This window comes from Telopea speciosissima, chromosome 6 (genome assembly GCF_018873765.1).
Source record: "Telopea speciosissima isolate NSW1024214 ecotype Mountain lineage chromosome 6, Tspe_v1, whole genome shotgun sequence".
Taxonomy (NCBI): domain Eukaryota; kingdom Viridiplantae; phylum Streptophyta; class Magnoliopsida; order Proteales; family Proteaceae; genus Telopea; species Telopea speciosissima.
The window spans coordinates 20849453-20921541 of NC_057921.1; positions in this window are offsets into that span (position 1 = coordinate 20849453).

Below are 72089 nucleotides of genomic sequence, written 5' to 3' on the forward strand. Positions count from 1 at the left end.
AAACCCTTGGAAGAACTGGATGTCGTCAGAGAATTTCCTGATGTTTTTCCAAAAGATCTGACACAGCTACCGCCTGATCGCAACATAGAGTTTGCAATTGATCTAATTCCTGGTGCAACATCGGTATCCAAGGCACCATATCGTATGGCACCAATCGAACTAACGGAGTTGTAGGTTCAACTTCAAGACCTACTAAAGAAGGGATTTATACGACCCAGCGTATCACCCTGGGGAGCACCCATGTTGTTTGTTAAGAAGAAGGATGGTAGTATGCGGCTGTGTATTGACTACCGCGAGCTGAATAAGCTGACTATCAAGAATCGATATCTGCTGCCGCGCATCGATGACCTATTTGATCAGTTACAAGGAGCAAGAGTTTTCTCCAAAATTGATCTTAGGTCAGGATACCATCAATTGAAAATCAAAAGCGGCGATATTCACCAAACGGCGTTTCGAACTCGATACGGACATTATGAATTCCTAGTTTTATCGTTCAGATTAACCAATGCCCCAGCAGCGTTCATAGACATGATGAATAGAGTATTCCATGACGTATTGGATAAGTTCGTCATTGTGTTTATTGACGACATTCTTGTGTACTCCAAGAACGAGGAAGAACACACTCGACATCTTACTTTTGTGTTGCAGCGATTGCGAGAACACCGACTTTATGCCAAGTTTAGTAAATGTGAATTCTGGCTTCACTAGATTGGATTCTTGGGACACATCGTCACTGAGGACGGCATCAAAGTAGACTCAAGAAAGGTGAAAGCGGTTTTCGAGTGGGAGACTCCGAGGAGTGCCACTGATATTCGAAGTTTCTTAGGTTTGGCCGGGTACTACTGACGGTTTATTGAGAATTTCTCGCACATCTCAGCACCCATGACAAAACTTACAAAGAAGGGAGCCAAATTTGAATGGAATGAAGCATGCGAGAAAAGTTTTTAGGAATTGAGAAACTGATTGGTGACAGCTCTAGTCTTGACCATTCTGGACAGCACCGGAGGAATGGTAGTATATACTGACGCATCCAGGACAAGATTGGGTGGCATCCTGATGCAGAAAGGTAAAGTAGTCGCCTATGCCTCCAGACAATTAAAGGAACACAAAAAGAACTACCCCACTCATGACTTAGAGCTGGCAGTAGTAGTCTTCACGTTAAAGATATGGCGGCATTACCTATACGATGAAAAGAGTGAAATCTTCAACGATCATAAAAGGCTGAAGTATTTCTTCACCCAGAAGGAGCTGAACATGAGATAGAGGCGGTAGTTAGAACTGGTGAAAGATTATGACTGTGAAATCCAGTACCACCCTAGTAAGGCCAATGTTGTTGCTGATGCATTAAGTAGAAAATCTCAGACTGCATCACTCACTTCCTTGGTCGTAAGCGAACAATTGGTAGAAGAAGCTCGAAAGTTTGATTTGGAACTCGTGATCGAAGAAACGGCTATACAATTAGCAGCTATGGATCTATAACCGTCGATACAAGAAGAGGTAATTGCGAAGCAACCATTGGACCCCGAGCTGGCCAAGATCATTTGGGAAGTACAACAAGGAGTCCATAAGGACCCAGATTTTTCTTTGGCCCATGATAGTGCACTAAAGTTTTGAGACAGATTGTGCATGCCTGATGATTATGATGTCCAAGACCGAATCCTTAAAGAGGCACACAACTCACCCTATACAATTCACCCCGAAAGTACGAAGATGTACAAGGATTTGAAGAAGTATTACTGGTGGATGGGAATGAAAGAGACCATAGCTATATACGCGTCCAAGTGCCTCACCTGTCAACAGATAAAAGCATCGAGACACCGATCGTATGGATTATTGCAGCCACTTCCCATACCTGAATGGAAGTAGGAAAGGATCACTATAGATTTCATGACAAATCTGCCCAACACCCGAAAGGGCATGAATGCGATTTGGGTGATCGTAGATGGACTAACAAAGGCAGCTCACTTTATACCAATTAAGATAAGTTATTTTATGGAGAAGCTTTCCCAATTATACATAGAAAATATAGTCCGCTTACACGGCGTGCCTGTCAGTATTGTGTCTGACAGAGATCCTCGATTTACCTCAAGGTTTTGGAGGAGTTTATAAAAGGCATTGGGATCTCAACTGAATCTTAGTACAACTTTCCATCCGCAGACAGACGAACAGTTAGAAAGAACTATTCAGACTCTAGAGGATATGCTTCGAGCCTGTGTTTTAGAAATGAACAATAGTTGGGATGCTCACATACCTCTAGTGTAATTTGCATACAATAATAGTTATCACTCCACCATTGGCATGGCTCCATTTGAAGCTCTTTATGGACGGAAATGTCAAACTCCGCTATATTGGGATGAAGTTGGAGAACGAAAATATCTCAGGCCTGAGATGATACAAGCGACCTGTGATAAGGTGGATGTCATAAGAGAGAAGATCAAGGCAGCCCAGTCAAGATAGAAAAGTTATGTGGATAATCAAAGGAAGGACATTAAATTTGAAGTCGGAGAACCCGTCATCTTTGTCAGGCATCCACGATGTTTTCCATGTGTCAATGCTTAGGAAGTACATTAACAACCCGTCACATGTACTATCAATTGAACCTGAACAGTTGGACATGGACATGACCTATGAAGAACAACCTACGGAGATATTGGATAGAAAGGAGCAGAACCTCCATAACCACACGGTCTCCTTTGTGAAGGTTCAATGGGGAAACAACCCGATAGAAGAAGCTTCATGGGAACGTGAAGAGGAAATGAAGGAAAGGTATCCTCAACTCTTCAAATTGCAAGGTAAATAAATTTCGAAGAAGAAATTTTTGTAAGGTGGGGAGAAATGTCAAACCCTGCTCTTGACTGGCTAGAATTTTGATTGAAGGACAGGAACCCCTGACCAGGCAACCAAGAACACTGTGGAGTATCACTCCAGTGATTGAAATTGATGAAGAAACCCTGTGCATGTCTTCCTACATACCTGTCAGAAGATGGACAGCTGACCCCTGCAATTGCACAGCTCATAGCATTATGTATGGTCTGGACTCCAGATAATCTCTCTCCTCTCCATAACTATGGGACCCACCCCTAGAAAAGTGGGTAAGAACCTCTAATTGGCATGTGGGCACAATGCCCTAACCATGGGTCAAACCCCTATGCAAGCCCCACTGAGATTCAGCCTTGTTGAAATCTCTGGGCAATGCACTGGGCAATGCAGACAAAGCCCAGAGACATCGCCCAGAGTGCAGAACAGCATATTAAATTGATTTTAAATTATGGGGACCACTCATATTGGACATGGGCACCCTCCGTAGGTAGAGGGGAGTCTGAGGGACCACCTCATACCCCTGGACCACTGTAGACCCCACCAGTGTGCCCAAAATGACTAAGAATGCAGTCAAAAATGCATTCTTAAAAGGGGCCTTAGCAGCCAAATAGGCCTTAGTAAGCTTGGGCCTATAAATAGTAGTGCCATGGGTTCATTTAAACCCCTTGGCTACTGTTCAAATAGTGGGGAAGGGAGAAGAAAGAAAAGAGAGGAAAAGAGAGGGAGAAGAAGAAGAAAGAGAAGAAGACGAAGGGAGGAGCAGCTCACACATCTGAGCTCTGATTTCAAGGCACCCAAGCTTAGCTTAGGTATACAAATTTCTGCCCAAACCTGCTGCTCCCTTTGATGCCTATGTTTTGGATGATTTTCTGCTCTCTGGCAGCCAAGAACAGTTGGGAACTGCCTAGAACTGCTCCAGATCTGCCATGCAAGTATGAAGCATGGAAGATCTGGGAATTTTAAGTAATTTTATAGATTTGTTATGTTGGTCTTGGAGCCAAAACCTGGTTGTGCATAGCTGCACTGCCCAGTTTAACTGTTAGTTGGCTGTTTGGAGCCCTGGCTGCATGGGACCTAGCCCTAGGTGGTAGCAGCCTTGGATCATCATTTTACATCTATTTCCATCTTTACATGTAGCTAAAACTGAGTTTCATACCTATAGAAAACCTTGTGACACTATTTACTGGGCTGTCTGGGCAGCCTCTGGCAGCCAAGTGGTGGGCCCAGTGGAAAGTCCACATAGACCAAAATGAAGATCACCCCTGGGGTCACCTAATACCCTAACATGCATAGGGGAAAGATATGATCACAGCCCATAACCAGCAACCTTGGAAACTCAGCCAAATCTCGTTTTGAAATCTCTGGGCGATGCACCCAACGCCCAGAGACATCGCCTAGTGAATGATTTACTGCTGTTTTAATGCTCTGACTTGGGGGACCTCATCCAATGGCCATGGTACTGTGTGGGAAGGTGGAAAATGACCTAAATTCCCCTCCCCACACCTATCCATATGTGGGAATCCTTGGGAAGCCAAGTGGGCCCCGCAGGACTTGGAAACCCTGCCTATGATTGGTCCTGCAGCACTGTCAAGCTAGGGATAGCACTGTAAGCCTATTATGACCTAGGGTCAGGTACTAATACTATAAATGACCATTTTACCCCTAGGCCACCATCTTTGGATGATGCACCGGGATATAGACCAAAGACCTAGTGCAAGGCTCAGAGAATTCCAAGTGAAAACCAACTGAACACCGGGTCAACCCAGTAAGCTTAGATCAACCCTAGGATCTCCAAAGATAGATTGGAATATTAAAATGACAATTTCTGATTTATACCTAGGATTTGATCCTGCGCTCGAGGCCTACAACCAGACTACATATGGAATTGAATTTGCAACCGAGTTCTTAGAACCAAACCCAGGTGAGTGAAGTATTATCGTATATGTATGTGTAACTGTGTTACTAAGCCGGCAGTTAAGAATCTTAAATTATAAATGCTATGTTATCTAATTTTGTTCAATTACTCAAATTACTACACATTAACTGTCTGTTGATCAACACTGTGAATCTTATTTGATGATTATGAATGTTAGACTAGATGTCATAGTCGGCTTGGAAATGAGGCCGGTGGTAGCCCGTAGTATGGGATACGGTTGACACCGTCCGACTCTTACGATGCCATATAGACATGGGGTTAGAGTTTCATCACCTGTGCTACGCACCCTTGCCAACAGGGGTTAAGGTGTTGGATGCCTGTGAGGGTGACCATATGTACATATGAGAAATGAAAAGAAATGAAATCTATTTGCACCGGAATGGTGAATATGGGCTATAAGCCAGAAAAGAAAAGAAAAGAGAAAAGGGATGGATTGCCTACAGGTTAATTACAGAGGGTTGGTCGGGCTGACCTTGGTGAACGAATGCGGGAGCTGACCGGTCCTCTCTGACAATTCAATGGGTGTATCGCAGGAAGGGGTAACCAAGCCCGCACCAGGGATACATGTATTGGGGATTGTAGTAGCACTGACCTGACTTAGTTGTATTGCTAGGTGGCTAATAATCAATATGGACTTGCATATCATGTAGGATCATGTGGATTGCAGTTGCACGTGCATGCATGATGATATGTTTTGCTCACGAGCTCAGTGGGGCTCACACTCTGTTATACATTGTTTTTCTTAGATGATTTTGCAGATCGATGCCGCTATGGCATGGAGGCTCAATTATGAGGAGGAGAGCCCTAGTTGTTATGATGATATTGGTGTGGACCGCGATGGAGGTCGTGCCGATGATGCTTGCATTCTCGATGGTCATTGATGAAGACCGTTGAGGAGTGCACTTGATGCTTTTTATCTTGGGGACTCCTTTTTGTTTCTGTTAGGAGTTTAACCTCGGTTTGCAGGTGGTGCAGTTTTAGTTCTTTTTCTTTTTGGGGTTGAGTTATCTCACCCTGTATATATATAAATATATATGTATTTCAGTCTTTCAGTTTTTGTCAGCTTTATTTCTCTTTGTGGGTTGTATCTGGGTGGGAATGTTTTAGAACACTTTATATATATATACATATCACCTCATTCCCGTAATGCTACACTTTCTCTTTGATTATTATAATTGTAGTTTATCTGTAGCACTCTGATCTTACCTGTAGTAATGTGATAAATGTGGGACTGGGAATGTAATAACTGCTTCTAGATCCATGGGATTTGGCGGATTGCCGTTACGCAATTCGGGTCACCTACCTAATCCTCCCAGGGGGTGGTTTGGGGTGTGACAGACGTCCACATGTTTAGGCAACCAAAAAAAGGTGGACTCTATGAGATCAACCAGAGTGCTGACATAAAGGCATAGGTTGACTTGCTGTAAAAAAAAATGGACTACCAGCTGTCTGGAGGATCTGCCCAACCCCCATCAATCTCAAGGGGATTTTCTCCACCTGAGCAAGCTGAAGCTTGTGCCCTCTATGCTGACCCGAATCACTATGTGACCGATTGTTATTTACCAGCACAATATCCTGAATTTATCCAGGAAAAGGTACAAGTCGCTCAGGGTTTTGCCAACCCGGGTAACGATCCATTTTCCAAAACCTATAACCCGGGATGGTGAAATCACCCCAATTTCTCATGGAAAACCCCTCCTAATCCACCCTTTAGGCCACCGTTCAATGCCCAACCTAATGCCTATAGGGGTGGACAACAACAACCTTACTCTCAACCTCAACATACCCCATCTTTTGAGAGTGAGGTAATGAAGGTGTTGAAAGGTATTGAGCAAAAAGTGGGAATCAATGATCAATTATTGCACTCCCACACTCAATCTATCAGCAAGGTAGAGACCTAGATTGGTCAACTTGCCAAAGCCTTCAATAAGAGAGAGACTGACCAACTACTAAGCCAACCTATAGGAAACCCCAATAGTGCTCAAATAGGGAGGGGTAAGGAATAAGTCCAGTCGGTTAGAGTGTTGAGGAATGGTAAGAGGGTGGAAATACATGACACACCACCTACCTATGAGGACTTCCCCTCCAATACCCCTCAATAAACCACACCAGCAGAGTCAGCCTCAGCCCAGGCAGAAGTTGAATCAGAGGCACTGAGGCCTCTCATTGATGGGAATAGAACCATTACACCTTCTTTGGTCCATTCCCAGGAAAATATTGAGAAGGAGAATGAGCGACCAGTTGGGGAGGGACCTCAACCAGATAAGTATACACCCCGAGTCCCTTTCCCTGATGCTCTCAAAACTCCATCCTCTCCCCCATTTGGGAAGCAAGGAGAGAAGATGAAAGAGATGTTGGATTTGTTTCTACAAGTCCACATCAACCTTCCATTATTAGATGCAATCAAGCAGGTTCCAGCTTACGCTAAGCTTCTGAAAGACCTATGTACTCAGAAGCGTAAGATGAGGAACCAAACTCCCAAAACCATACACCTCACAGAATAGGTAGGTGCAGTTATCACTGACCTACCCCCCAAGCTAAAGGATCCTGGTGCACCACTCATCTCTTGTGTCATTGGAGACCTCGCCATTGACAAATTATTGTTGGATCTGGGGGCTAGTATGAAAATCTTACCTGGTTTGGCTTTTGAGAAGTTTGGATTAGGAGAGTTAAAGTCCACTGAAGTCCTACTTCAGTTAGCTGATCATTTTGTGAAAAGACCTCGAGGACTTCTAGAGGATGTTCTTGTAAAGGTAGATGATTTATACTTCCCAGTGGACTTCCTACTCCTTGATATGGAATCTACCTCAGCCAAGTTTCCCCCTATCATACTAGGGCGTCCATTCTTGGCGACCGCCAATGGTTGCATTAACTACAGGTTAGGTGCCATGGACATATCGTTTAGGAACAAGAAGCTTTGGCTAAACATCTTCAATGCATCCCTAGGACCCTATAGAGAAGACAAGTGCTTTGCTTTGGATGTGATTGATGAAGTTGTATCTCAATACACTTCCCAGATCCTTACTAATGATCCTCTGCAGCTTGTGATGTCCTTTGGAGTAGAAGACTTTGATGATGAGGCCTATACTGAAGAGGTGAATGCCATGTTAGATCTTAAACCCTCTTCTGGGCAGCCTCCCTGGACCTATAGATATGAGCCTCTACCACCCTTAGCTATATCCCCTAAGCCCTCTTCTCTGGAGTCCCCTCCACAACTAGAACTCAAGCCTCTTCCCCATACCTTAAAATATGCATTCTTGGGCAAGGAAGAGACTCTGCCGGTTCTCATATCCTCTGAGTTTACTGAAAGGCAAGAGTCCCTCCTGTTGGAGGTTTTATCAGCTCACAAAGCCAGAATTGGCTGGTCTTTAACTGATCTGAAGGGTATTAACCCTTCTGTTTGTATGCACTGTATCTATTATGAAGACGGAGCTAAATCCGTGTGAGATCCACAGAGGCGCCTTAACCCTAATATGAGGGAAGTAGTAAAGAACGAAGTAGTAAAGTGGCTTGACATGGGTATTATATACCCTATTTTAGATAGTCAGTGGGTCAGTCCAACTCAAGTTGTGCCCAAGTAATCCAGAATCACGGTCGTCCCTAACGACCAAGGTGACCTTGTCCCAACTCGTACCACTACGGGTTGGCATGTTTGTATCGACTATAGAAAGTTGAACAAGGTCACACGTAAAGACCACTTCCCTCTACCCTTTATTGATCATATTCTGGAAAAATTGGTTGGGCAGAGCTACTACTATTTTCTTGACGATTATTCGGGATACAACCAAGTCCCCATCTTTCCCGGTGATAAAGAGAAAACTACTTTCACTTGCCCATCCGGTACATTTTCCTTGAGGAGGATGTTGTTCGGGTTGTGTAACGCTCTGGCCACCTTTTAAAGGTGCATGATGGCCATATGTTCTGACATGGTCGGCCATTCGCTTGAGGTTTTCATGGATGACTTCTCCATCTTTGGGTCATCTTTTGATGAATGTCTCCATCGTCTATCTCTTGTTCTTCAGCAATGTGTGGAGAATAACCTTGTTCTGAGTTGGGAGAAGAGCCACTTTATGGTTTGTAAGGGTAATGTACATGGTCATGTAGTGTCCTCTCAGGGCATTGAGGTAGACAAAGCCAAAGTGGATCTGATTGCCAAACTATCCCCTCCCACAACTGTTAAGCAGGTCCATTCCATTTTGAGCCATGCCGGGTTTTACAGGCATTTCATCAAGGACATTAGTCTCATCTCCAGGCCCTTGTGTAATCTCCTTGCCAAGGATGCCCCATTTATCTTTGATGAAAAGTGCTTGACTGCTTTCCATACCCTTCAGACTGCATTGTTTAAAGCACCTATTATCCAGTCACCAGACTGGTTTCTACCATTTGAGATCATGTGTGACGCCTCTGACTATGCCATGGGTGTTGCACTTGGTCAAAGGGTGGATGGAAGCCATATGTCATTTACTACGCTAGTAGATCCTTATCTAATGCTTAGTTGAACTACAACACTATTGAGAAGGAGCTCCTAGCGGTGGTCTTTGCCCTGGATAAATTTCGCTCCTATCTTTTGGGCTCGAAGGTGATAGTCTTCTCAGATCATGCAGCCCTTAGGTTGATCCGGTGGATTCTTCTCCTTCAGGAGTTCGACTTGGAGATCAGAGATAAGAAGGGGCCAAAAAATGTTGTAGCAAACCATTTATCCCAGATTCTTCTGGATTCTTCTCCCACATCGGAGTTGGTTCGGGAAACTTTCCCTGATGAGCAGTTGTTTTCCATTTTGTCAAAATCGAGTCCATGTACGCAATTATAGTGAACTATCTCACTGTTTGCCAATTACCTCCTGATTGGGATAAAGCAGCTCGAGATAAGTTTCTCTCTACTGTGCGATACTACTACTTTGAGGATCCAGAGTTGTTCCGATACTGTTCGGACTAGGTCATTCGTCGTTGTGTCCCTAAGAGTGAGTTTCAGAGCATATTATCGTTTTACCTTACTCTCACCTATGGGGGACACTACAGTGGCAAGCAAACTGCTGCCAAGGTACTGCAGTCTGGTTTCTATTAGCCCACGTTATTTTGGGATGCACACACCTTCTGCAAAGCATGTGTGAGATGCCAACAAGTTGGCAATCTATCCCGACATGATGAGATGCCCCTAAGCCCTATCATAGTGGTTGAGATTTTTTACGTTTGGGGTATCAATTTTATGGGCCCTTTTCCTGCCTCATTCGGTAATGAGTATATTCTTGTAGCAGTTGACTATGTTTCGAAATGGGTAGAAGCCAAGGCTATGAAGACCAATGACCATAAGGTGGTTATCTCTTTTATTCAGGAGTATATTTTTAGCCATTTTGGATTTTCCAGGGCCATCATTAGTGATGGTGGATCTCATTTTTTACATTGGAGGGTAGGGGCTTTACTGAAGAAGTACTCTATTAACCAAGGGTTTGTACTGGAAATGAGGCTTGTGGCAACCCGTAGAATGGGATGCGGTTGACACCACCCGACTCATACGATTCCATATAGACATGGGGTTAGAGTTTCATCACCCGTGCTACGCACTCTTGCCAACAGGGGTTAAGGTGTTGGATGCCTGTGGGGGCGATCATATGCATGTGAGAAAAAGAGAAAAGAAATGAAAAGAACATCGGAATGGTGAATGAAATGAAAAGAACACCGGAATGGTGATTATGAGCTATAGGCCGGGCTATAAGCCAGAAAAGAAATGGATTGTCCGGCTGGTCGGGCTGACCTTGGTGATTGATGCGGGAGCTTACTGGTCCTCTCCGATAACTCAATGGGTGTATCGCTGGAAGAGGTAACCAAGCCAGCACCAGGGATACATGTATTGGGGATTGTAGTAGCACAGACCTGACTTAGTTGTATTGTTAGGTGGCTAATAATTAACTAGACTTGCATATCATATAGGATCATGTGGATTGTGATTGCACGTGCATGCATGATGATATATTTGCTCACGAGCTCAGTGGGGCTCACACTCCGTTATATATGTTTTTCTTTAGATGATTTTGCAGATCGATGCCGCTGTGGCATGGAGGCTCATCTCGAGGAGGAGAGTCCTGGTTGTTACAATGATGTTTGTGTGGACCCCGACGGAGGTCATACCGATCCTGCATACTTTCTCGGTGGTCATTGAAGAAGACCGTTGAGGAGTGCATCTGATGCTTTTGTCTTGGGGACTCCTTTTTATTTTTGCTAGGAGTTTATCCCCATTTTGACCATGGTTTTGTTGTAGTTTTTATTTCTTTTTCTTTTTGGGGTTGAGTTTGCTCACCCTGTATATGTATATGTATAGGGTAACTTTAGTACTGATCTTGTCAGCTTTGTTTCTATGTATGTGGGTTGGTGGGAAATGTGCAAACTTACTTATGTATATATTATCATCATTTCTCCGTATTGCTATGCTTCCTTTTATTATTGAAATTGTAGTTTATTTGCAGCACTCTGATCTTGCTTATGGTAAAGTGATGAATGTGGTTCCATGAATGTAAGCACTGATTCTAGATCCGTGGGATTTGGCGGATTGCCGTGATGCAGTTCGGGTCACCTACCCAATCCTCCTAGGGGATGGTTTGGGGTGTGACAGAGCTTGTTATCAGAGCGTGAGGCTCTTCTTACATTCACGGAGTGCAGAACGAGGACTAATAAGCTATAAATAATAAAACAAGTATCAACTAAAGGCTATAGGGGAGGTAGTTGCAATTAAATGAAAGATGCATAATTTCCATTAAATAAAAGATAATTGTGGCCAAGCCACTACATAAATCTGATTAAAAATATTATTTCCATAATTACATAAGTTGAAAAGAAAAGAACACTAAATTAGAAACATCCTAAACAAAGAAAAGTACATAAGCATAATAAAAGAAAAATAGTCTAACCACGTAGCAAGGTCTGCTGGAAGCTGATCAGGAACTACTCAGTCGGAGGTAAGTCATTTGGAGGAGGCTGTGTCTGACGGGAGTCAACTCTGTAAAATCTGTCCCAAAAATCTAGTCGCTGCTCGACAGATCCTACTCTGCTCCCCAAGGAAGCGAAGCCCTTGTCCATCCTGGTCGCCATGTCTGAAAGCTGGGTACTGAGGCTCTGAAAGTGTGTCATCATCTGCGTCCACTCAGAAGGTCCTGGAACTTGAGATCTAGTGGCACCTATCACCTCATAGGCAGGTAAGTCAGAATACTGTGTGCCAAACCCCTCGAAGTCACCCTGACTTATGCCCTGCTCCTCTACATGTAAGCCATGGGTGTCTCCCTCAATGTCCCCCAGCTCCACACCCTGAACATCCTCACCATGGTCATCTCCACCATGCATCCCACCCTGCTCCTCACCAGGCATCCCTATCTGCTCCTCGTCCTCTGGTGGATCCTCCCCAGGCACTTTCATCTTCAGAATGGAAGTCTTATCAATAGGCATGGACTTGTCCTTCTCAGCATATTTCCCATCCAATGGAACCCTCAAGTACTGGAAGACCAAAGTGAGGAACTTCCCATAAGGAAGGGTCCCATCAGCTGGGTTCCGTGCATGGTAAAGCATCACCTGAAGTAAGAGGTACGGGGGGTTTATGACTGGACTTCCTTTCCCAGCTCCCAAAAGACAGTATGTGATGTACGCCCTCATCATGGATATGCTGCCTCTGTTCCCACCCTTGGGATAAATGTTGTAGGTTACACACCTACTGATCACCCTAGCACTAGGTTTGTAAGAAGTCTCAGACCTAGGCATGCTCTATGACCCTATCAATGCTTTGAAGACCGTCCTCCTGGTCTCTAAAGAAAACATCTCCGAAATATCCATCTGTGGCTGATAATAACACCTCTCTCCTAAGTCAGGTAAACCCAGAATCTCTGCTAAAAGGGCAGTGGTCAGCCTAATATCCACTCCTTTCACCCTACTCAATAGTGTATACTCTTGTGCCCCAGATGGCATCAAGTTACAATAGATGTACCGAACCAAGTTGGGATAACATGGCTCGGTAGGTGCCAACATAGGAGCCCAACCTAGGGCATTGAACCTAGCATAAAGGCTATACTGGTGAAAGTCCTCTGCCCGGACCACTCGACCATTCACAATCTTTAGAGATTCAAAAATTTTCCACTCTTTAGCATGTTCGTACCTAGAAAAGAGAAACCGGTCAAAGGTGGGTTCCTCCGAAGAAGAATCGTCCGTAGGCGAGGATGGAGGCACTGAAGAAAATGAGGAATCCTTAGATTCAACTCGTAGCCACTTCTGGGCTACCGATTTCCTAGCAGTGAGATGGCTAGTGGACATCTTCCTACAAAAGAGAAGAGAAAAAGGCAGTTAGGGCATAAAATGTTGGTAAAAACCCTAACCTAGGCAAGAGAGAATAAAAAGGAAGCCTAAAAAGACAATGTAACCAAGAAAACTTACCTAGGCACGTGTGGGTTCGCGAATGACTCAAGAAAATGCAAGGATTTGGTGTGGGAATAGTCACACTACCTTCCAAGGAGTCTCTCCAAGTGTTTAGAGAAGTTTAGAAGAGGTTATGGTCAAAATGGGCCCCTCTCGGATTTAAAAACCTGTGCCCTGATTCTCTGGGTGATGGCACTGGGCGATGTGGCAACGCCTAGAGACATCGCTCAGTGGATGTAATCTTACTGTTTTGGGCTATTTGCATATAAAGACTTGAGATTTGACCATAATAACCTTAATGGACATAAAAATATGAATTTTCTTAATTAGTCAAAAAAAAAAAATAATAATAATAACTAATATTTTATTAAACAAACACAACCATCTTAAAATCAAAAGGGTGAAAATTTCTATATGTGGTTTGAGTAAAACACATAGGGACTTGGGAAATTTTGTCGATGTATTTACAATGAGTATTTAATATATCTAAATATAAATATTTGTGTATAAATACTTATGGCATATGGCGTAAGCTATCCAATTACTACATGCTTGAGTATTGTGATGTACAAACTGACTGGAGTGTTGCCATGTAAACCAGATATAGATATGTAGATATGTTGTGCTACATATGTACTACGTGTGGGAAACGTAGATCTTACCCTAACCACAGACTAGGTCAGCCGAGAATAGAATTCTAAGGGGAGGTTTAGTCAATCGAAACATCTAGACGTTAGGGTACCTCGAGCCAACCCAAGGATTAGTTCTATTTATCCTTAGGCATTTAAATTTCAGTAGATATGCACTTAATTCTTCTAATTAAGTATGACCTGATGCTTAGAATTATTTTCCGTGACAGGACCTTTTACCTTGACCAAGGCTGGAGACCCCAGCATCATGATCTATATTAGACATCTACGAGAGAGACTGAGATGGATACGACTAGTGTTACCCCGAGCTGAGAATTGACTGGATTTTTACTTAGCCCTTGCTGCCATTAGTAGACCGGAAGAGCGAGACTATTTTATGTCCTTAGCTGAAGAGGTAAGAGCCGACATAGAATTTCTGCTTGCGATGGAGTTTGTGACAGGAAGGAAGTTGGAGATGCTCGCCTGTTAGATTAGGTAAATAATTAAAATCCTTTTATTTAAAAATTTCAAGCTTCTCATATAGTGTCATGCATAGCATACCAACACATAAAATGCTTAAAAAAAAAAAGAGAAACAAAACACGAAGCAAACGAAACATCTCACTATAAACCAAGACCAAATATCTAATAATACACCTTACTTGTGCGACTCAAGAAAATTCATTGGAACTGTGGATTAGGTTTGTACCTGCTCTAGCTAGGAAATAACTGTTGACCCTTATGAAGGATATTGGAATATTAAACATTCTCCTCTTTTCAGAGAAGCCACAATGGTCAACACTAGAAGTTCTCGTACAAGTCGTAAAGGTAAGCAACCTCGAGTTGTACTGGAGGTTGAGCTACCTAACAGAATTGAGGCTCAAAACTCTGAGGCATCGGCTGCTTCATCAGAAGCACCAGTGGCTGCACAAACCACTACTGCAGCACCTCAGCCAAATGTGGCGGCCAGCGATGTGACTGCATTCATGACCACAATGATGCGGACCATGCAACAACAACAGGAATTGCTTGGTCAAATGTCTACACAGTTTGCAACCATGATGCATGAGCATGCTGTGCCACCACCACCACCCAACCGGCCCGTACTATTTCCACCACCTGTGCCTCAACATTTAGTGGAGAATTCTACTGCCAAGGTTATGGAAAGATTCAAGAAACTCCAACTGCCTGCGTTCTCTAAGATAACTTCTGAGGCAATGCAGCCGGAGTGGTGGATCAATGCCCTAGAAAAGGCATTTGAAGTACTTGAGTGCACGGATGCACAAAATTATATGTGCGGGTTACCAATTGCAAAATGAAGCCGAAGCTTAGTGGAAGGCAACTAGGCCTAATTTGGAAGCTGCTCACCCAAATCTCACGTGGGCGCAATTCAAAGAAGTTTTTTTCAAGAACTACTTCCCAGAGAGTTTCAAGGACAGAAAAGAAGCTGAATTCATCGCACTGGTGCAAGGAACCAAGTCAGTTTTGGACTATCAACAGCGATTTGAAGACTTGTTCCATTTTGCTCTGGAGCACCTGAAAGGGGAAGTTAGTAAGGCCAAGAAATTTGAGAAGGGACTCAAAACCGAGATTGGGTCAGTACTGTCAATCATGGACATTCGGGATTATGCTCAAATGGTCGACAAGGCGAACACAATGGAAGATAGGTTTAAGGAAAAGGAGAAAGAAAAGGCTGTGATGTCACCTGGTTTGAACAAAAGGCCAAATAATTTTCAAACTTTTGGATGGCCAAATAAAGTTTACCGAGGAACGAGTTCAAGCCCGAATCCGACTCTGTATCGTAGGCCGAACGTGGGTTAGAATTCTTTCCGCTCCATATTTAATCGACTTGCTCAACCTGCTACAAGTCAAGCATCAACAGCAGCTTCGCCAGCCCGACTAGCAACAAGTCAAGTAAGCCAAGCCTCAACACCTGCTGCTCCACCCTTTAAGTGTTACTGTGCAATAAGGAAGGACACATGGCTAGAGATTGTAGATCACAAAGGTCCGCCAACAACTCATCGAATCAACCCTACGCTAGGCCCTTCCAACCACAAGACAATCGGACACGAGGAAAGGTGTATGCTTTGACAAATGAAGAAGCTAAGGAGAACCCCAACGTACTGACAGGTAAGTTTGCTGATAACTACTGAACTATAGGGAACGATTGGCTTACTTTATGTAACCTAAACTACCTACAAACCCTAGGTACCCTGAATGTCTCAACCATACCCACGCGAGTATTATTTGACTCGGGCGTAACCCACTCTTTTATCTCCACAACCTTTGCGAGTAAGATGAAAGATCGACCAAGAGACATCAAGCATGAACTAGTAGTCAGCACACCAACGGGCAGTGTCGTGAGTTTGAAAGAAGTATACGACCCCTGCCAGATTGATATTTGTGGGAAGAATCTAACCGCATGATTGATAAAGTTGGATATAAAGGATTTTGACGTAATCCTAGGCATGGACTGGTTGTCGGCCTATGGTGCAAACGTCTTGTGTGCGAAAAAGAAGATAATGTTCAAGTTAGAGGATGGGTCAATTTTAAACTATCAAAGTGAATCCAGGAAGAAATCAAGGAGAATAACCGTATTAGCCCTCCAGGCGTGCAAGTTGCTTGATGATGGATGTCAAGGCTTTTTGGCCACAGTGTTAGACATGGAGGCAAAGATAAAACCTTTAGAAGAATTAGAAGTCGTCAGAGAATTTTTTGATGTCTTTCCAGAAGATTTGACGCGGCTACCACCCGACCGCGATATAGAGTTCGCAATTGATCTAATTCCTGGACCAGCACCGGTATCTAAGGCACCATATCAAATGGCACCAATTGAATTGAAGGAATTGTAGGTCCAACTTCAAGACCTATTGAAAAAGGGATTCATTCGACCCAGTGTATCACCCTGGGGAGCACCAGTGTTGTTTGTTAAAAAGAAAGATGGTAGTATGCGGCTGTGTATCGACTACCATGAGTTGAATAAGCTGATAATTAAGAATCGATATCCGTTGCCGCGTATTGACGACCTATTTGATCAGCTACAAGGAGCGAGAGTTTTCTCCAAGATCGACCTTAGGTCGGGATACCATCAATTGAAGATCAAGAGCGGTGATATCCATAAGGCGGCGTTCCAAACTCGATACGGCCACTATGAATTTTTAGTTCTATCATTCGGGTTAACCAGCGCTCCCGCAGCATTCATGGACATGATGAATAGAGTATTCCATGATGTGTTGGATAAGTTCATCATAGTATTTATTGTCCACATCCTGGTGTACTCTAAGAGTGAGGAAGAACACACGCCACACCTCACTTTCATGTTATAGCGGTTGCGAGAACACCAGCTTTTTGCCAAATTCAGTAAATGTGAATTCTTGCTTTACCAAATCGGTTTCCTGGGACACATTGTCACCAAAGACGACATCAAAGTAGACCCAGGCAAGGTGAAAGCGGTTCTCGAGTGGGAGACTCCGAAGAGTGCCACTGAGATACAAAGTTTCTTAGGATTGGCTGGATATTACCGACAGTTTATCAAGAATTTCTCATGCATCTCGGCACCGATGACAAAACTCACTAGGAAAGCGCCAAGTTTGAATGGAATGAAGCATGCGAGAAAAGCTTTCAGGAATTGAAGAACCGATTGGTAACAGCTCCAGTTCTGACCATTCCAGACTGCACTGGAGGAATGGTAGTATATACTGACACATCCAGGATGGGACTGGGTGGCGTCTTGATGCAGAAAGGAAAGGTTGTCACCTATGCCTCCAGGCAGTCAAAGGAACACGAGAAGAACTACCCCACTCATGACTTAGAGTTGGCAGCTGTAGTCTTCGCATTGAAAATATGGCGACATTACCTATATGGTGAAATGAGTGAAATCTTCAGCGATCACAAAAGTCTGAAGCATTTCTTCACCCAAAAGGAGCTGCACATAAGACAGAGACGGTGGTTGGAATTGGTGAAAGACTATGATTGTGAGATCCAATACCACCCGGGTAAGGCCAACGTAGTTGCGAATGCATTAAGCAAAAAATCTCAGACTGCATCCCTCGCATCCTTAATTATAAGCGAGCAATTGATAGAAGAAGCTCGGAAGTTTGATCTGGAACTCGTGATCGAAGGAACGGCTATGCAATTAGCAGCCATGGATCTGCAGCTGTCGATACGAGAGGAAGTAATTACGAAACAACCATTGGACCCTGAGATAGCCAAGATTATTTGGGAAGTACAATAAGGAGTCCATAAGGACCCAGATTTTTCTTTGGCCCAAGATGGCGCACTGAAATTTTGAGACAGATTGTGCGTGCCTGATGATTATGATGTTCAAGACTGAATTCTGAAGGAGGCACACAACTCACCCTATACAATCCATCCCGGAAGTACAAAGATGTACAAGGATTTGAAGAAGTATTACTGATGGACGGGAATGAAAGCAACCATAAAGGTTAGATGAGACTTAAATAATTCAAAATAATACTGGGTTAGGTTAAGACCTGACTAAATGGTCTTTAACCCCATCTCCCCTATAGTTTTGAATGTTTGTTCTTTGTTCACTCCCTTTGTAAGGGCATCTGCCATATTATCCTTCGATCTCACATCAATCAAAGTGATAATCCCTTGTTCTGTTCTATAATTCAGCATGGCCTGTTTCAGCCTGATGTGTCTCCTCTTACCATTAAAGAGTGAGTTATTCATTAGCGTCTTTGTTGCTTGATTATCACAGAATATAGATATGGAGTTTAACTTAAAACTCCTTAATGGAATATCCATGATCAGATCCTTTATCCACTTTGCTTCATCTCTCACAGAAGCTAGAGCATAAAGTTTCGATTCCATAGATGACAGAGCAATACCAGTCTGTCTCTTGGATTTTCATGCTACAGTTGCTCCTCCTAGTATAAATACATAACCTCTAGTGGATATGCTATCTCCTAAATCTGAGCATCAAGATGCATCAGAATATCCTTCCAAAGTTGGAGGATGTTCAGTATAACATAAAGCATAACCTAGAGTACCCTTAAGGTATCTCATCAGCCTCGGCAGGGCGTCCCAATGCTTTTTTTCAGGATTACTACTAAAACGACTCAGCATGCCTACCGTAAAGGTTATGCTTGGCCTAGTGCAACTCATTGCATACATGAGACTACCAATCAGTTTAGAATATTCTAATTGATTCACGGTGTCACCTGTGTTAGGTTTCAACCATTTTTTATAGTCATAAGGTGTCTCAATCGGTTTACAATCACTGTATCCCCAACTAGAAAGTAGCCTCTCAATGTAATGAGACTGACTAAGGGTGATCCCTTGCTCATCGAAGCTTACTCTCATTTCAATAATGGTGTCTACCATACTAAGATCTTTCATGTCGAATTCTTTAGACAAGGTTTCTTTAATGTCACTCACTACAGAGAGATCAGAACCTAGAATCAACATGTTGTCTGCATACAAGCAAATAATCGCGACCTTGTTCGACTCAAACCAAAAGTAAAGGCACTTATCCGAGTTACTGGTCTGAAAACCAAGGCTCTTTACTGTCTTGTCAAACTTCTCATGCTACAATTTAGGTGCTTGTTTAAGACCATAGAGAGATTTATTTAATTTACAAACTCTTTTTTCAGAACCATCCATGACAAACCCTTCAGGTTGGTTCATGTAGATTTTTTTTGTTAGGTCTCCATTAAGGAAAGCCATTTTTACATCCATTTGATGCACAACATAATGCTCAATAGATGTTATGGCAAGAAGAATCCTTATCGTGGCCAAATGGCGGACCGAGGAGTAGATGTCAAAATAATCTATCCCTCTCACCTGGGTATAGCTCTTAGCTACTAACCGTGCTTTATACCTACCTATAGACCCATCTGGATTAAGTTTCTTCTTCAGTACCCACTTACACCCTATTGTCTCGGCCCCTCTAGGCAGATTAACAAGGTGTCAGGTCTCATTCTGCATTAAAGAGCTCATTTCCTCATCAATGGTTTCTTTCCATAGCAGTGAGTCCCTAGATCTCATCGCTTCCTTATAGGTGGATGGATCAGTCTTTAAATGGTAGATCACAAAATCCTCACCAAAATTCTTGGGTACTCTATCTCTAGTAGATACTCTTCTAGATTCTGATTCAGTAACTATTGTGGATTGAGTGTCAGAAACAATTGGTTCAGTATCCATGAGTGATGCTATAACCATTTCTGTCAGACTAGGCAAGGTCAGGCCTTTATCTCTGAGGAATTTATCTTCAAAGAATATAGCATCCCTAGATTCTATCACCACATTGGTGGATAGATCCAAAAACCGGTTTGCAGCACTATCTTCTGCACAACCTAGATACACGTAAGTGTTTGTTCTAGTCCCCACCTTAGGTCTCCTAGGGTCTTGTATCCTAACATAAGTTATACAGCCCCAAACCTTAAGAGTGTCATATCTACATGGATGGTTATGCCATACTTCATAAGGTGTAGAAGTCAGTTTTGAATGTGATAATCTATTTAGAATGTGATTTGCAGTCAACACTGCTTCTCCCCAATAGCAAGAGGGCATGCTAGCTGTCAATAACATGGAGTTTAACATCTCTGTTAACGTCATGTTCTTTCTTTCAGCTATGCTATTTAATTGAGGTGAGTAGGAGCAGTAGTTTCAAGGATTATGCCTGCAGAGGCACAGAATTCCTTGAACTCTGTCAATTTGTATTCTCCTCCCCTATCACTTCTAAATCTTTTAATTTTCAAGTTCAGCTGATTTTCTACCCTACTCTTGAAAATTTTAAATTTTTCAAAAGCTTCATCTTTAGATTTTAACAGGTATAAATGACAATATCTAGAAAAATCGTCTATAAATGTTATCAAATACTTTCAACCTCCTCTAGTTGTATAGCTTTTAAAGTCACAAATGTCAGAATGTATAAGTTCAAGAAATGCTCCTAGAAATCGATCTGAAAGATTTTCTAGTTATTTTGGTTTGAGCACACACTTCACATCTGTTAAATCTAATTGAAGTGTTTAATGGTAAATTATGAGTTTTAGCTAATTTGAGCATTTTCCTATAGTTCACATGTCCTAACCTATAGTGTAGTATTTTGGGATCAAGTGAAGTATGGTTAACCTGGTTTATTGTCTCATTAGCTAAACTCAACCTAAACATACCATTCAAATTATAAGCACATCCAAAATAAAAAGAGTTAACAGACAGTGTTACTCTACCACTACTAAAAGTAATAGACATGCCAGCATCAAGCAAAATTTCAATTGAAATTAAATTCTTTTCAAAATCAGGAAAAATTTTAACATTTTTCAAAGTAAGTACTTTACCTTATGAAAGAACTAGGTTCGCTGTCCCTTATTGAAGCACTTCCACAACGTCTCCATTTGCAACAGTGACAGTCTCTGCTATTTGAACGACATCAGTGAGCAGGTTCTTGCTATTGCAAACATGATAAGTCACTCCAGAGTCAAACCACCAATCTGAAAATGTACTAGCCAACCCCTTACCCTTGCCAACCATGGCAACAAAGTTAGTAGGCCTAGTCTTGTCCACCAACATGTGAACTTTCTTCTGTGGTGTGTCAGTATTCCCTTTCTTAGGACCCCTACACTCAGATGCATAGTGACCCCACTTTCCATAGTTGCGGTACTTGCCCTTCTTTGTAAAGTTAGTCTTTTTGGCCTCCAACTGTGGGGATTTTTTTTTAGGTGGCTTGGACTACCTAGGATTTTTCTTGGATTGTGAAACTAAATTGGCAGATGCCTGTTGTTGTTTCACCATCTCCAAGTTGTTCCTGGCTCTATTCTCATCTTCAATTCTAATGAACCATTTGAGATCATCCAGCCCCACTTGTGTTTTCTTCCTATGCATCTCAGTTTTAAAGGAATGCCAGGTAGAGGGTAACTTAAAAATAATTGCACCCACTAAGAATGCATCAACAACAGGGATATTTTCTTGGTTCAGTTTTGTTCTCAAGTTCTCAAAGTCTGTTACTTGAGGAAGTATTTCCTTGTCTTCTTGAAACTTGAAATCCATAAATTTGTCAACCAAGTGAGTCTTTAATAGGACCTCCTCCTTTTTTAATTGGGCTTCTAAGTTTTCTCAAATCTCTTTTGCAGTCTCATATTTACTATAGGTCTCAGCCAGCCTATCTGACAGGCAGTTGAATAGATAGTCTTTGTAAAAGTCCTCACAACTGATCCATTAGGCTTCAGTTAGGTCCGTGCAATCAGAAAATTTATTTACTACAGTGTAGAAAATATTGAGGTACTTCAGTCCAAACTGAGTCCTCCTTTTCCAAGAACTAAACTCAGAGCCACTAAAGCTTTCCAATTTGATCATCTCAATTGGAATAGCATATTTCTCCATTATTATGTGATTTGTTTATATACCCAAGCAAAATTTTAAATAAAAATAAATGCCTCAAAGAACAATCACACCTGAGATGAAGAACCCTGAATTTAGATGGTGGAGGAAAGAATAGCAAGTTGCAGTGGTATCGGTGCTGATGCGGTGTTGGCTGCTCGCGGGTAGTGGCCGAACCTAAGAAAAGAAAACTTTCTACCAAAAGCTGCTTTTTTTTTTTTTTCAAGCAACCAAAAGGTTGGTACAGACAAAAGCTGCCAAAAGTAATCTTCCAAAAAGCAACCAAAACTGCTTTGATTTTTTATTTATTTAAAAAACAATCAATAGCAATTAATGCTTTGTGAAAAGCATTCTGTCAAAGCATTCATCCTGAACTCCTTTTTGTCTCTTTCTCCATTTTTTTTTTTTTTTTTTTTTTTTTCAAAATTCAAAGCACTCAAAGCTTACGGTCAAAAGAGTAAATTTCTGCAAACTTGTGTCCTTTTGTTTCTTTATGCAATCAATGCTGTAATTGTTTTAAATCTAATAATCAACCTGATTAAAGCTTGCGGATAAAATAAATAGGAGCGGCAGAAACAATACCCATTGTCGAGCACACGAACAACTCTACCCTTTTGTCGTTCACACGATCACCTCTACCCTTCTATCGATCACACGAACAAATATTGACCCGATCTCTTAAAATACAGAATCATGAAGAGTGATGAACGCCAAAGCCGATCACCAAGAAAATCAGAGTCATGAATCCAAAAAAGTTACGTCCGATCAATAAGAGAAAATACCTAATGCTTTAAGATTGTTAGGGTTTAGGGTTTAAGTACAAGGTTGCTTAAAGCATTACACCCTGAGTATCTAGTTTGGAATACCTAGACTGCTGCCTCCAGCTAGTATTTATAGGAAAACTAGGGTTTAGGTCAGATGGGCTAATTACTAGATTGCCCCTCACAGCCTGAGTATTAATACAAGTAAGATTATATTAGAACATATGAAGGGATATTACATAAATACCCATATAAATGTCACATCTGGTTAATATTTACATTTGACGAATTTCATTCATGCACATGAATGCGATCTGGTTGCAACAGATTTTTTTTAATTAACTTGCTTTTCTTTCTTCTTCCTCTTTGTCTGCAAGGATTGTGGGAAGCAAGTTTATTTGGGTGACGAATGGGTGAGGAATTAATCTCCGTGTTGCTTATTTACTAATTTCTTCTTATTGTATTAAAACTTTTTGTTTCTGGTTGTTTTTTGGTGATTTTTCATTGTGTCGGTGTTGGTTTGTCTGGGTGAGAAGAACTCAGGATCTGCCAGCCAGAATGCTGGGGCCTCTGTTGATTTGGGTTCTCAACCAGCTGTAGCTGTGTCTTCATTGGAGCTACTCACGCTACTACTAGGTAAGTGTAGCTTCCAACTCTTAGAAAATCGAGTTATTATCAAACCCTGCCCCTGGCTGACTGGAATTTTGATTAAAGGACAGGAACCCCTAACCAGGCAACCAGGATCACTATGGAGTATCACTCCAGTGGTTTGGATTGATGAAGAAACCTTGTGTGGATCATCCTACATGCCTGTCAATAGGTGGACAACAAACCCCTGCAAATGTACAGCTCATTGCCTGATATATGGTTTGGATCCCAGGTAATCTCTCTCCTCCTTATAATGGTGGGACCCACCCCTATAAAAATGTGCAAAAAACCCCTAGAAGACCTGTGGGGACAATACCCTGACCAAGGGTCAAACCCCTGTGCAAGCCCATTGAATTTCAGCTTGCTGGAATTCTCTAGACGATGGCACTGGGCGATGTAGCAAGGCCCAGTGACATCGCCCAGTGAGTGAAACAGTACATTTTTAATAATTTTTATTTATGGGGACCACCCAATATGAACATGGGCACCCTCCACTGATAGAGGGAAGTCTGAGGGACCACCTCATGCCCTTGGTTCACTATGGACCCCACCAGTGTGCCCAGAATTAGTCAGAATTAGTTTAAAAACTGATTTTCAAAAGGGGCCTTCACAGCCAAACAAGCCTCAATGTGGGCTGGGCCTATAAATAGAAGGGTCTTGAGCTCATTTAGAGCTCTTATTTCTGCTGGAATTGTGGGGAGAGAAAGGAGAGAAAACGGAGAGAAAGCAAAGGAAGGAGAAGAAGAAAGAAGAAGGAAGAAGGCAGGGGAGCTGCTACAGCCCTGCACCAGGCCTGGGATCGAGTTTCCTCAGACCTCTCAGCCCTGCTCAGGTATACATCTGCATACTTACACCTGCTGCCCCCTTCTTCTCTTGTGTTTTGCTTGTGTAACTATTCTCTGCCAGCCCAGAATAGTTGGGAAAAGCTAGGTATGGCTCCAGATCTGCCATACAAGCCTTAAGCATGGAAGATCTGTGATGTTTGAACAAAAATATAATTCTGATTTGTCGTTCTTGTGAGCCTAATTCGGCCGGTGCACACCGCACGCCCGATTCACTTCCCTGATCGATTGAAGCCCTGGATGCAAGCCATGGCTGCAGAGACCAAACCCTATGTGGTTGTAGCCTTGAACCACTATTTTGCAACCATTTCTAGCCTTGCATGTGGCTAGAATCGAATTCCAAGTTAGAGAAAACCCTGTGATACTATTCACTGGGCTGTCTGGGCAGCCTCTGGCAGCCAAATGGGGGATCTGATGGAAGATCCATTTGGACCAAAAGATAGGTCATCCCTAGGGCTACATAGCACCCTAACATGCATGGGGTGATGTTGAGCACATTGCCCACGAAGCCCCAACTTGGAATCTCAGCCCATTGTCGATTTGCAGCCTCTGGGCGATGCAGTAGCCATCGCCCAGTGAATGGGAAATTGCTGGAATGCTGATCTGGCTATGGGAATCTCACCCATTGGCTGTGGGACACTGTGGGAGGTTGGGAAATGACCAAAAAGCCCTTCCCCACATCTATCCTTGATAGAGGAATACTTTGGAACCCTAGTGGGCCCCGCAGGTGAAGGAAACCTTGCTGTGCTTGGTCCTACAGCACAGGCAAGTTGTGGACAGCACTGTGGACCTGATCTGACCTAGGGTCAGGTATAACTATAGAAATGACCAATTTACCCTTGTGCCACTGACACTGGCCAATGCACCGGGACATGGACCTAAGACCCAATGCAAGGCCCAGTGATCCCAAATGAGTACCAATCAAGCACCGGGTCAACCCAGTAAGCTTAGGTTAACCCTAGTAGTACCAGTGATAGACTGAAAACTTAATATGACAACTTTTGATTTATATCTAGGAATTGATCCCGTGCTCGAGGTCAACAACCAGAATGCTATTGGAACTGAGTTTGCAACCGAGTCTCTAGAACCAAACTCAGGTGAGTGAATAATATTATCATTCGTGTATGTGTAATTATGATGTTATGCCAGCTAATATGAATTGAAATTATAAATGTTGTGTTACTTACGTCTATTCCAAGTTACTCAAATCACTGCATAATGACTGTCTATTGATCAACACTGTGAATTCTTATTTGATGACTGTGATTGTTAGACTAGATACCGTAGTCGGCTTGGAAATGAGGCCTGTGGTAGCCCATAGAATGGGATGCGGTTGACACCACCCGACTCATATGATGTCGTATAGACATGGGGCTAGAGTTTCATCACCAGTGCTACGCACCCTTGCCAACAGGGGTTTAGGTATTGGATGCCTGTGAGGGTGACCATATGTTTATGAGAAAAGAAATGAAAAGAAATGAAAGAACACCGGAATGGTGAATATGGGCTGTAAGCCAAAGAAAAGAAAAGAGAAAAGAAATGGATTGCCCTACAGGTTAATCACAGAGGGCTGGTCGGGCTGACCTTGGTGACTGATGCAAGAGCTAACTGGTCCTCTCCGACAACTCAATGGGTGTATCGCGGGAAGGGGTTAGAAGCCCGCACCAGGGATACATGTATTGGGGATTATAGCAGCACAGACCTGACTTAGTTGTATTTCTAGGTGGCTAATAAATAAATTGGACTTGCATATCATGTAGGATCATATGAACTGTGAATTGTGGTTGCATGTGCATGCATGATGATATGATTTGCTCACGAGCTTGGTGGGGCTCACACTCTATTATACAATGTTTTCCTTAGATGATTTTGCAGATCGCTGCCATTGTGGCATGGAGGCTCATCTCGTGGTGGAGAGTCCTGGTTGTTACGATGATGTTGGTGTGGACCCCGACGGAGGTCATACTAATCTTGGGTACGTTCTCGGTGGTCATTGAAGAAGACCATTGAGGATCGCGACTGATGCTTTTTATCTTGGGGACTCCTTTTTGTCTTAACTAGGAGTTTAACCCCGTTCTGACTGTAGTTCTGTTGTAGTTTTTACTTCTTTTCTTTTTGGGGTTGAGTATGCTCACCCTGTATATATTTATGTATATAGTTCTGTTCTTGTCAGCTTTGTTTCTATGTTTGTGGGTGGGTGGGAAGTGTATAAACTTTCTTATGTATGTATTATCATCATTTCCCCGTATCACTATGGTTCCTTTTATTATTGCAATTGTAGTTTATCTACAACACTCTGATCTTGCCTTTGGTAAAGTGAATGAATGTGGTTCCATGAATGTAAGCACTGCTTCTAGGTCCGTGGGATTTGGCGGATTGCCGATATGCAATTCGGGTCACCTACCCAATCCTCCTAGGGGGTGGTTTGGGGTGTGACAGAGCTTGGTATCAGAGCGTGAGGCTCTTCTTACATTCATGGAGTGCAGAACTAGGACTAATAAGTTATAAATAACAAAACAAGTAACAACTAAAAACGACAGGGGAGGTAGTTGCAATTAAATAGTAGATGTAGAATTTCCATTAAGTAAAAGATAATTATGGCCAAGCCACTACATAAGTTTGATTGAAAGCATTACCTCCATTGTTACATAAGTTGAAAAGAAAAGAACACTAAATTAGAAACATCCTAAACAAAGAAAAGTACATAAGCATAATAAAAGGGAAATAGTCTGAATCACGTAGCATGGACTGATAGGAGTTGATCAAGAACTACTCAGTGGGAGGTAGGTCATCTGGAGGAGATTGTGTCTGGCGAGAGTCAACTCTGTAAAATCTGTCCCAGAAATCTAGTCGCTGCTCAGCAGATCCCACTCTGCTCCCCAAGGAAGCGAAGCCCTGGTCCATCCGAGTCGCCATATCAAAGAGCTGGGTACCGAGGTTTTGAAAGTGTGTCATCATCTGTGTCCACTCTGATGGTCCTAGAACCTGAGAGCTAGTGGCACCTATCGCCTCATAGGTAGGTAAATCAGAATACTGCGTGCCAAAACCCTCGAAGTCACCCTGACCCATGCCCTGCTCCTCGGCACGCATGCTCTGGGTGTCTCCCTTAATGTCTCTCTGCTCCAACCCCTACACCTCCTCATCGTGCACATCAACACCATGCTCCACTCCCTGCTCTTCCACATCCTGCTGCATCCCAATCTTCCCCTCGTCCTCTGGTGGATCCTCCCCAGGCATCTTCATCTTTAGAATAGAAGTTTTATCAATAGGCCTGGACCTGTCCTTCTCAGCATACTCACCCTCCAATGGAACCCCAAAGTGACGGAAGACTAAAGTAAGGAACTTCCCATAAGGAAGGTTCCCGTCAGCTGGGTTCCGTGCATGGTAAAGCATCACCTGAAGTAAAAGATATGGGAGGTTTATGACTTGACCTCCCCTACTAGCTTCCAAAAGATAATATGTGATGTAGGCCCTCATCATAGATATACTACCCTTGTTACCGCCCTTAGGGTAGATGTTGTAGGTCACACACCTACTAATAACACGAGCACTAGGCTTGTAAGAAGTCTCAGACCTAGGCGTGCTCTGTGACCCTGTCAATGCTTTGAAGACCATCCTCCTGGTCTCCATAGAAAACATCTCGGATATATCCATCCGTGGCTGATAATAACACCACTCCCCTGAGTCAGGTAAACTCAGGATCTCTGCTAGTGAAGTAGTGGTTAGACGCATATCCACTCCCTTCACCCTACTCTCCACTCCGAACTCCTGGGTACTAGAAGGCACTAGGTTGCAGTAAAAGTACCAAACCAAGTAAGGATAACATAGCTCAATGGGTGCCAACATGGGGGTCCAACCCAAAGTGTTGAACCTAGTATAGAGATTGTATTGGTGAAAGTCTTCTACCCGGACTACCCGACCATTCACAATCTTTAGAGATTCAAAAATTTTCCACTCCTTAGCATGTTCGTACCTAGAGAAGAGGAAATGATCAAAGTTGGGTTCCTCCGAAGAAGAATCATCACTAGGAGATGAAGGAGGTACTGAGGATGCTGAAGAATCCTCTGACTCAACCCCTAGCCGCTTCTGGGCTACTGATTTCCGGGTCGTACAGTGACTTGTAGACATTTTCTACAAAAAAGAGAAGAAAAGAATTTAGTTAGGGCAAGAGATTTGGTAAAAACCCTTGCTAAAATACTAGGAAAGCAAAAAGGAAGAGTCAAAATAGGGAAAATAAGTAAAAAGTCTTACCTAGGCAGGTGTTGATTCGCGAAGAACACAAGGAAGTGCGAGGATTTGGTGTGGAATGAGTCCCACTACCCTCCAAAGACTTTTCCTAGGTGATTGGGAGAGTTTAGAAGAAGTTAGAATGTAAATGGGCCCCTCTCGGATTTAAAATCCTGCGCCCCGATTCTCTGGGCGATGGCACTGGGCGATGTGGCGACGCCCAAAGACATCGCCCAGTGAGGGAATCTTGCTGGTTTTTGGGTTTTAACTTATGGAAACTTGGAGAATACCTGAAGTGACCTTAGACAACATTAAAATACAGATTTTTATATTAATGTTTAAAGAAAAATATATATATATATATAAATAATAAATAATTTTGTAATAAACAAACACAACCTTCTTAAACCCGAAGGGGTGAAAATTCCTATTTGAGGGTTGAGTAAAGCATAGGAGCTTGGGAAATTTTGTTGATATATTTATAATAAGTATTTAATATATGTAAAAATAAATAGATGTGTATAATGACATATGGTGTGTACTATATTACATGCTCGAATATTGTGATGTACAAACTGACTAGGGTGTTGCTGCGTAAACCAGACATAGGTACATAGGTATGTTGTAATACATATGTATAACGTATGGGAAGCGTAGACCTTACCCAAATCGCAAACTAGGTTAGCTGATAATAGGATTCTAAGGGAAGTTTTAGCCAATCGAAACATCTAGACGTTAGGGTACCTTGAGCCAACCCAAGAATTAGTTTCACTGATCCTTATTTAAATTCCAATAGATATGCACTTAATTCTTTTAATTAAGTATAGCCTGATGCTTAGAACCATTCTTTATTACAGGACCTATTACCTTGGCCAAGGCTGAAGACCCCAGCATCATGATTTATATTAGACATCTACGAGAGAGACTGAGACGGATACGACTAGTGTTGCCCCGAGCCGAGAATCAATTGGATTCTTATTTAGCCATTGCTGCCATTAGTGGACCAGAAGAGCGAGAGTATTTTATGACTTTAGCTGAAGAGGTAAGAGCCGACATAGAATCTCTGCTTGCTATGGAGTTTGTGACCGGGAAGAAGCTGGAGATGCTTGCCTGTTAGATCAGGTAAATAATTAACAGTCTGTAACTTAAAAATTTGAAGTCTTTCATATAGTGCCATGCATTGCATATTGATACATAAAATGCATAAGAAAGTGAAACATAATGCACTCAATAAGACACATCACGTAATAAACCAAGATAATGAATCTAACAATCCACCTTACTGGTGTGACTCATGAAACTCATTGGAACTGTGGACTAGATTTGTACCTGCTCTAGTTAGGAAATAATTGTTGATCCATACAGATGATATTGGAATATTGAACACGCTCCTCTTTTCAGAGAAGCAACAATGTTTAACACCAGAAGAGGTTCTCGTGGTGGTCGTAAAGGAAAACAACCTCGAGTTGTATTGGAGGTTGAGCTGCCTAATAGGACTGAGGCTCAAAATTCTGAAGCATTGGCTGCTTCGTCTGAAGCACCAGTGGCTGCTCAAGCCACTACTGCTGCACCTCAGCTAAATATGGCAGCTGGTGACATGACTGCATTCATGACCACTATGATGCGGACCATGCAACAACAACAGGAATTGCTTGGTCAGATGTCCACACAGTTTGCAACCATGATGCACGAAGGCACTGCACCACCACCACCACCCAACCGGCCTGTACTATTTCCACCACCTGTGCCTCAACATTTAGTGGAGAACTCTACCGCCAAGGTTATGGAAAGATTTAAGAAACTCCAACTGCCTGCATTTTCCAAAATAACTTCTGAAGCAATGCAGTCGGAACGGTGGATTAGTGCACTAGAGAAGGCATTTGAAGTACTGGAGTACACGAACGCACAAAAGTTGATATATGCGGGTTATCAGTTGTAGAATGAAGCCGAAGCCTGGTGGAAAGCTACTAAACCTAATTTGGAAGCCACTCATCCGAACCCCACGTGGGAGCAATTTAAAGAAGTTTTCTTCAAGAACTACTTCCCAGAGAGTTTCAAGGACAGAAAAGAAGCAGAATTCATCGCACTGGTACAAGGAACCAAATTAGTGTTGGATTATCAACAGCGATTCGAGGACTTGTTCCATTTTTCTCCAGAGCACCTGAAAGGGGAAGTTAGTAAGGCGAAGAAATTTGAGAAAGGACTCAAGACTGAGATCAGATCAGTGTTGTCAATCATGGACATTAGGGATTATGCTCAGATGGTCAACAAGGCGAAAACCATGGAAGATAGATTTAAGGAAAAAGAGAAAGAGAAAGCTGTGACGTCGTCCGTGGGCAAAAGGTCAAACAATTTCCAGACCTATGCCTGGCCAAACAAAGTTTACCGCGGAACCAACTCAAGTTTCGTCTCGACTCCGTATCGTAGGCCGAACGTGGGACAGAACTCTTTCCACCCCACATTCAATCGACCTGCTCAACCGGCGACGAGTCAAGCGACAATAGCAGCTTCGCCAGCCCGACCAGCAATAAGTCAAGTGAGCCAAGCCTCAACACCTGCTGCTCCACCCTTTAAGTGTTACCAGTGCAACAAGGAAGGGCATATGGCTAGAGAATGTAGAGTGCGTGGGTACAACAACAACTCGTTGAATCAGCCCTACGCTAGATCTTTCCAGCCACGAGATAATCGGACGCGAGGAAAGGTGTTTGCGATGATGAATGAAGAAATTGAGGCGAATCCCGATGTATTAACAGGTAAGTTGCTGAACACTACTAACTTATAGGGACTAATTGGCTTACTACATGTGACCTAAATTACCTACAAACCCTAGGTACCCTGAATGTCTCGACCATACTTGCACGAGTATTATTCAACTCGGGCGCGACCCACTCTTTTGTCTCCTCGATCTTTGCAAGCAAGATGAAAGATCAACCGAGAGACATCAGGCATGAGCTAGTAGTCAGCATGCCGACAGGAAGTGTCGTGAACTTGAAGTAGGTCTACGACCCATGTCAGATTGAAATTTGTGGGAAGAAGTTAACTGCATGATTGATAAAGATGGATATAAAGGATTTTGACGTAATACTAGACATGGACTGGTTGTCGGCCTATGGTGAAAATGTCTTGTGTGTGGAAAAGAAGATAATGTTCAACTTGAAAGATGGGTCAACTTTCACCTATCAAAGTGAACCCAAGAAGAAACCCAGGAGAATAACTTTGTCAGCTCTCCAGGCGCGCAAGTTGCTTGACGATGGGTGCCAAGGCTTTTTGGCCACAGTAATAGACACGGAGGCAAAGATGAAACCTTTGGAAGAACTAGAAGTCGTCAGAGAATTTCCTGATGTCTTTCCAGAAGATCTGACGCAGCTACCACCTGATCGCGATATAGAATTCATGATTGATCAGATTCCTGGTGCAGCACCGGTATCCAAGGCCCATATCGGATGGCGCCAATCGAACTGAAAGAGTTGCAGGTTTAACTTCAAGACCTGCTGCAGAAAGGATTTATATGACCCAGTGTATCACCCTAGGGAGCACCAGTGTTGTTTGTTAAGAAGAAAGATGGAAGTATGTGGTTGTGTATCGACTACCACGAGTTGAATAAGCTGACCATCAAGAATCGATATCCGCTATCGCGTATCGATGACCTATTCGATCAGTTACAAGGAGCGCGAGTTTTCTCCAAAATTGATCTTAGGTCGGGATACCATCAATTGAAGATGAAGAGCGGTGATATCCATAAGACGGCATTTCGAACACGATACGGGCACTACGAGTTCCTGGTTTTGTCGTTCAGGTTAACCAATGCCCCAGCAGCATTCATGGACATGATGAATAGAGTATTCCATGACATGCTGGATAAGTTCGTCATAGTATTCATTAACGACATCCTGGTGTACTCTAAGGATGAGGAAGAACACGCGCGACACCTTACCTTCGTGTTGCAGCGACTACTAGAACACCAGGTTTTTTGCCAAATTCAGCAAATGTGAATTTTGGCTTCACCAAATTGGGTTCCTGGGACACATCGTCACCAAGGATGGCATCAAAGTAGACCCAGGCAAGGTGAAAGCAGTCCTTGAATGGAAACTCCGAAGAGTGCCACTGAGATATGAAGCTTCTTAGGATTGGCCGGATATTACCGACGATTTATTGAAAATTTCTCACGGATTTTGGCACCAATGACGAAACTTACAAAGAAGGGGGCCAAATTTTAGTGGGATGAAGCATGTGAGAAAAATTTTCAAGAATTGAAGAACCGTTTGGTAACAGCTCCAGTTCTGACCATTCTGGACGACATTGGAGGAATGGTGGTATACACCGACGCATCCAGAACAGGATTGGGTGGCGTCCTGATGCAGAAAGGTAAAGTGGTCACCTATACCTCCAGAAAATTAAAGGAACACGAGTAGAACTACCCCAGACATGACTTAGAATTGACAGCGGTAGTTTTCGCGCTAAAAATTTGGCAACACTACCTATACGGTGAAAAGAGTGAAATCTTCAACGACCATAAGAGTTTAAAATATTTCATCACCCATAAGGAGTTGAACATGAGGCAGAGACGGTGGTTGGAATTGGTGAAAGACTATGATTGTGAAATCTAGTACCACCCCGGCAAGGCCAACGTTGTTGCAGATGCATTAATCAGAAAATCCCAGACTGCAACCCTCGTATCCTTAACTGTAAGTGAGCAGTTAATAGAAGAAGCTCAGAAATTTGATCTGGAACTCGTGATTGAAGGGACGGCTATCCAATTAGCAGCTGTGAACCTACAACCGTCGATACGAGAGGAAATAATTACGAAGCAACCATTGGACCCCGAGCTGGCCAAGATAATTTTGGAAGTTCAACAAGGTGTCCATAAGGACCCAGATTTTTCCTTAGCCCATGACGGTGCATTGAAATTTTGAGACAGACTGTGCATGCCTGATGATTTTGACATCCAAGATCGAATCCTTAAGGAGGCGCACAACTCACCCTACACAATCCACCCCAGGAGTACAAAGATGTACAAAGATTTGAAGAAGTATTACTGGTAGATGGGAATGAAGGAGACCATAGCAATATACGTGTCCAAGTGCCTCACCTGTCAACAGATAAAAGCAGAGAGACACCGACCATATGGATTGCTGCAGCCACTTCCCATACTTGAGTGGAAGTGGGAAAGAATCACTATGGATTTCGTGACAAATCTGCCCAACACCAGGAAAAGCATGAATGCAATTTGGGTGATTGTTGACAGATTAACAAAGGCGGCACACTTCATATTGATCAAGATAAGTTACCCAATGGAGAAGCTTGCCCGCATATATATTGAAAACATAGTCCGGTTACATGACGTGCCTGTCAGTATTGTGTCTAACAGAGATCCTCGGTTCACCTCAAGGTTTTGGAGAAGTTTGCAGAAGGCATTGGGATCTCAACTAAATCTTAGCATAGCTTTCCATCCGCAGACAGACAGACAATCAAAAAGAACTATTCAGACTCTGGAGGACATGCTCCGAGCCTGTGTTTTGGAAATGAATGACAATTGGGATGCTCACATACCTTTGGTGGAATTTGCATACAATAATAGCTATCACTCCACCATTGGCATGGCACCATTTGAAGCATTGTATGGACGGAAATGTAGAACTCCGTTGTATTGGGATGAAGTTGGCGAGTGGAAGTATCTTGGATCTGAGATGATACAAGCGACCTACGACAAGGTGGATATTATAAGAGAAAAGATCAAGACAGCCCAGTCAAGATAGAAAAGTTATGCGGATAATAGAAGGAAGGACATCGAGTTTTAAGTCGGAGAAAAAGTATTCCTTCGAGTATCTCCAACTAAGGGACTGCTATGATTTAACAAGAAAGGCAAATTGAGCCCAAGATTCATTGGTCCTTATGCAATACTCAATAAAGTGTGACCCATAGCATACCGACTGGCATTACCACCATCTTTGTCAGTCGTCCACGATGTTTTTCATGTGTCAATGCTATGAAAGTACATTAACAACCCGACACATGTATTGTTAACTGAACCTGAACAGTTAGATGTGGATATGACCTACGAAGAGCAACCCACGGAGATATTAGATAGAAAGGAGCATAACCTCCGTAACCGCACCATCGCTTTTGTTAAGGTTCGATGGGGAAACAACCCGATAGAGGAAGCTTCATGGGAACGTGAGGATGAAATGAAAGAGAAATATCCTCAACTCTTCGAAATGCAAGGTAAGCCAAATTTCGAGGACAAAATTTTTGTAGGGGAGAAATGTCAAACCCTACCCCTGGCTGATTGAAATTTTGATTGAAGGACAGGAACCCCTGACCAGGCAACCAGGATCACTGTGGAGTATCACTCTAGTGGTTTGGATTGATGAAGAAACCTTGTGTGGATCATCCGACATGCCTGTCAGTAGGTGGACAGCAGACCTCTACAAATGTACAGCTCATTGCCTGATATAGGGTTTGGATCCCAGGTAATCTCTCTTCTCCTTATAATGGTGGGACCCACCCCTATAAAAATGTGCAAGAAACCCCTAGAAGACCTGTGGGGACAATACCCTGACCAAGGGTTGAACCCCTGTGCAAGCCCATTGAATTTCAGCTTGTTGGAATTCTCTGGACGATGGCACTGGGTGATGCAGTAAGGCCCAATGACATCGCCCAGTGAGTGAAACAGTACATTTTTAATAATTTTCAATTATGGGGACCACCCAATATGAACATGGGCACCCTCCACTGATAGAGGGAAGTCTGAGGGACCACCTCATGCCCTTGGTTCACTATGGACCCCACCAGTGTGCCCAGAATCAGTCAGAATCAGTTTAAAAACTGATTTTCAAAAGGGGCCTTCACAGCCAAACAAGCCTCAGTGTGAGCTGGGCCTATCAATAGAAGGATCTTGAGCTCATTTAGAGCTCTTATTTCTATTGGAACCGTGGGGAGAGAAAGGAGAGAAAAAGGAGAGAAAGAAGGGGAAGGAGAAGAAGAAAGAAGAAGGAAGAAGGAAGGGGAGCTGCTGTAGCCCTGCACCAGGCTTGGGATCGAGTTTCCTCAGACCTCTCAGCCCTGCTCAGGTATACATCTGCATACCTACACCTGCTGCCCCCTTCTTCTCTTGTGTTTTGCTTGTGTAACTATTCTCTGCCAGCCCAGAATAGCTGGGAAAAGCTAGGTATGGCTCTAGATCTGCCATGCAAGCCTTAAGCATGGAAGATCTGTGATGTTTGAACAAAAATATAATTCTGATTTGCTGTTCTTGTGAGCCAATTCTGGTTGTGCATAGCTGCACTGCCCAGATTCACTTCTGGCTGACTAATTGAAGCCCTTGATGCAAGCCATGGTTGCAGAGACCAAACCCTACGTGGTTGCAACCTTGAACCACTGTTTTGCAACCATTTACAGCCTTGCATGTGGCTGGAATCAAATTCTAAGTTTAGAGATAACCCTATGACAGTATTCACTGGGTTGTCTGGGCAGCCTTTGGGCGATGCAGACATCGCCCAGAGCCATCGCTCAGTGAATGGAAAATTGCTGGAGTGCTGATCTGGCTATGGGAACCTCACCCATTGGCTGTGGGACATTGTGGGAGGTTGGGAAATGACCAAAAAGCCCTTCCCCACATCTATCCTTGATAGAGGAATACTTTGGAACCCTAGTGGGCCCCGCAAGTGAAGGAAACCCTGTTGTGCTTGGTCCTATAGCACAGGTAAGCTGTGGACAGCACTGTGTACTTGATCTGACCTAGGGTCAGGTACAACTATAGAAATGACCAATTTACCCTTGTGCCACTGACACTGGCCAATGCACCGGGACATGGACCTAAGACCCAGTGCAAGGCCCAGTGATCCCAAATGAGTACCAATCAAGCACTGGGTCAACCCAGTAAGCTTAGGTTAACCCTAGGAGTACTAGTGATAGACTGAAAACTTAATATGACAACTTTTGATTTATATCTAGGAATGGATCCCGCGCTCGAGGTCAACAACTAGACTACTGTTGGAACTGAGTTTGCAACTGAGTATCTAGAACCAAACTCAGGTGAGTGAATAATATTATCATTCGTGTATGTGTAATTATGATGTTATGCCGGCTAATATGAATTGAAATTATAAATGCTGTGTTACTTACTTCTATCCAAGTTACTCAAATCACTGCATAATGACTATTTGTTGATCAACACTGTGAATTCTTATTTGATGATTGTGATTGTTAGACTAGATGTCATAGTCGGCTTGGAAATGAGGCTTATGGTAGCCCATAGAATGAGATGCGATTGACACCACCTGACTCATACGAAGCCATATAGACATGGGGCTAGAGTTTCATCACCCGTGCTATGCACCCTTGCCAATAAGGGTTTAGGTGTTGGATGTCTGTGAGGGTGACCATATGTTTATGAGAAAAGAAATGAAAGAACACCGGAATGGTGAATATGGGCTGTAAGCCAAAGAAAAGAAAAGAGAAAAGAAATGGACTGCCCTACAGGTTAATCACAGAGGGCTGGTCGGGCTGACCTTGGTGACTGATGTGGGAGCTGACTAGTCCTCTTCGATAACTCAATGGGTGTATCGTGGGAAGGGGTTAGAAGCCCGCACCAGGGATACTTGTATTGGGAATTGTAGTAGCACCGACCTGACTTAGTTGTATTGCTAGGTGGCCAATAAATAAATTGGACTTGCATATCATGTAGGATCATATGAACTGTGAATTGTTGTTGCATGTGCATGCATGATGATATGATTTGCTCACGAGCTTGGTGGGGCTCACACTCTGTTATACAATGTTTTTCTTAGATGATTTTGCAGATCGATGCAGCTATGGCATGGAGGCTCATCTCGAGGAGGAGAGTCCTGGTTGTTACGATGATGTTGGTGTGGACCCCGATGGAGGTCATACCGATCCTGCGTACTTTCTCGATGGTCATTGAAGAAGACCGTTGAGGAGCGTGACTGATGCTTTTTGTCTTGGGGACTCCTTTTTGTCTTAACTAGGAGTTTAACCCCGTTCTGACTGTAGTTCTGTTGTAGTTTTTACTTCTTTTCTTTTTGGGGTTGAGTATGCTCACCCTGTATATATTTATATATGTAGTTCTGTTCTTGTAAGCTTTGTTTCTATGTTTGTGGGTTGGTGGGAAATGTAGAAACTTTCTTATGTATATATTATCATCATTTCTCCGTATCGTTATGCTTCCTTTTATTATTGCAATTGTAGTTTATCTGCAGCACTCTGATCTTGCCTTTGGTAAAGTGAATGAATGTGGTTCCATGAATATAAGCATTGCTTCTAGGTCCGTGGGATTTGGCGGATTGCCGATATGCAATTCGGGTCACCTACCCAATCCTCCTAGGGGGTGGTTTGGGGTGTGACAGTTATGCAGTTTCAGTAAGTTATGGGTTTCTACTAATTGGATTGTTCTTTGAGATTGATATACCTTAATGCTTTGTTCTTTTTCTGGTTGATATAAATCTCTGTGTTTTCTGTTTCCAGGGCATATGATCGAGCTGCTATTAAGTTCCGAGGTGTTGATGCAGACATCAATTTTAATCTCAGTGATTATGATGAAGATCTGAAACAGGTGGAGTGGGGAATGGGGGTAGACAATTGCTTAGAGAGGGCTGTGCAGATATGAATTGTCATTGTGAACTTATATTCATTTGTTCTATTGCTTGCTTTTCAAATGAGGAACCTGACCAAGGAAGAATTTGTGCGTATACTTCACTGCCAGAGCACCGAATTCTCTAGGGGGGAGCTCAAAAGACAGAGGTGTGACACTACATAAATGTGGTCGATGGGAAGCTCGAATGGGGCAGTTCTTAGGTAAGAAGTGAGAATCCCTTAACTTGAAACTGATTTTTTGTTTCTGTTGCTTTATCTATCATCTGTTTCTATTTAAAGTTAAAATACCTGATCACATGATCTCGAAAATAAGTTTTTAAGGACATCTCATACTGTAAAACATTTCTATTGTCTGAGATACCTACTTTCAACCAAAAAAAAAAGTGGGACAAAAGGTGTAAAACCCGTGCCCAAAAATACGGGCTAAATTGAAATTTTGTTGAAGGTCCAAAATCCGAGGTCAATGGCACCAGTACCTTGTGGAGCGTTGAACGAATGGTCAAGAAAAATAACGTAATGTAATGCCCGCAGCTTTGTTTTTAAATTTTCCCCATTAACTTTGGTTGCCAACTAGTGCATCACCGGTCTAACCTGGCGATCGGTAAACAATAAAATAACTTATATTTGTAATATAGGGGCATTAAGGTAATTATACCAACTCATGAAAAAAATTAAGTTTTGACAACGTATAATTCTTAGGATCAATAAATTATTGAGAAGAACCTTAAAACGAAACCTATACAACTGCCGAAAGTCAATTCTGGGTTTCCTAGACAAAATTTTGATTAAAATAGTAGGAACAAAAGGATAAAGTAATTTATTCTTCAAAAGATAGCAAATTAAGGCCTTAGCCCAACTTGTTGTTACTTTGGTTATTTAAGTGGGAGGTTGCAGGTTCAAATCCCCACCCATGTATACTTTTACATGTACATAAAAGTTTAAATAAGTTAAATAAAAGACATGTGGTGAGGTGGAAATTTAATTTTAAAAACAAATATGCATGTGGGGCCCACCTAAAGTGATAGCAACGTGGCACACTCAAGCAGTGACATATGTTGCATGTTGAACATGCATACAATAGTTGGAGGCCACATGGCATTCCATGTGGAAGGATCCTATTGGTGAGAATTAAGAAATCAAATTAATAAATAGGTGGCAAGGAAGTCTCTTTCTTACGCAGGTTTCTGTGATTGGTTTATGGTCACTGAAACAGCCGTTCTGCAAATGGTTCCAGCCCCATTACTGCAAATGGTGCTGGGCAAGGTGTTGGTCCCAAGCGTTCATGGGTGAGTTTATTTCCTGGTGGTAAAGTAAAGGATAATGCTTGTGAAATCCCATTTGTCGAGCCAACAGTTGTCGCTGGGAAGAAGGTGGCAGTGTGTTGCAAAGAGGTGGGAAGAAGGTGGCAGTGTGTTGCAAAGAGGATTTGGCAGAAGAGTCTGATCGATGGGAAGCAGCATTAGTTGGATATGTGTTTGGTCCCATACCAACTTTCTCTTCCATGAAAAGGTTTGTTCAAGAGAAATGGAGCCATGTTGGAGCGGTGGAAGTGTTTGGTCTTGAGAGTGGGGTTTTTGTCTTTGATTTCTAGGGATCTGATTTGAGTCATCAGATCCTTGATGAGGGACCCTGGACTTTTGGCACCAGGCCTCTAATCTTAAGGCCATGGTCCCCTGAGGTTTCGCTCTCTAAGAGAGAGGAGACTGAGTTGCCGTTATGGTTTCATCTTTATGGTCTCAATCTTTAGTATTGGGGTAGCCGTTCACTGAGATGAATTGCCAGTGTTTTGGGTCATCCTATTTGCGCTGATGGGAGGACCATGCAATGGGAGAGACTCTCTTTTGCAAGGTTTTGTGTGTCTATTAATGTTGTTGATGGTTTGCCTACAACAATTCATGTTGCAATGGAGGATGGGTCTTTTGTTGAGCAATCTGTTCACTATAACTGGGTTCCGCCAATTTGCAGTGCTTGTAGAATCTTTGGTCATATGGAAAAGAATTGCCTAGTTGCTTCGGTGCATCGAACCCAACCTACTGAGGTGTTGTAGGTTGAAGGAATGGTTATTGAAGAGCCTTGACGGCCTGCTAGTAGACGGCGGACTCGTGGTAAGCGTCCTGCACCGTCGAAGACTCCTGTGACTCCGGCAGTAACTGCTCCGGCGAAGGTGTCTACCACGGTCAACACTAGTGGGAGTGTAACTACAAGTATGGATATTGAGGCGCCATCTGGCACTTCTAATGAGAAGATTCGGACTAAATATATAGGTCTGAGGGCAGGCCCTTTAGTGATTCATGATATGTCAAGAGGTGCTTCAATGGAAAAGGTGGTTGCTCCATCGTCCAAGGAGACTGTAGGTGATCGTGGCAAAGATAAGGTGGTTGTTAGCAACCACCTTGATGTAAAGGAGACTAATCGTGGCATGGGTCAACAAGTTTCTAAACTCTCTGGTTCGATGCAGGCTAAACCACATAACAACAGTGTGTTTGTGGTTTCAAATACTGGTTCGATGGACTGAACTGGCTCGGGTATGAGGACCATGCCTTCTGGAAATATTGTTGATCAATCAGTTGTTGGGAATAGGTTTGCGCCTTTGCAGGATGTTGAGCCTGCTGTGAATGGTGAAGATGGAGTTGAGGTTTCTACTGTACCTCGTGTTCGTGAATGCAGTCCGGGTCGGAGCAGCCCCTTGCATTGCTCCACTTGTCCTACCTTGCTTTGATGAATGTTAGAGCGTGGAATACTCGGGGTTTAAATGACCATGGTAAGCGTAGTGGGTGTTGGAATTGGTGCTATTGGACGTGGTCCTTGCAGATATAGCAGGTGTAGATACGCTCAGATTCTGTGGTGGCGGTGCAAATGATTGTGGGATCCTTTCAACCCCAATGGTGGCTGCTTGAGGAAATTCGTGGCTTGTGCGACAGCTTTCGCAGTTGTAGTTTTATACATCATGTCAGGGAGATTAATGGTTGTGCTGACTATTTGGCTAGTTTTGTGCATTTAACTCATGAAGTTGATTTTAGTCTTCATTGTCTTCCAGAAGCTCTTTCCGCTATAATAAGGAATAACGCCAATGGAATGACATATTACAGGTTGTAAGCTCTAATTATTTCCTACTAATATAAGCTCCTTTTAACCAAAATAAATAGGTGGCAAGTTGGGATACGCTAGATATAATTGAAATAAAACATAAGACTAATGGATAATCAAGTCTTTTCACTTTATAAGGGTACCTCAATCAAAGAAGAAGACTAATCACTATTGGTGGAAAATGGAGGCAAGGAAGGGTAGGACTGGAATTTTATAGGTTTAGGACTTAGAGACTTTTCATTTAAAGTATGGGGACATTCATGTCCTTACACATTTAGATGGGTACCCAAGATACTAAATAAAGAAAATAATATATTGGTTATACAAGGATAAAGAAGGGGTAAAATTATATTCTCATAACTCAAAAATAAAAAATAAAAAAAAAATAAAGTATAAAAGGGAACCCATATTCGTTGGGTTTAGTTCGGCAAAACTGAAAAGAAAAGAAGAAGAAGAGAAAGAGAAGGAGAAGAAAGAAAAGAAGAGAAAGAGAAAGAGAAGAAGAAGAAGAAGGAGCCTTGCTTACCTCTTGCTCTCAAGATCCAAGGTAAGCACCACTAGAATCCGACCTTCTCATGTCATAAACCTTTCTTATAAAATTCTGTTTTGGGAAAACAGTTGCAGAATTGAACCCAAACTCCTACCTTGCATGCTACCATGTATGAAATGCTTAAATTAGTAGCTAGGATGCATGATCCTCTTGCATAACCTCTCCCTCCTACCTCCTACTTTCTTCTCAAACTTGGAATGTACTTGAACTTAAGTTTCAGCCATGATTTGGCTAACCATCGTGCTAAACTATGAATGTAAGTCATGATTTGCAGGATAGAACCATGGATCCTTGCATGCATGCCATGGATTCTATGTTATTGCTTTTCATCCACATTCTTACAAACCAAGAATTTGCTTAGTCCTCAGTTCCACCTATGAATATAGCTTAGTTTTATACCAAACCATGTGCATAAAGCATGAATAGTAGGATAGAGCCACGGATCCATACATGCATGTTAGATCCCAACATAAATATCAAATTCTGCTACTCTGCAGATTGACATTCTCTTAGTTAAAATGATATAACTCCACTATCCGAACTCCATTTGTCTTGATTACAACTTTTTTAGAAACTAACCTCATAGGGATACATTTTTTTAGAAGACACCATTACCTAGTTATGTCTCTAAGTTAGTTAAAACTTCATTTCAAGTTTCTGTCAAAATCGGATCATGTTGTCTTGACAGATTGACCTTTGCATAATAAAAATAGCATATCTTCATAATCTAACCTTTATTTTCTTTGATTCTAGTTTTTATAGAAACTAGATTCATAGAGATTCATTTTCTTAGAAGGAACCATGATCCAATTATGTCTCTAAACGAACTGAAATTTCATTTCAATCCAAACAAATTCTGCATATGAATTCTCTGGGCGATAGCACTGGGCGATGCACACATCACCCAGAGACATCACCCAGAGAATTAAAATGGACTGTTTTGCAAATCTGAGTTTGGGGACCTCTACATATGGATTATAAACAGTGTAAGGAGGTGGTAAATGACCAAAATAACCCTCCTCACATCTGTCCACATTTATTTGTACCTTGGGTACTCAAGTGGCCCGCATGGCTTGGAAACCCTGTCTATGTTGGCCCTGCAGCACTGCTGACCTAGGGACTGTGTTGTAAGACTGTTGGGACCTAGGACCATGTACTATAGTGGTAAAATAACCTATTGGCCCTAAACCACATTCTCCGGATGATGCACCGGGACATAGGCCTAAAGCCCAGTGCAAGGCCCAGTGAATTTCAAGTGATCTCGGACTGAGCACCGAGTTAGACCAGTGAGCCTAGACCAACACTAGGTTATCCAAAACAGTTTGAATAATTAAAATAACATATTTCTAATTTATTACTTTAGGATTTGATTCCGTGCTCGAGGTGCACACCCAGATACCGGTCGGAACTGAACAAACAACTGAACCGGTAGGATCAAACCAAGGTGAATGGAATTACACCATGAGTGTAGGTGTAGCATGACTGATGGGTCATGACAACAACAACAGTAATATTTACTATCTTTAATTACTTTAAATTAGTTTATATTCTTATTTTAAATTTTGAATCTTATCTGATGGATATTGGAAATGAATGAAAATGCTTATATGTGGAATTCCTAGATTAGATGCCGTAGCCGGCTTGGAAATGAGGCCTGTGGTAGTCCATGGAATGGGAAACGGTTGACCCTTACCAACAGGGGTGTAGGTGTTGGATACCACAAAAGTGTGAGGCCAATGTCTCAAGGAGGCATTGCTTGGTCAGTTGACCCATCATGATCATTAGGACGTGGTGGTAGCACAGAAATGTGTGAGGCCAATGTCTTAAGAAGACATTGTTCGGTCAGTAGGCCCACCAGTCAATAGGGCTAGTGGTAGCACAGTGGTAACCTAGAGGGCCGGTCGGGCTTACCTTGGGAAGGGATACTGGAGCCTACTGGTTCTCTCCGACAACTCAATGGGTGTGTCACGGGAAGGGGTAATCAAGCCCGCACCAGGGATACATGTATTGGGGATTGTAGTAGCACTTTTACCTGCCTTAGTTTTGCATGCTGGATGGCTTAATAATAATAAAGAACCTCATTTCATATAGGATTCATTTGGTTGTGCTGGCATGTGCATGCATGGTTTATATTTCATTCACGGGCTTGTTGGAGCTCACACTCTTGTATATTCTCTTTTAGTTGATTTTACAGGTTGGGGTTTGCCAATGAGCGAGGAAGCTGTCAGTGGAATTGTAGATCTTCGTCATCTCGTTGCTTAGCGACGATTTTGTCATTATTTAAGTTTCTTTCTTTCAAGAAGTGTAATTACCAAGATAATGTACTTATTGAACATAAATGGATGTGTATATGGTATAACATAGGTATTTGGGATTTTATTATTGGTAATATAAATCGTCTGTGGGTAGTTCGATCTTCCATTGCACTCTGATATTCTTTTAGTATCTTATAACCTCAATTTGTGGTTTGTGACGTGTAAGTACTGCTTCTTGATCTTTGGGGATTCGTGGATGTCGTGGGATATCTGGGTCACTTGCCTAAATCCTCCCAGGGGGTGGTTTGGGGTGTGACAGAGTGGTATCAGAGCGAGAAGCTCTATTTACATTCACAAACAACGGAAGTAGGAAGATGGGTGGCCTAGAGATAAGGAAATAAAAGTTTTAAGAAAACACCAAAATAAAGACGTAGAAGAACACAGTAGGAGACTAGGAATTGGGAAACTAGAAGTTAAAGTATTTATAGGAAGAGCCGTGTAGGAAAGATGGTGTAGACTTATGCCACATAACCCAAAGCCGTAGAAGTATAGATTATTAGGTAAAATACACGTAAGTAGTTGGACAATTTGATTTCCTTTGAGGTATATGTTGGGAGTTGATTTTCCTTAGGCCATTAAAATCAAGCCGAACATTAGATCAATCAAACTCAGGAGCAATTTAGATAACTTATTGGGAGTTGGATATGTTTGAGGAGAAAATCTTTATCGCTCAATAGAAACAATGAGCGATGCCGATACAAGACGGAAGGACCTGAAGTACGTCATCAGCAATCAAGTATTTCCTTGGGAATCACTAACCAAAAGGGTGGTGTGGTTTGATAAGAAAGAGAAGTTGATCCGAGAATTATGACCAGTAGCGTACTGATTGGAAGAGGTCCATGATGTATTCCATGCATAGGTGTTGAGAAAGTACCTCCCAGACTCGACTCATGTCTTGACTTAGGAATCACTTAGGCTCGCTGCTACCATGACCTGTCAAGAGAAACCTGAAGAGAATGTGGGATGTGAGAAGCACAATCTCCACAACCAGATTATCTTGTTGTAAAGGTACTGAGGAATAGTCGACTCGATCAAGGAGTGTCCGGTTGATGAGAAGATGAAAAGCGGTCGAAGTATCCTCATCTACTTGAATCCCCAGACAAGTTCAATTTCGAGCACGAGATTTTTATAAAGCTGGGGGAATGTAAAACCCGTGCCCAAAAATACGAGCTAATTTGAAATTTTGTTGAAGGTCTAAAACCTGAGGTCAATGGCACCAGTACCTTATGGAGCGTTGAACGAATGGTCGAGAAAAATAACCTAATGTAATGTCCGCATCTTTGTTTTAAAATTTTCCCCATTAACTTTGGTTGCCAACTAGTGAATCACCGGTCTAACCTGGCGATTGATAAACAATAAAATAACTTATATTTGTAATATAGGGGCATTAGGTAATTATACCAACTCATGAAAAAATTAAGTTTTGACAACGTGAAATAATTCTTAGGATCAATAAATTATTGAGAAGAACCTTAAAACGAAACCTATACATCTGACAAAAGTCAATTCCGGGTTTCCTAGATAAAATTTTGATCAAAATAGTAGGAACAAAAGGATAAAGTAATTTATTCTTCAAAAGATAGCAAATTAAGGTCTTAGTCCAACTGGTTTTTACTTTGGTTATTTAAGTGGGAGGTTGCAGGTTTAAATCCCCACCCATGTATACTTTTACATATATATAAAAGTTTAAATAAGTTAAATAAAAGACATGTGGTGAGGTAGAAATTTAATTTTAAAAACAAATATGCATGTGGGGTCCACCTAAAGTGATAGCCACGAGGCACCCTCAAGCAGTGACATATGTTGCATGTTGAACATGCATACAATAGTTGGAGGCCACATGGCATTCCATGTGGAAGGATCCTATTGGTGAGAATTAAGAAATCAAATTAATAAATAGGTGGCAAGTTGGGATAGGCTAGATATATTGAAATAAAATGTAAGACTAATGGGTAATCAAGTCTTTTCACTTTATAGGGGTACCTCAATCAAAGAAGAAGACTAATCACTATTGGTGGAAAATGGAGGCAAGGAAGGGTAGGACAGAAATTTCATAGGTTAGGACTTAGAGACTTTTCATTTAAAGTATGGGGACATTTATGTCCTTACACATTTAGATGGGTACCCAAGATACTAAATAAAGAAAATAATATATTGGTTATACAAGGATAAAGAAGGGGTAAAATCGTATTCTCATAAATCAAAAAATAAAATAAAGTATAAAAGGGAACCCATATTCGTTGGGTTTAGTTCAGCAAAACTGAAAAGAAAAGAAGAAGAGAAAGAGAAGGAGAAGAAAGAAAAGACGAGAAGGAGAAAGAGAAGAAGAAGAAGAAGGAGCCTTGCTCACCTCTTGCTCTCAAGACCCAAGGTAAGCACCACTAGAATCCGACCTTCTCATCTCATCAACCTTTCTTATAATTCTGATTTGGGAAAACAATTACAGAATTGAACCCCAACTCCTACCTTGCATGCTACCATGTATGAAATGCTTAAATTAGTAGCTAGGATGCATGATCCTCTTGCATAACTTCTCCCTCCTACCTCCTAATTTCTTCTCAAACTTGGAATGTACTTGAACTTAAGTTCCAGCCATGATTTGGCTAACCATCATGCTAAACTATGAATGTAAGCCATGATTTGCAGGATAGAACCATGGATCCTTGCATGCATGCCATGGATTCTATGTTATTGCTCTTCATCCACATTCTTACAAACCTAGAATTTGCTTAGACCTCAGTTCCACCTATGAATATAGCTTAGTTTTATAGCAAACCATGTGCATAAAGCATGAATAGTAGGATAGAGCCACGGATCCATACATGCATGTTAGATCCCAACATAAATATCAAATTCTGATACTCTGCAGATTGACCTTCTCTTAGTTAAAATGATATAACTCCACCATCCGAACTCCATCTTGGTTCTAATTTTTTTAGAAACTAGACTCATAGGGATGCATTTTGTTAGAAGATACCATTACCTAGTTATGTCTTTAAGTTAGTTAAAACTTCATTTCAAGTTGCTGTCAAAATTGGATCCTGCTGTCTTGACAGATTAACCTTTGCATGATAAAAATAGCATATCTTCATAATCCAACCTTCATTTTCTTTGATTCTAGTTTTACTAGAAACTAGATTCATAGAGATTCATTTTCTTAGAAGGAACCATGATCCAATTATGTCTCTAAATGCACTGAAATTTCATTTCAATCCAAACAAATTGTGCATATGAATTCTCTGGGTGATAGCACCGGGCGATGCACACATCACCCAAAGAATTAAAGTGGACTGTTTTGCAAATCTGAGTTTGGGGACCTCCACATATGGACTATATACAGTGTAAGGAGGTGGTAAATGACCAAAATACCCCTCCTCACATCTGTCCACATTTATTTGTACCTTGGGTACCCAAGTGGGCCCGCATGGCTTGGAAACCCTGTCTATGTTGGTCTTGCAGCACTGCTGACCTAGGGAGTGTGTTGTAAGACTGTTGGGACCTAGGACCATGTACTACAGTGGTAAAATAACCTATTGACCTTAAACCACATTCTCCGGATGATGCACCGGGACATAGGCCTAAAGCCTAGTGCAAGGCCCAGAGAATTCCAAGTGATCTCGGACTGAGCACCGAGTTAGACCAGTGAGCCTAGACCAACACTAGGTTATCCAAAATAGTTTGAATAATTAAAATAAAATATTTTTAATTTATTATTTTAGGATTTGATTCCGTGCTTGAGGTGCACAGCCAGATACCGGTCGGAACTGAATAAACAACTGAACTGGTAGGATTAAACCAAGGTGAGTGGAATTACACCATGAGTGTAGGTGCAGCATGATTGATGGGTCATGACAACAACAACAATATTTACTGTCTTTAATTACTTTAAATTGGTTTATATTCTTATTTTAAATTTTGAATCTTATCTGATGGATATTGGATATGAATGAAAATACTTATATGTGGAATTGCTAGATTAGATGTCATAGCTGGCTTGGAAATGAGGCCTGTGGTAGCCTGTGGAATGGGATACGGTTGACACCACCCGACTCATACTATGTCATATAGAATACATCTGGTTAGGGTATCATCACCCGTGCTACGAACCCTTGTCAACAGGGGTTTAGATGTTGGATACCACAAAAGTATGAGGCCAATGTCTCAAGGAGGCATTGCTCGGTCAGTTGACCCATCATGATCATTAGGACGTGGTGGTAGCACAGAAATGTGTGAGGCCAATGTCTCAAGAAGACATTGTTCGGTCAGTAGGCCCATCAGTCAATAGGGCTAGTGGTAACATAGTGGTAACCTAGAGGGCCGGTCGGGCTGACCTTGGGAAGGGATGCTAGAGCAAGCTGGTTCTCTCCGACAACTCAATGGGTGTATCGCGGGAAGGGGTAATCTAGCCCGCACCAGGGATACATGTATTGGGGATTGTAGTAGTACTTTTACTTGCCTTAGTTTTGCATGCTGGGTGGCTTAATAATAATAAAGAACCTCATTTCATATAGGATTCATTTGGTTGTGCTTGCATGTGCATGCATGGTTTATATTTGATTCACGGGCTCAGTGAAGCTCACACTCTTGTATATTCTCTTTTAGTTGATTTTTCAGGTACGGGTTTGCCAATGGGCAAGGAAGCTGTCAGTGGAATTGTAGATCTTCCTCATCTCGTTACTTAGCGACGATTTTGTCATTATTTAAGTTTCTTTCTTTCAAAAAGTGTAATTACCAAGGTAATGTACTTATTGAACATAAATGGATATGTATATGGTATAACATAGGTATTTAGGATTTTATTATTGGTAATATAAATCGTCTGTGGGTAGTTCGATCTTCCGTTGCACTCTGATATTTTTTATTATCTTTTAACCTCAATGTGTGGTTTGTGACGTGTAAGTACTGCTTCTTGATCCTTGGGGATGATTGGCGGATGTCGTGGGATATCCGGGTTACTTGCCTAAATCCTCCCAGGGGGTGGTTTGGGGTGTGACAAAAGGAGCCTTTTAAACCCTGTTTTCATCAATGAGAAACGATGCTTGCTTGCAGATATATATATATCTCGGGTTATTCGATAGCAAAATTGAAGCAGCGAAGTCCTACTGATCATGAATTTCACTCAACATGATTCTGAAATTCTTATTCTCTGTGGTGGATAATGGAGGTAGCATCAACACTCTTGTGTTTAGTCTCAGGACACTGTGATCATTGTCTATCATGGAATTCCAATATGTCCTTTTTTGTGACTTGATGCATGATCAACTTCTAATGCTTATGATGCTGCAGGCAGCAGCCACAATCTTGATCTGAACTTGGGGATTTCTCCCCCTTCTTTTGCTGATGGCACAAACGAGAATGAGAGTATGAGCAGTTTTCGGTTCGATTGTGGCCTTGTTGTTTGACAAGGATCAAAATATGAATCTTCTACCCTATTGTTTACATTGTTTTATTCGATTTGATTTTGTGTGATTCTATTTATTCGATGTGTAGCAGGGCTGTTCTCCATTGAAGGATGTTGAATTTTGTGATGGTGGCGATCTCTGTGCGGGTTGCAACATGGATGATATCAGGTTAAATTTTGAGAACAACAATGAGATTTTGGAGTTTGTGATGGTTGCCTATGGATTGCTTATTTATGGACAAGAACTTCTCAGTTGCTGAATCTAATGGTCCCAATGAGAATACAATAGAGGATCTTTTTTGAATTTCAATGAATTGATAGTTTATAGTTTATTATTTTTGTTTATCCACTTAAATAATTCAAGTACTCTACTGATTGAATTTTGTTTTCATGTATTCTGGTTTGAAATAAATGGAATTACAAAAGCCATTGGATTAGGCTTATTCTGACTCCTTCCATGACTTTATGCAGTTACTGTAATTAAACATATAATGTTGTGTACATTGTCCAAAAGGAAGAGAGATAGTATCTTCTTTATCATCACACTATCTACTACAATGACTTCCAAATTATTCCTGCAGTATTCCCTATGAAGGTTGTCTCATTTCAACCTTTTCACAGCGACCATGATGCATAGAAAGAAATTTTTGCATAGTGTTTTCTTATGTTTAATATCTATTGCTGCGTATTTCCTTTAATCTACTCAACAGGACTATCCCACAGGTGTTGTGTTGCCCTGACTGTATTTTATGATATTCCAAGCTTCTTACCTATAATGGCATTTGAAAATCAGATGTGTAATGCTCTCCGGATTGCTTCACATTTTAGTCATTTGGGATTATTAGAATTAATCCTATTGCTCTTTTGTAAAGAGGTGATGTAGGGCTGTCCCATACTCTATTTAAGTTCGTAGTTAAACATGGGATGGACAAGAGAAGCAATAACATTTATTGATCAGGGGTAGCCTTGGAACAACATAAAATGAACACTAGCATCAATTTAGACCCTTCTCGTGGTTGATTTCTCACCCAACCGTCTCTCTTTTTCTTTGCATTGGAGTGAATTTTGTATATACTAATTTTTGTTGCTCATTTTTCCCCTATAGATATTTTGATAATAGGCATAGGGCATAAATTATTGCCTTGGTAATAGGGTAAAATTTTCACCAGCATCTATTAGGATATTTTATTCGAAGATAGCTCTCTCTGCAATCGCAAAAACAGATTCGTGAGTTATCCTCTCTCTCTCTCACTTTCTCTTTCTCTCCTTTTTGAATCCAGGCTGTTGTTTCTTGTTTTTTCCTATTCGAGGAAGGATATGAGGTTTTGTTTTTCTTCAATCTGAGGTTTTGTTTTCTCCTCTCTCTCTCTCTCTCACTTTCTCTTTCTCTCCTTTTTGAATCCAGGCTGTTGTTTCTTGTTTTTTTCCTATTCGAGGATGGATATGAGGTTTTGTTTTTCTTCAATCTGAGGTTTTGTTTTCTGTTTTCTCTGTCCCACCAATTTTCACCCCAACCCTCTCTCTCTCCTTTGTATTGAAGTGCATTTTTTATACTATATATTTTGTTGTCATTTTCCCCTACAGATATTTTGTTTGGAGATTGCCAAAAAGACCAAATTAATTAAATTATATTTTTGGAGTCAATAGCTAATTTTAAACTTTCTTATTGTCCAATATTTTTCAGGCTATGCAAGTGAGGATACTCTTAAGGTACTTCTTGGTTTTGAAAGGTTGATCTTACACTTTTGTACTCAGAAATAACCACTTTTTAATCTAAAATAAGTATTCCATTAATGTTTTCAAGGGTGGAAAGTACTCGGAGGAAAATGCCTCCAAGGCGTGGTTCACCGTGACCTCAAGCCAGAGGTAACTGCCCATAGCTTGAATTTTTAGTCTATCTGAATAATTGTTCATAATATGTCTATACTTGAGTTTCTTTTTCATGGTGGCTTTTAATTGTGGATACAATTCAACTAAATGTGACCTAGACTGGTTATGTCATAGAAGAAATCATTGCAGCTTTTTATGCTTCTTTCTTTAGCTCCTGCCTCCTGCTATTTTTCCTCCTACTTCATCATTGTTACACCACTTTAGATCTATTCTCTCAATGTATCTTGTACAACATAGTTTCGCTACCATTGTTCTTGAACAAATAAAAGCTTACGAAAATCAATTTTTTTTTTGATTTGTATGGAGACAATCTAATTAATGTAGGAGAGAGAAGCTTCAACTTAAATGATAGTGATACCTGTATGATGGAATAATAGTATCACTGAACATCAATCTTGTAAACTTCTTTAGCCTAATCATTTCAACCTAGGGATTGAGAATTTCCTTATAGATGATAGCTTCTAAAAGTGTTAAAAGTGCTTCTTGTTGTAGGATAGTCTCCCGGCCCTTTTTCTCTTCTAGATTTCCAAGCTGTTGTGTTACTTAAGTCACATTCAACTTCCATTTCAATTTTTATCCCTTGAAGAAGGTCCTTGAATCAGGATCCAAACTATAAAGAATTACTTTTGTTTACATTGAATCTTGTACATTAAGTGACATATGGGAATTTTTCAAATTTATCTCTATTACAATTCAAACCATTATAGGGATTGAAATCTACACCAACATAGGTGGGTGTTTCGACTCCCATTTCATGGACTGTACTACTAGACACTGAATTTTATCCTCTTATAATTGTAGTAGTTGAAAGTCATGATCCAAACTATCAATTACTTTCTGTTGGTGGAGTCACACCCCAAACCACCCCCTAGGAGGATTAGGTAGGTAACCCGAATTGCGTAACGGCAATCCGCTAAATCCCACGGATCTATAAGCAGTTATTACATTCACGGAACCACATTCATCACTTTACCATAAGCAAGATCAGAGTGCAGCAGTTAAACTACAATTAATATAATAAAAGAAAGCGTACCGATACGGGAAATGATGATAATATATACATACATATGATTGTTCTGATAGATTCCCCAAACTACCCACAAACTGAAAAGTAAAGCTGACAAGAACAAAAGCCAAAGAAAATACATACATATATATACATACAAGGTGAGCTGACTCAACCCCAAAAAGAAAGTAAGAAAGACTACAGCTAAACCACAGGCAAGATGTGGATAAACTCCTAACAAATGCAAAAAGGAGTCCCCAAGACAAAAAACATCAAGTGCACTCCTCAACGGTCTTCGTCAATGACCACTGAAAATGCATGCATCATCGGCACGACCTCCGTCGGGGTCCACTCCAATATCATCATAATAACCAGGGCTCTCCTCCTCGTAATGAGCCTCCATGCCACAGCGGCATCGATCTACAAAATCGACTAAAGAGAAACAATGTATAACAGAGTGTGAGTCCCACTAAGCTCATGAGCAAAACATATCATCATGCATGCCCGCACATGCAACCACAATCCACATGATTCTACATGATTTGCAAGTCCAAATTAATTATTAGCCACCTAGCAATACAACTAAGTCAGGTCAGTGCTACTACAATCCCCAATACATGTATCCCTGGTGCGGGCTTGGTTACCCCTTCCCGCGATACACCCATTGAGTTGTTAGAGAGGACCAGTCAGCTCTCGCATTCGTTCACCAAGATCAGCCCGACCAGCCCTCTGTGATTAACCTATAGGGCAATCCATCACTTTTCTCTTTTAACCTATAGGGCAATCCATCACTTTTCTCTTTTCTTTTCTTTCCTGGCTTATAGCCCATAATCACCATTTCAGTGCAAACATTTTTTATAATTTCATTTCTTTTCTCATATACACATATGGTCACCCTCATAGGCATCCAACACCTTAACCCCTGTTGGCAAGGGTGCGTAGCACGGGTGGTGAAACTCTAACCCCATGTCTATATGGCATCGTATGAGTCAGGTGGTGTCAACCGCATCCCATACTACGGGCTACCACAGGCCTCATTTCCAAGCCGACTACGGCATCTAGTCTAACATTCACAATCATCAGATAAGATTCACAGTGTTGATCAACAGACAATCAATATGTAGTAACTTGAGTAATTGAACAGAATTAAATAACACAGCATTTAAAATTTAAGAATTTATTTGCCGGCATACAGTTACACATGCATATATGATAATACTTCACTCACCTGGGTTTGATTCTAGGAACTCGGTTGCAATTTCAGTTCCAACAGCAGTCTGGTTGTAGGCCTCGAGCGCGGGATCAAATCCTAGATATAAATCAGATATTGTTACTTTAATATTTCAATCTATCTCTGGTGATCCTAGGGTTAACCTAAGCTCACTGGGTTGACCGGTGTTCAGTTGGTTTTTACTTGGAATTCTCTGGGCCTTGCACTGGGCCTTAGGCCTATGTCCCAATGCATCATCCAAAGATGGTGGTCTAGGGGTAAAATGGTCATTTATAGTATCAGTACCTGACCCTAGGTCAAAATAGGCTTACAGTGCTGTCCTTAACTTGGCAATGCTGCAGGACTAAGGACAGGCACCGCTGCAGGACTAAGCACAGGCAGTGTTTCCATCACCTACGGGGCCCACTTGGTTTCCCAAGCATTCCCTTCCTATGAACAGATGTGGAGAGGGGCTTTTAGGTCATTTTTCACCTTCCCACATAGTACCATGGCTAATGGGTGAGGTCCCCCAAGTCAGAATGCCAAAACAGCAGTGTTTCACTCATTGGGCATGGCTCTGGGCGTTGGGTGCATCACCCAGAGTCTTCAAACTGAGATTTGGCTAAGATCCCTAGGTTGCTGAATGACCAAAACATCTCCCCATGCATGTTAGGGTGTTAGGTACCCCCAGGGGTGATCTCCATTTTGGTCCATGTGGATTGTCCACTGGGCCCACCACTAGGCTGCCAGAGGCTGCCCAGACAGCCCAGTGAATAGTGTCACAGGGTTTTCTCCAGTTGCAAATCTAGATTTTGGTCACATGCAAGGATGTAATTACATAACAAATGATAATCTAGGGCTGCTACCACCTAGGGCTAGGTCCCATGCAGCCAGGGTTTGCATCCAAGGCTCCAATCAGTCAAATAACTGAGCATCTGGCAGTGTAGCTGTGCACAGCCAGATTTCGGCTCCAAGAATATCATATCAGACTTGTATTTTTACTCAAAAATCTCATATCTTCCATGCCTTACACTTGCATGGCAGATCTGGAGCAGTTCTAGGCAGTTCCTAGCTGTTCTAGGCTGCCAGAGAGCTGATACACTATCAAATATATGAATTTAAAGGTAGCAGCAGGTAGGAGCAGTATTGTTTATACCTGCCCAGGTCTGAGAAGGCTCAATCCAAGCTTGGATGCAAGGCTGCCACCCAAATCCTTCCTTCTTCTCTTCCTTCTTCCCTTCCTCTCTTTTCCTCTCTTTTCTTTCTTCTTTCTCTCCCACGATTTGAACAGTAGTAAGAACTCTAAACGAGCCCATGGTTCACCTATTTATAGGCCCAACCCATACTAGGGTCTGTTTGGCTGCTAAGGCCCTTTTTCAAAATGAGTTTTTGAACTGTTTCTCAGTGATTTTGGGCACACTGGTGGGGTCCACAGTGAACCAGAGGTATGAGGTGGTCCCTCAAACTCCCCTCTATCTATGGAGGGTGCCCATGTCCATTATGGGTGGTCCCCATAATTTAAAATCAATTTAATATGCTGTTTTGCACACTGGGCGATGTCTCTAGGCCTTGTCTGCATCGCCCAGTGCCATCGCCCAGAGATTTCAGCAAGGTTGAATCTCAGTGGGGCTTGCACAGGAGTTTGACCCATGGTTAGGGCATTGTCCCCACATGCCATTTAGAGTTCTTTAAACCTATTTCTAGGGGTGGGTCCCACAGTTATGGGGAGGAGAGAGATTACCTAGAGTCTAGGCCATACATAATGCTGTGAGCTGTACAGCTGTAAGGGTCAGTGATCCATCTACTGACAGGCATGCAGGATAATCCACACAGGGTTTCTTTATCAATCCAATTCATTGGAGTAATACTCCACAGTGTTTTTGGTTGCCTAGTCAAGGGTTCCTGTTCTTCAATCAAAATTCCAGTCAGTCAGGGGCAGGGTTTGACAGGTGGTCCTAAATTGACATATATGATCTATCTTCCAATAAAATAATTAAAAAAATATTTTTCTTGTAGTTGGCTCTCTATCATGATATTTCTACTTATCTTTAACTGGATACTTTATTTGTTGGCTTCAGACTTTTATTTTTAGTATGAAAGATGATGAGTCTCCACTGAAAGCCATTGATTTTGGATTGTCAAATTTTGTAAAGCCAGGTCAGTTTTACTATATGGGATTTCTTCTTTTCTAATTTTTGAATTTGAGTTACTGTCTGACTTCTTTGGCCTTGTGCAGATGAACAGTTGAATGATATTGTAGGAAGCGTGTATTATATAGCTCAAGAAGTTTTGGATAGATCATGTGGCACTAAAAGAGACATGTAGAACATTGGTTGATTGCTTATATTCTTTTATGTGACCACCGCTTTTGGGCCAGAATAGAATCTGGCATCTTCCAAGCTATCCTGAAAGAAGATCCCAGCCTTGGAGAAACCCTGGCCTTGTCATCTGAAGCAAAATATTTTTTTCAAGAGATCGCTGAATCCTGCAGAAAATTATCTCCAGTTTCCTACCCGGCCCAGTTCCCCAGTTCCTCTTACAGGGGGGGGGGGCTGGAATGACCACCCTACCCCTGCCCAAACACTCTGCCCAAGTGGAGAGATTCGAATAATGCACAAGGATTATTGTAAGAGATTTACTGCTGCTTAGGCTCTGAGTAAGTTAATGAACTACTCTAAGTACTCGTTGAAAATTATTCTTGAGATTTTAGAAATTCTGGAGCTTGAAGCCTAATTCTGCGCTTAGGTCATCCTTGGCTGTCCAATCATCAAGCTTATACATGCTCATCATCTCTTCGAAAAGCAGCTTTGAGGGTACGTCACTTAGTTTATGAGAACTAATTGTGTTATGTGGTTATAGAAAGCAAATAAATGAAAGTTACAAATACCTGGGAAAGTGAGAGTCATTTCTATGTTTAATATGTTCAGTGACTTCCAAACTTGTTTGCTTTGGTTCAACAGATACATTTCATGAGGTCAGAAGAAAACATGACAAGAGAAAGGAGGTGAGTTTTTCTTTGAGTTGATAAAACCCATTTCATTTTTCTTGTTGCAGTTTCATTCATTGAATAAAGCACAACCTATAATCAACTTCAAGAGTCATGCCATATAGAATGACGTTGGTTTTGGTTAGTCTTTCGGAATCTAGATTCTTTGCTTTCATGGTCTCACTGTTTACATTTATTTTAGGCTTCATTTGGAAGGCAAGAAAAGAAAAGAACAGAAAAACATAATAAGACAAAAGTACTGATGAAATTAATGATGAGTTTATTTGTCCTTCTCTGTCCTCTTTTTCAAAAGTTTTCAATTTTTTTCTTTTCTTGCCTTCTAAACATAGGCTTAGAGATTTTTCAGTAATAATTCTGCTGGATGTATCAAAAAGGTGAAGATCTGAGTATGTTTGTTTGTTGTTGTGTTTAATGAAGATGGCTATAAACACTGCTTGATGCAGGATATGCAGTTTCTATGGGATGCATGATTGTATTGATTCTTTAGTTGCTTTCTCGGTCCAGGGACATTTTTCGTGCTGTTGTATTTTGTCCAATTTTTACAATCAAGGAATTAATTTTTTATTTTCCTTGCCATCTGATCTTTTACCATGTCACACTGTGTTCCTGTTCTCAGCCAAATTTCTCTTGGCATGAGGGGATATGGTAAATATCAATTGTTTTACTTCAAAAACATTAGAAGCCGGACATAAGTTGAAAGAATCATGTGGGGAAGTGTTAATTATTCCGTCTGTTCCGTCATGTCTATGCTTTATTTGTTGCTGACAGAATAGGTAGGTGACTCAACTCCAACATACTAATGCTTCCAGAAGAATTGATGTCAACAAACAAATGTAGTGGTGATAAACTTTTTATAATTGAATTTGTAAAGATGAGATGGATGTAAAAAAATTTGGGAAAATAAGTGAGATTTTTGGATGGTTTTGACCTTGACAAATTGAAAGGAATTTGAGTTGATAATCTTAATTATATGATACAAATATTGCCTTTTACATTTCATAGCTTACTCTTATCTCCGGCATGTGGAATTTGTCATAAATTTTCCTTTCAAGCATTATTTGCTATGCTGTGCTGTCTAACTTTCCCCCCCGCCCCTGAGGAATTGTTGTTTTTTACTCTTCTTTTTCATTTGTTCACTTGATTGACCTTACTATATTTCTTTATTTTCTTGCAGAATCTGAACACTAGAGAACCTGCAGATTTTAGATGGAAATCAGGTGTGCAGGGGAGAGGGGGGCAAGGGTGGTCGTGGAAACTATTCTCCTTGTTATGTCTCTCATGGTATAAATCTAACTTCAACTTTATGAAGCAATTCCAGCACTTTGGTACTGCCGATATGTAATCTATTTTTTCATCTCTTTTTCTAGCAATAGGCTTCAGGTCCATTCTTCTATTTTTTTCTTTTGTTTTTGTTTTTAAAAATTTCCATCTTTATTGAAACTGCCAGTGTCTGTTATCCTTTATATATATGGTGCTTGTATAACACTATATTGAGGGTTGGAATTCAGACGTACATATCGCAGCTTGAGGTGGTAGGGAAATAATCACATGTTTGTTGCACCATCCTCTATCCGTTTAAGTGGCTATTCGATTGATGGTCTTAATATCAATCTGTTCCATCTTTATCTTTCCTTTTATTTGGAAGCTTTGAATGGAAGTGATTTGAGGAGAGTAATATGGGGGGCATTGAGCTCATTTCTAGGGAGCCCAGTGTCCAGGGAGTGCCCGGGGGCATCCAACGGTTGGGCTATGCCGTACACATCCCAACGGCTGACTGGTGCGCAATAGGATGTGTGCAGCACATGCAGCCCAGCTGTTGGATGCCCCATTGGGCACTCCGTGGGGGCTAGGCTCCTTAGAGAGGGGTTGGGTTGGTATAGATTTTATATTTGATTCAGTCCGGCTTTCAAGTTGAGTGCAATTTTCGATCGGTTTGGTGCAATCAGCCAATTTCATAATACCCCATAGCCTGATAGGGAATCAATTCGAATTGATTTGGGTTTGTTTGGTCAGTTTGATCGGTTCAGTCAAGGGTTTGACACCCCTAGTTAATGGTGTAGGCTCTGTCAAGTCTTAACTCATGTGCCTACAAATCTAGTGCAGATAGTGTATTGTACCTCTGCCGAGTTACATGTCTCATAACCCGGCTAGTAGAGTTTATTTATTCCATAAGGTGGGGGGGATAAAAAATGAGACTAGACTGGTTGAATTGTTTGAAACTGCTCAAAACAAATTGAATTTGAGTGATAAAAAATTTTCCACTAATTTTAATATTAGTTATCTTACCCTTTTAATTTATTCTTCTTTATTATGATTAGGACATGAACACAACAAATCAATTTCCTCTCTTTGGTTGTTTAACTTGGGGAAGATGATTTAAAGTGTTTTTGTTGAATCTTTCCTCATTACATGTTATGAATGTAAAATTTCATTGTGATTCAAGTCCGACAACAATCAGTATTAACCCAATACTGAAAAATAAATAATAAACCAATAACGCAACGGATTGAAATTGAAGTTTCTTAACAGTCTGATTTTGGTCTCACTCATTCCCAGACAGACAGAAACTGATTCCGCCCAATCAAAACCAGATTGAACTGACCATTTGACACCCCTAGATTGAAACCCAATTCGAATCGGCATATGCTGAACATAGACAGAATGTGAAACAGCTAGCCAGCTTAGCTTACTACTCTAGTGCCACTATCTCTACTTAGAAAAGCTTTCCACTAGTAGCAGATTCACTCCTTGTTTCGAGTGTTGGGTTTGATTCTCACAATTTATTACTGTGGCGTGTTAGTATTATTGCTTTTTTTTTATATTGACGATGATTGATTTTAAAAAATAAGCCTTTGGGAGTCAAATTGGGGGGGCCCACTGATATCATGGTACGAGGAGATACCAGATTCCTGTGGTCCGCCCCCCAACTTGCTTCATAAAATTTAAAAGTGGTTTTAAAGCTATATAATATAAGGAGAATGTTCTCTGTGTTGGGGTGCAGGCTGCGCCCAGACACATAGAGATGGGCACAACAATCACTCTACCCTTGAGTGGTAGGCCCATGTGTCTGGGCGCAGCCTGTGCTGCGACACAGAGAACATGAACCCTATAATATAATATACAGAATTTATTTCCTGTCCACAAACTAACTCTAAACCTAAACTGCCGACCTTGTTAAATTTAGAGCTTCAGAGAGACTTTTTGGGAATGCTAAGTAATGAAGTCTACTGGACATGAGACTTCTTTGGTTCAAGTGGAAGCCTATGTGATCAAGCAAAATAGCTTTGCGGCTATGATCGACCAAGAATTTTCTATAGTATCCTTTAGTGCTGGTGCACCATCTCTCCTCCCCATCTCCTCGCCATGGTTGTTTGTTTTTTTCTGTTTCATTTTCTAAGATTCCTTGTGCATGCCAAAGATCTCGGGAACTTCTCACCTTATGCATTCCCACTGATCATCGATCGTACTGGAAACAGTAATTAAATACCTCTATTCTATGTTGGAATGATTTGGAGGATATTCATCAGTTATTCCTTACTTGTCAATTCTCTTGTCGTATTTGAGGGATATTTTGTAAATGCTAGCCTGTTAGGAGAAAGATCCTTGATTTTTTCAAGGGATTGAGATGGTTAAGTAGGAACTTCAATGGGTGTCTTGATCATCAAGAGGTAACTTCCTCATACACAAGCCTCCACCCAATATATCACACTGCCGAGTTTTCGGCTATCTTTACAGGTGTCTAGATGGCAAGAGAAAAAAACATTGAACGGGTGTGGATTGAGTGTGATGCAGAAGCAGTCATGACGGCTATAAAGAACGATAACATTGTTGGTGGTGAAGATGACCAACACTATAACAAAGTGGCACGGGATAGAATGGGTGCAGGGCGTGCCAGAACCTTTGACGTACGCTCAAACGGGCTAGGGTTGTTGCCTATTTGACTTTCAACCAGGGAATGTAGGGTTCCCTCGTGCCTGAGTCAACTCTAAGGACCTTTGGGCTAGACGTTAAAGGTAACGGCCTCAATGGGATTCACCAAAAGCATACAAAAATGAATAACAAGGATCTATGTGGTGCGCAAAGACAAACACAGAATCAAATAACTAATTAAACAATGGAAAATACACAAACCAATTACAGATCATACCAAACTGTTTGAGATGAATGAATCTTTGATCCTTCCTCCCAATGGCTGATCTGCTAACAGTAAGTACACTTCCCAAGTAAAGATAAAAACGAAAATGAAAGCTAACAGATGCTAAAACAGGAATAAATGCCAGGAGTTGTAGTGTGTATTGTGTGTCCTTTTGCGCAATAGCCCTTGGCCCTTTATAGCAACTCCTAGTCTCTTGGTAGTGGCGGCTCCTCCTCCCATAGTGCCTTCATGCCCTACTTCTCTGCTCACCACGTGGCCCACTACTGTGGCATTCCTTGATCACCCCCCCTTGGCCCACGCTATTATGGAGGTAGTGGCCTTTATCCCTTTCTCCTTAGGAATAGGGGACGTTACCCTGTTGGAGATATTCCCTCAACCAACTTTGACATGGTCAATCCATGTCATCCTATTTGATGATGTGTCAGCCATTGTGAAACGAGCCCCAACAATTGCCCCTCACAACCTCTTGAGGCAGTGCCACGTGGCCCAACCAGCCTTAGGAGGTTATGTAATTCCAACGTCGGTCTTTGAGATTCCCCAAAACTCTACTGCTTGCAAAGCTGCCACGTCAGATCAATGTGTCTTGCTAATTAACTCCTTCTTCTCTTTAATTAACGCGTCAGTCCTGTGCCACCTTGGCCGTTACCTCAATCGTCGGCCTTCTTATCAACAGACGAAGTAATTATACCCTCTTTTGAAATTTGAAATTCAAACTGGCGCCATAACTTCATGCCCTGGGTTTTCCCTTTAAATGCGCAAAACCCTTTCAATTTCCCTCCGTTACTGCTCATCTTCTTCTCCAACCTCTCTCTTCTTGCTTCTGCTGTGCCATGGAAGACCTTCCTCCCTTTCCTGCAATCTCTCAGAAAGAACAAGAGCTGGAAAGGATCCTGAAAGAGAAGCAAACCCTGCTTCCAACCTCCTCTCGGTTTGAGGTACTTATTCCTAACACTGAGCCCCCTTTGTTTGCACTTGGGCCTGCTCAGCCTTTTACACCAGTCCCTATCTCCAACTTTCCTCAGCACAAAGAGGAAACCATTCTTCTCTGCTCTCCCACACCTTTTAATGCCAAGCCAAAGCCTTTTAGTCTCCTCTGGCCATCCTATCTTCTTGACTGGGAGGCATGGATAGACCACGTTGTAGACAACCAGTGTGACCGCCTTTCTACCTTGGGGATTCTCGATGCTGTGGAGATGTCCAGTGTCGCTATCCCTCCTGACCTTCCTTTATTGCAGGCTGCCCTCCGCTTTTGGTCCAGCTCTACCAACACTTTTCTTTTCCCTTGTGGTCCCATGAGCCCCACCCTTCTAGATGTAGGTGCCTTGACCGGTCTTAAAGCCATTGGTCCTGAGTTCCACGGAGCATCCGTTGGGACTTTAGACCCCAAAGGCTATGAAGAGCATCATGACTTGGACTTCACCAAAAAGGCCAGCTATGGCATGTATCTGTCCCCTGCCCGCCAAACCAAGGGCCCAGTCTCTGAGGCCGAATTCGTGGCCTTCCTTCTCATTTGGATTTGTCGTTATCTCACCTATATCAAGTCTAACAGGATCGCCAAGACATACCTTTGTCTGGAAAATGCTTTATCTCAAGGCCATTCCATTGATCTTGCCTCGTTTGCCCTCGCATCGCTCTATCGAGGTTGCAGTGCCATAGTCTGTTCCAACTTGGAGTCCAATGGTGGCCCCTTCTGGCTGTTATAGATCTGGCTACGTGCTTACTTCCCCTCTTTCTACATTCCTTCCCCCATCTTTTAGTACCAGACGATCGGCCTCTATTTTATGCAACAATTGAAGGAGGAAGAACAGCCTTCCCTGAAGGATTTCCATTCCTTCTTTCTTCAGCTAGAGAAATCACGTTCCCTTGCCTTGTTCATGCCTCTCCATATGCATAAAGACCTTCCTACCTAGCTATCAAATGCCCTGCACAGTCCTCAGTCTGCCCCTGAGTTGTGGCACAAGTTCTTAGTCTGCAGGGACCTCCATTTTGGTGTGACCCTGGAACCTTCAGGAAACAACATGTGTGGGGTGGAAGTATACAACCCTCAATGCTGCGCCCGCCAATTCGATCTTTGGCAGACCGTTCCTCTCCCCTGCTACTTTTCTGAAAATAAGGGTGGACCAGACCGGCCCATCCTGAGGAAGCCAGATTAGATCGACGGAGTGACTTTTATGAGTGATTTTATCATGTCCAACTTTTTCCCTCAGCCCTTTGACCCTGAACCCTCAGCCTCTCCTGAGTTTTCAGTGTGGTGGTCCACCTTTTTTGCTGTCCTGGTTGCTGAAGCCCTTCCACCAGCCACTGACGACGCTGATTCTGACTCCGATTTGAAGATGGAGGACATCAAAGGCAAAGGCCCTGCCAAGCATGTCCCAAGTAAGTCGCTCTTGAGCTCAATCCTAAGGTATGAGGAGGCCTTTAGTATCAAGTACCACCTAGACTGAAGTATCATACAGAGGCGCCATGACCTGGCCGTAGATCGAATCCGACATGAGAAGCGCTAAGAATTCCTAGCCCGGCCTAAAAATGCTCGCAAGGTTTCCCAAAGGGCCTATGTGGACATGAGTAGCTTTGACTGTTCTTTTAGGGCCTTCATTGATAGGCAACCACCTTTGCCTGACGCTGGCCTGGGCATGGCCGAGCTCGTTGATCCCCACCTTTGGGTGTGGTCAGGTGGTGTTGAATTTACTGGTATATACGCCGATGACCACAATATAACTCGTACGAGGAATGTCATTCAGGCCGTTAACCCTGCTAAGCATGGTATCTTTGTTATCCTGCATGTCTTTGCATGTCTTTGGCCTTCACTGACTGTCTGCTTTGTGTTTTCCAGAAGCTCCCCCTGCCCAGTCCATTCCTTCTCAAAAAACTAGTACTGATGTTTCTCTGAAGCACAAAGCTCCCTCATCGGCCCCCACCAGTCCATTTTCCACAGGTCAAACCCAAAGGAAGAAGAAACAGGTTGCAAGGAAACCCCCTCGAAAGATATCCCTTAGAGAAGCGACCCCAAGTGAGGAGGCCTCAAAGGCACCATCAGGTCTGAGGCACTCCAAGCGCAACCTAGAGAAAGCCCTCTCATCGTCCTCTACAACCCTCCTGGACCTTGCCTCAAAGTCAGAGGAAGATGTCCCTGTTGTGGGCTCTCATGAGGAAGCGGCCTCGAAGTCTCCTGCCCCTGCTGTCTCATCCCCTTTGTCTAAGGTTGTAAGCTCTGGTGAGCATGTTGGTACCTCCAGCCCTTTTCCAGCAAGAGTTCTTTCTTCAGACCAGAGCCTTTCTCCAAATCTCCTGGTACGTTTTTACTGCTGGTTTCTTGTTGGTTTACTGACCCCTGCTTTCTTTTGACTGTGTTTTTCCTTTCCCCTAGGATTTTGATTTTGACTCTGTCCTGGCGGACTGCCTAACCCCTCTTGGTGAGGCTCCTGCCATGGGGAACCTAGGCCCAGCTCCTTCAGAAATTGAGAAGGCCAAATGGGCGTTTGTTGAGTTTGTTGAGCTCCCCACTGGGGAGTTCAATTCAGACCGTTTCCTTGCCCTGACCAAACCGCTCCAAGTCCTAACGGTCTGCACTGCTCTCCTAGATCAGGTCAAGGCGTGGGTTGCTAAGGTCGCTTCTGCCATTCTTAATCTGATTGCTAACGTTCCTCCCATCCTCAAGTCTGTCCGAGATCTGAAGAAAGTCATCAGTGATGGGGACGCCCTCTGTGCCCAGTGGGAGGAAATCAAAGCCAAGCTCCAGCAATCAGGTAGTACCAGCAAGCAACTTTGAAATGAGATCACCTCCCTAAGTTCTGAGATTGCCCGTCTGGAGACCGAACTAGCCATGGCCCATCGTACGAAGGAAGAAAAAGAACAACTAGCGAATACCTCCTTCACAGAATTCAAAGCCCTGCATAAGACAGTAGATCCCCTCAAGGCCGCCGCCATGGAAGCGTCCAATCTGAAGGCCGAACGGTCTGAGCAGTTGGCCTCTGCCTAGCAAGACGTGGCCGATCTGAGAGCCCGATGGGAGGAACTTTGGGGATCATTCCCAAAAGATAACTTTACTTAGGGCTGCGTGCCTGACTAAAAATCTAGGGTGTATAGCCCCTAGTATGAATATTCTCTTTTGTCCTATGGTACTTCAAAATTTTTCTTTTGCGGCCTGACCGTTGGGTCGGTGTTCTTTGAGTCTGATGGAATTTTTTCTTACCCCAGGTCCCACATCGTGGGTTGGTAATTTTTGAGAAACTTCCCATTGATGGACTTTAAATGGACAGCCCCTTCAATCTCTTTTATCCTGTAAGCCCCTCCCCTGAGCACCTGGTGAACTATGAATGGCCTTTCCCAAGTGGGGGACCACTTACCATAGACTGGATCCTTAGCCCCAACTGGTAGAATGGCCTTCAACACCTACTCCCCTTCCTGGAAGCTCTTGGCAACCACCTTTCTATTGTAGGTAGTTGCCACCCTCTCCTTTTGCACCAGAATTCGGTCAAAGGTTGCGAGGCGCTCCTCATCCAAGTCCTTAAGTTCAACCAACATGGCCTCACTGTATGTGGCCGACGTGAACCCCTGCTGGAATGCCACTCTGGCAGACCTAACACTTATCTCCATGGACAAGACTGCATTGTGTCCATATGTTAGGGCGAACGGCATCGTCCCTCTACTTGTCCGTTGCGACGTCCTAAATGCCCACAAAACCTCAGACAGAAATTCTGCCCACCTCCTTGGATTTTTCTCCACCACTTTGGCCTGGCAATTCTTTAGTATCTTATTGCTTGCCTCAGCCTGGCCATTTCCTTGGGCATAGTAAGGAGCCAAATGTGTTATGGCTATCCCATAGCTTGCAGCAAATGCAAGGACTTGGTCTCCAGTGAATACTAAACCATTATCACAGGTGATAGTTTCGGGCAGCCCAAACATATGAATAATTTGGGTTTTTAAGAACTGGATGACATCGGTTTGGCTGACCGATCGCATGGGTACGGCCTCCGCCCACTTGGTGAAATAATCCGTTGCCACGATTATGAAACAATGCCCCTTTGTAGCTAGGGGTGTCACCTTCCCAATCAAATCCATGGCCCATCCTCTAAACGGCCATGGTTTCACCACCGGGTTGAGCTCCACGGTAGGAGCCCATTGTATTAGACCGTGCCATTGACAAGCCTGACACCCCTTGGCATATCTTATGCAATCTGATAAGATAGTGGGCCAGTAATATTCATGCTTCCTGATTAGCCATCTCATCTTGGGACTGGCTTGGTGTGAGCCACAAATTCCTTCGTTAACCTCAGCTATAATCACCATTGACTCGTTGAGGCTGACACACTTGAGCAATAGGCCATCCTTTCCTTTCTTGAAAAGGTTGCCCCCAACAAGGACATAGCTCAAAGCCCTATACTTAGTTTTTATGTCCATGTTAACGCTAGGATCCCTTAGGTACTGGATTACTGGTGTCCTCCAGTTAGGCAGGGTATCCTCCACCTAGTTCACCTCAACTAGGTCTAAGTCAAGAAGGACTGATGAGAACAATTGTTTTTGTATCACAATGGTCCTCTTAAGGCAATCCTCCGCAGGATGCAGGCCTGATGCCACTTGAGCCAAACTGTTGGCCGTCTGATTCTTCAGGCGAGGGACGTATTTTATGGACACCTCATCGAACTGAATGATTAGGTTACATACCAGCAAGTGGTGGCATACCAAGTGCTCACTCTCACAACGGTATTCTCCTGTCACTTATTTGATTACCAGCTGAGAATCTCCACTTATTTCGACTGATCTGGCTCCCATTACGAGAAGGACCTTCATTCCTATAATAAGGGCTTCATACTTGGCTTGGTTGTTTGAGCACACGAAACCCAGGTGTACCGCTAGCTAGGTCTCCACTCCCTATGGTGACCAAATTGCTATCCCTGCTCCAGCTGCCTAGCTGGTTTTGGATCCATCAAATGATAAGAACCACGGCATAACACCGATATATGCGACTTCCCCCACTTCCTCCTGTACTCTATCCTTGGCGACTTGGATGGCAGGGTGATCAGCCATGAGGTCGGCCAATGCCTGGCCCATGACGGCCTTCTGGGGAACGTACTATAGGGCAGATTCCACCAATGCCAAGCCCCACTTTCCAACCCGACCTCTAGTGATTGGACGCGTGAGCATATATTTGATGATGTCGGTCTGACATATAACTTCGACCGTTATAGGCAGCAGATAATACCGCAACTTGGAACAAGACCAGAATAGTACCAAGCAAAGCTTTTCCATAGCCATATATCGTTGCTCGACCTCCGTCAAGGCCCGACTGAGGTAGAAGACTGCCTGCTCTAATCCTGCCTCATTATCCTGGGCCAACAAGCTCCCAATGGAATAGTCTGTGGCCAAGACTTGCAATTTCAAGGGTACTCCTCTTCGTCGTGGTGCTAGTACAGGTGGCTTGGCAAGGTATTCCTTGATTGCCTCAAATGCCTTCTGGTGCTCAGCAGTCCAATGGAAATCCTCCCCCTTTTTAATTTTAGCAATAAGGAGAATGCCTTAGTCCGACTAGCCGAGTTGGAGATGAACCGTCAGAGGAAATTAACCTGTCTGAGGAACTTTTGCAGCTTCTTTTTAATCGTCGGTGGTTTTGCCTTCCTGATGGCCTTGGTTTTATTTCTGTCCACCTCTATCCCTTTTCGGTGGACCAAAAAACCTAGGAAATTCCCGGTTGCCACCCCAAAATCGCACTTGAGAGGATTCATTTTGAGGCCATGAAGTCTCATCCTCTCAAATACCCTTCTCAAGTGGTCTAGGTGCTCCTCCTCAACTTTGGACTTAATCACCACGTCGTCAATGTAAACCTCTGCAAATTTGTCGATCATATCATGAAAGATGGCATTCATAGCCCTTTGGTAGGTTGTGCCAACATTCTTTAAACCGAACCACATGACAACCCATTCATAGGTTCCTAACGCTCTAGGACAGCAAAATGCCATTTTTGGCACGTCCTCTTCTGCTATGAATAACTGGTTGTACCTAGCATGTCAGTCTATGAAGGACATTATCTCAGTTTTGGATGCGGAGTCCACCAGCATGTCGGCTATGGGCATCAGATACTCATCTTTTGGGGTGGCTTTGTCGAGGTCCCAAAAGTCGATGCACACTATTAACTTGCCATTTTTCTTAACAACAGGGACGATATTAGATAACTATTCCACGTAATGGGCAGGCCTTATGAATCCTGCCTTGAGCAACCGTTCTATTTCATCCTTAACCTCTAGGATGACATCCGACGCCATGCGCTTGGGCAGTTACATTACTGGTCTAAAGTTATCCTTGATGGGTAATCGGTATTCAACCAGTTTTTGATCTAGCCCTGGCATCTCAAAATAATCCCAAGCAAAACAATCTTTGTATTCCTTCAACAAATTTACAAGCTCATCTCGAAATGACTGACTAAGTAAACTACTAACAAAAATAGGACGCTTGTCATCCTCTTCCCTTAGGTTAATCTCCACTAACGAGTCTTGTACTTCGGCCGGGGTCTCCTCCATTTTGGACGGCGCAGGCCATAAGTCCTCCATTTTAATTTCTATTCTGAGCTCTCTTACCCTTCTGGCCTTTGCTTCGGCCACCAAGCCTTCCTCCTTGGACATCCTTCTTTCCAAGACGGATACTGCCAACCTTTGTAAGATGTTTGTCACTACCCTGTTGTTGACTCTAATCATGACTCCCATTGGCGTCTAGTCAGCTGTCCCGAGTGGACGGCAACTGTGGCAATCCCGATGTCTCCCTGATATGGAAGCCATGCTCCATTACGGTGGCTGATGTAATCAAAGATGTTGGCCGCCCGTGTTCATCAGATCCTGTAAATCTGATAGGGCCAACACGCCCCCCGTGCAAAATGGCATCGGTGTTACTTGCTTCTACAACAAAGGGCCTGCTATCAGCCGTAACCACCTTGATATCCCCTCCATCCTGCCAGAAGATGAGAATCTGATGGAGGGACGAAGGAACACACGCATTAGCATGGATCCAATCTCGGCCGAGCAAGGTGTTGTAATGAGCTAAAATGTCCATGATAAAGAAGGTTGTCATAGAAACACACTCACCAACCCTTAATTCTATCGAAAGTACTCCCCTGGGCTTGGTGGCACCACCTAGGAAGTTTGTTACAGATACTTTTGCTGGAATGAGGTCCGCTTCGTCCTTTTCTAGTAGCCTCAGCATTCTGGGCAGGAGGATGTTGACCACGGCTCTGTTGTCTACCAGAACTTGCAACACAGGCTTCCCTTCCATTTGTGACTAAACATACAAAGGCTTCAGGTGTTGACACATCTCTTTGGAGGGTCTGCCCAAGATGTCGGGTACTCTTCCTCAGACTATTGGGGTGTGGACCATACATTCGGTCTCCCTGGTAATAACTGTCTGCACGTCTTCTGCCTGTTCTTCCTTTTCCTCGAGGGGGACGATCTCAATATCCATCACCCCGGACGTCACCTCTTCCAAAACATCACCGTCAAGCTGGTTTGCTTGACCTAGTTGATACTCAAATATTTGGGGTAGGACATAAACCATAGAGATCTGGACCTGTGCCTCAACGGACCCAAACATCATACTCACGAAGTCCACAAAGTCGGTCTCCTCTAACTCGGCTTCCTCTTTCGGCTGTTCAGCCTGTGTAGCCATATGATCAGCCTCTCCTCGCTCGGCCTGCCCAACTTGTGTGGTTGTGTGGTTGGTCTCCTGGCTTGGGGACTGCTTCCCGAGAACCTCAAAGTCGCTCTCCTCAGTCTTATAGTCAGACACTTCGGATTCAGGGGTCTATTTCCCTTTCTCAGGGCTCTTAACCTCTTATCATGGTTGGGGAATTTCTAGGGCTGGTTGATCCCTGGATACTGTTACACCCATCGCCCTTGATGCTTTCTGTGAGCGTCTAATGCCCGACTGTCTCCGCTGCCACCTCCTTTTTTGGGTCCTGGTCATTTTGGCCCACCTAGACTCAGCGGGAAACTTAGGATGGTGGGCAACGGTCTAATCATCCAACCTCACTGATCTGGGTATAACTGCTCTTGGTTTCATGATGGTCCTTGTGCAGTATCGACCATCGATGTCTGTTGGGCTCGTTTGGTTGTATGTTAGTCATCGCTTGACCGATGTCCTCCCTAGACGATCCTTGGCCGGTGGCCGTGACGCAGGCCTTTCTTCTCTTGGGTCATAGCGGGCTCCACTCGATTTTGACTCCAGCGGCCAACTGTTGGCCTTGCCCCTCGACTTTCATTCGTACACCGGTGACACTTCCATGTCGGAGAACGGTCTATCCTCCCTTTATGGTTGCTCTTCTATCAATCGCTTGCAATGAGTACAAACACCCTACTGGAAGGCGTGTAGTGTCACGCCCCTATCCCGAGCTTATGCCACAAGCACAGTCAAGAGGGTGATTGGGATGCACATGTCACCCCAAACCTACCAGGATCAACGACACAGTGTCCTGGCGCATGCTAATCACCCAAGGCCCACCCAACAATTACATTGAGCAAAAGGAAATACCATTCCAATATTTATCAGAGTAATGATACCGGAAGCATTAATTACATAAGCAGTTATACTATATTCAGCCATCTAAGTGATAATATAGAAATAGTACTGACATCGGCTGACCATGACATAACTACTCAAAATATAGTAAATTATTACAGAAAGAGTTTATAACGGGCTCGATACCCCAAAAGAATCAAAAGATAGGGAGATATCCCTAAAAGTATCAGTGCCCATAGGCACAATCATGGCAAGGGCAACCATCGTCATGTTCCTCTGACACGTAACCAGGTTCCTCTGTCCCAATACCATCATATTCTGTCGACTGTACATCCAGACTGACCAAGTAACCACTACCTACATCAGAGTCTAAAAAGTTGTGTACATAGGGGGTTAGCTCCACTGAGCCAATGAGGGGAAAGGGGAGTGCACATACAAACAATCACATATAGTCCATGATGCATGAAATGTTAAATTCATATTTTTCACCTAGCAAGCAATCTAAGTTGTGGCATATGTTACTGTGATAACTCGGGAAACACTGAGGGTCACTTATCCTATCGCCCCAGTGAAACCTCAATTATCACATGGGACCTGCGCCGGTAGAAGCCATCATGACCACCCAGTGGCAGACCCTGATAGCCATCACTACCCTTGTCCTGGCCTCTCCCACCTTCATAGACCACAAGTGCTTAGGCTATCCAACACCTAAACCCCTGTTTGCAAGGGTCGTAGCATAGGATACAGTAGATCCTAACCATAGATATACTACATGCATTTCTATCATCCCGAGAGGTATTTCGGGTGCATCAATGTCCCGTTCCATCTAGTACCCGAGTACCAGCACGGCATGACGCATACAGACCAGGATGGTAAACAAGTAATGATCATATTTATAAGAATCACGGGGTTCCAGTACCAGTGTAACCGGCACCATAACCCAATATCGTAATATAAAGCATCATGCTCACATCTCATCAAATCGTATCCACAGGTTTCATATGCAAAATGTAACATGGCAAGAATGAATATAAACACAGAAATCAATATATATTTCTAACTAATGAATCCCTATAAATATATTTATCAATCCCAATCATCACCCAAAGCCCACTCAATGTTTGCGTGATTGTCCATCGGGGTGTTTGGAAAGGTTTGCTCTAAGGCACGTACTTCTATGCAGATTTCAGGGTCTGAGAAAACATGGGAACGGCGTTAGAAGTATATAGATGGGTTCCACAAAAGATCCCAACAAAAGAATGTATTATGGGCCAAGACAGCAGGAATGGATGAAGGAACGGAACCAAACGGGTGAATCCGGTTGTGGATCCGCCCAGGTCATGCCCAGAAAATGAATGGAATGGACTCACAAGTGGATGCGGAACGTGAGTCCGCTCATAAATCCGTTCCAACCCTGAGACACGCCCGAGAGCAACTTAAGGATTCTGGGTTTCAGGCGGATTCACATAGGTGGGTCTGCTCATAACTCCGCTCCGGAGGAGAGCCTTATTAGGCTGAACAGATTAACGAACGGATACACGACAGTAAATCCGGTCGTTCGTCTGCTGCCCCTCATTTGAACAGCTGCGAAGAGCATCACTTCCAACCCTTCGTTTATGAATCCATTAGAGTCCTGAGGTTGGGAAGATGAGCTCAGACCTTCGTTAGAGGTCCAATACATGAAGTCCAACAAGAACCTCATAGGGTTTAATGGACTTGGATCCATTCCCAAGGTTTCTTTCAAACCTAAGCTAGATTTTGA